Below are 60,948 nucleotides of genomic sequence, written 5' to 3'. Positions count from 1 at the left end.
TGTATCCAGCATCCAACAGCCAAGCCCTGAATCCCCGCACAGAGCACTGCATGATCTTGGGTCCTGAATTCACAAAGTATACACCTGCCAGTGTACCACTTTCTGCAAGTTTGTATTTTTTGGGGGGTCAGAGGCTTTGTTCTACTGGCTCAAGTATACTGTTTTTTTTGGAATTGCAAGACAATACAAAGCACTAACAAAACAAACAACAGTGAATACAAAGATAAATACATGCGTGAGTGTTGTCAGGGGATAAGGGGACATGTCGTCGCATCGTGTGTGTGTGTGTGTGTGTGTGTGTGTGTGTGTGTGTATATACTCTACAGGTTTGAAAGGTCAAAGGATAGGGAAAGAGGAAATTAAAAAAAAGAAAGAAAAAAGGGAAAGAGAGAATACTCGTACTCGTCGTCCTCCGCTTATCCGGGTCCGGGTCGCGGGGGCAGCAGCCTCAGCAAAGAAGCCCAGACAGTCCTCTCCCCAGCCACTTCCGTCAGCTCTTCCGCGGGAACCCCGAGGCGTTCCCAGGCCAGCAGGGCGATGTAATCCCTCCAGCGTGTCCTGGGGCGGCCCCGAGGTCTCCTCCCGGTTGGACATGTCCGAAACACCTCCCAAGGGAGGCGTCCAGAAGGCATCCTTACCAGATGCCCGAACCATCTCAACTGGCTCCTCTCGATGTGGAGGAGCAGCGGCTCTACTCCGAGTTCGGAGAGAATATTAAAACTAATTCCATTTTTGCCATTACCATCAATAATCAAACTAAACAATAATTAGGCCTAATAATAGTACTGTCAGAGGGAGTGTCCCTCGATCTCGTCCGCCGGCAGCGAAGCAGTACCAGAACAGGTCAGCAGGGAGTCTGGCTGGATCAACCAGATTATTGTTGCATGTAATGGTTACTGATATGATGTTTGGGCTAAAATTTTATATTGCTACAACTGCTGTTCGCATATTGTTTTGTCTACGGATGATTTATTTTTGTTAATACTATTATTATTATTCCAGGTTGGTTTCATTACTCATTACTTACATTTCAATTGATCTGTCCGACTTTGGGTGACCCCAGACCCTTTTGGCTCAAGTATATTTGCAGAATAATACTTTCAAACATAATCAGGAATCCAACTTTGCTCATGTTGGACTATCCACAAAATCTTACAAACAAATTAAGTTTTAGTAAAAATAGGTGACTGTGTGAGCACAGTGTCAGTGTCAGAGATTTGGTGTGCTATTTTTGGTTCTGCAACACATTTTAAAATAGTTGCTGTATAACTTTTGGTAGCGGGGGACACGAGGACACAGCGAAAAATTTGGCCAGGCAAAGTGAGAGCACCTGAGCTGCTAAGAGGCTCATGGAGCACAGGTTTGTGTGAGCCTCAGTCTGAATTTGTGATCACCCCTGTGCACATGCTTGCCTGGTAAGCTGAACAAACCTAGTGTTTTAAATAGATTTTATAGTTAAGATAGCATAGGGGTAAATACACTCTGAGGTACTGTTTTTTTTTTTTTTTTCCCAAAAATGACAAATACAAAAGATGGGTCTGCCAACAATTCATTGTTTCTTTTCGTAAAGGGTCCTAACGGTCCAAGGGAAATGGCAGAGAAAAGGTAGAAATGTCTTTTAATATTAAACAAGGCTTGCCTGGTTGGACAAAGATTAACCTGTGTTGTGTTCAATTCACAGGCAAAGTGCTGACTGCCGTTTATTTTCTATCCTATTTTATGGTAGTCATTGTAAATTGTTTTATCTGATTTTAGTAAATTTATTAACGTATGGTTTTATCTTTTACTGCAGCTGGTGTTGGCCTCCAGTAAAGGAGGCAGCTGGAGCAATGGGAGTTCACCTGTTGAGTTGTGGTGATGTAATTTAAGGTTTAGAGTGTCACTGGTAGTATTTCGGGTGTTTTTCTGTTGGGAAAGGGGTTTATTTTGTGTGTAGTTTTGGTTATCCTATTAATTGCTTTTATATTTCTGTTAGGGATCCTGAATTCAAAAAAGCCTGTTATGGCATTTTGACCCACACTGACTGCTGGCTTCATTATTGAAGTTCTGTGTTTATGTAAAAGTGAACTTGGGCTATGTTTTGTCTGTAAATGAACCTGTCCTGGTGGCTGTTTGGCTGAGTGAGCAAAGACTGTACAAGCAGATGAGCAATAAAGGAACACTGGAAAGAAGTTCTTGACATTGTTTTTAATGGTGGAGATTGAGGATTACAAAGCAAGAGCAGATGTCATCATTCAGTCATTCACAGATAAAATCCCTGATGAAACAATGCATTTTATGGCTTATTACAGCATGCTTGGTGAGCACAGATGATGATTACAAAAAGTTGCTCATTTCCATTTGTCTGGGGGCAATTTTCTCATGGAAATCAGTAAAAGTAGGCTGCTTATATTCTTCTCTGCTGCAAACTGGGGATAAAATACAGGAAATTATATTCCGTTGTACCCACAGGGAACAAAACAGGACAAGTTAACAAATAATGTTTCAATTGCCACTATTAATACGTATATAGAGAACCACTGTCACTGTTGGCAATTAATTGTGTTTCCAGTACTGCAGTGGTGAAATTATTTCTGAGAACTTTTAATTTCTCCAGTGAACATGCAGGTCTATGTGCATCAATCCCTGTTATTTCAAGAAACATTCCAAGTGAAAATGCTGTAATACGACAGCTTATCCACAATAAGCTTCACATAAATCAGTGTTTTAGGCTACATGATTCTGTGATGGATGTGTTGAGTTCAAGGGACTCTAGTGATGGGCTGTCAACCAATGGTTGGATCAGTCAGATCTTCTTAGATAGTCTCACTCAGAATGCAAAAAGCACATACAGATAGCCAACAGTGCTACATACTGTAATCCTGCACTGCTGGGGCTATCTGTGCTCTGTTCGGTCACCGATTTGCTAGTATTGGTGGTCATACTGGAAAATTTGTAATAATAATGCACTTAGTGTGAGGGACATTGCAGTTTAAGTCTATGTCCCCAAACCCCAGCAAGAGGTGTGCAGATGTTTATGATCTGGAAAAGCTTGACAATTGCTTGAAATTTAAGATTCTTAAGATTCTCATAAAACTATGTAAAGCCCTGTTTCCACCAAACAGTTTTGGTGTGGTACCTTTGGAACCAAAAGTAACCTTTCAGACATGGCACCTAAACCCTTGCGTTTCCACCACAAACAGTACTCTTTCATGTGGGCGGGGGTTGTTGTCACTCACTGCTCTGTCCAGCACTCGCTGGATGGAAGTCTGCACCTCGTTTATCGTCCGCAGAACGGGGTTGCACAATGACACAAAAATCAGAGCAGTGGGATATTTAAATAGGCTCTGAGCCTCTCTTTCTCTACTGTCTGTAGCCGGACCATATCCTTGAATAGGTGGAGTGTTATTATGTTCATAATCGCGCTCTTCCACTTGATGCAGCACCTCGAGCAAATTTGCTTCAGGCTATGTCTGACCCTTTGGTTTCACTGTTTCACTGGTGCTACTGACATCCTCAAATCTGATGACCATAATTGCTATCAACACGTTTTCTGCTGAAGTGATGATGGACTACGTTGCTAGTGTTACACCACTGGCAACAACAGCTGCCCGGAAAACTAATGTTATGCTGGATTTCTAAAGCAAAAAAACTTCCTTGGAATTTTTGCCGATATGCCGATACGTAACAACTCATTTGGCCAATAACCAATACTGATCGATTGATAAATCCACTTTTTTCCCCATCTAATTTTAGCGATCATCAAATCTCTTCTGTAGTGGAATTAACATCATATTAAGCATGCATGCTCTTATGATGGCCCACCAGCAGATAGAGACATAAAATACAATACTTTTCAAAGTATGTAATATTCATTCATTGTGCAAAATAAGAAAAAGCATGTCGGCCAATTCTGATTCTGTTCATTTTAAAGCCAATATACGCAAAACCGATGATGTGACAATATTATCGTGCATCCCTAATCTCTAGTCTCTTTTTCTTCATCCTTCACCTCTCTATAAGTTATAAGAAGGGTATGCAGTTGATAGTTCTCCCCTCTCCCATTCAGTGTAGAGTTCTGTTAGTGTGCTCTTCACTGTTCACTGACACACTTCAGCAGCTGTTGCAGCTCTGTAGCAGTATGACGGTGAATGAAAAATTCACATCACCTGGAATACCCAATACCCGTATACTGGATAGACCGGTATGCCGCCCAGCACTATCACATATCATACATATTTACTGGGAAGTCTCCTATAGAATGAAGATTCTTGCTCTCAGTGGACATGTTAAATAGAAAAAAAGAAATAAATGTATGGAAAAGCCTGGTGGTTGACAGCCACATCACCATGCACTGGAGAGTTCAGTGTTTCTTCTGGAGGTGAACAAAGAGAGTGTTAACAAATAAATGAGAGAAAAGCTTGCAAATGTATTATGTTTCCATAAGTCATACTAAATGTCTGTACAAAATGTCAACAAATTGAATGTGCAAAGATCTGTATCTCATCCAAACTGTTGTTTCATAAAGTTACATAATGAGCATACATCAGCATTCTGCTACTAGATTTATAAAATGGCAAACACTGCTTCAGGCTTGATTTGTGGGAGTCTGATCAAATAATTTCTCACCCTAGTTTTTGGTTTTGTAAACAGTAACATTCAAATAAGTCCTCACCAACAGCTTGGAGAATGTAAGGATATATAAGCATCAGTAAACTGCAGTGTTTCTTATCTTAACATTTTCATTCAGTCATACAAAAGGCCTGTGTATGAATGGAATCAAATACTGATTCACTCTGTGTATTTGAGGTTGTGTGCTTGCGAATGTTTGTAGAAGGCCCACTACTCCTCTATCTAAAGATATGCCTGTAAACATTTCCTTTTCTTCCTTGTTTTTACATTCCTTGCTTGCTCACTGCAGTAACTCATAATTAAATGAATAAATAAATAAATAAATAAATAAATAAACACAATAGATAGAATACATTCAAGTACATCAGTTCCTCAACACTGGAATGCAAGCAGATTCTGCTTTTGCAGCTTGCACCAATCTACAGTCTGTTGCTGGCTGTTTGGTTTGTGGGCTACAGTACGTGCACAGCAGAGTCAGTAACCACATGCACCTCAACCATCTCAAATCGGCTCTATGATGTTGAGTTTTTGTGATCATTTGAACTATCACGGAGCTCAGTGACTCCAGTGTGTTTCTGAGGTAATCTCACCTCACACTGCCCATCCTATACATGACTGTCCTGGGTCACACTCTGCCCACACCTGCAGCAGCTGTGGGCTCACTAATGACCTCATGTACCTGAGGTACACACACACACACACACACACACACACACACACACACACACACACACAGGTTCCCTGCAGGTCATTTCAAAAGACTTCAGAGGTTGTGGTTCAATCATAGTGCAGTGAGGGTGCGGAACAGCTGAGTGAGGCAGAAGACAGATGCAGTGAGCGCAGTGCACTGTTTTGCTAGCAGCTTGGTGCTCAGGTCCTGGCAGCTACGCTTGCTGCTGGCTCGCTCCGCTGCCAGACAGAAGTCCCTGAATGAACGGGCAACATCTGCCAGACCTGCAACTGCCTCTGCGTTTCTGCGGTCACACCTTTCACAACCAGAGAACCACAGGCATATACCTGCCAACTCCACCAGGGTCCGGAAACTGTCTGCCAGGGAGTAAAGCATCTCCTCGGGGCTCTGTCCAATCCCCACAACCTTCTGGCAACCTGACATCAGCCGCCGTGCCTCTATCTGGAGCACCCTCTTGTTCTCTGTAAAGTGGGCTGGGCAGGTGTCCCTTGGGTGGCGACCTCCATGGCCTGCCACATATCGGTCAGCACCACTACTTTCCAGAATGGAGAGGAGCTGGTCCACATCTACGCGCAGTACTTGGAAACCTGTTGGAGGTTCTGGGTAGCGCTGTTGCCCTAACCGACTGATGGTGTTCTTGTGTGTTTGAGACAGGAGATGGTCAGAGGACTCAGACAGTGGTGAGAGGAGAGGACTGAGCTCAGAGGTAGAGGAGGAGAAAATGATGGAGCGTGGGAAGGAGGGAGAGTGAGTGGAGGATGTGGAAAGAAAGGTGGGAATGGTTGGAGAGGTAATGAGAGGAAGACCTGCTCCAGAAGTCTGAGTCACACCGCTGCTCTGTGTGCGACAGGAGAACTCGTAGACTGTCAGCTCCTCGTCAAAGCTGTCCCCGCTGCTGAAGCAGTTGGTATAGACTGTTGGGCAACCACAAGCATCCAGCGGCACCTGCACCTTTTCCACAGCTGACTCACATCCAGACGCTAGCACAGAAGTGCAGCCAAAGTCAGACTTCAAGGGTTGGGTAGTCCCCACCTCGACCGGGCTCTTTGTCTGGGATGGATCCTCACAGATGGTAAACACCCTGCAGCCTGAGGAAAGTGTTGTTGATGAGTTTGAATTGTGCCCTGTAGGCCTACAAAGACCCATCAAAGGTCTGTCGCTACTGGTCCGTCTTACTTTCTGTGGCTGACTATGAAAAGGGAGTGCTGGCCCACTTAGATTCTGTGTGGTCACCACGACCGGAGGGGGAACAGAACGCGACTGATAGTTCAGTTTATAACCTGGAAAGTCTTCACCTGGACTTGCGACCTTCATGTTTGATTCTGGAGCATATTTTATAGGGCCAGGAGTGTCCATCTTTAGGCCTGAAGTGTCTCTTCGGAGGCTGTTCACTGTGGAGGCTGGAGGCTTGGTTATTGGTCCAGGTGTGTTCTTGACAGTTCCAGTGTACAGGAGCTGATTTTGGTGTTCGGATTTGGGCTCAGTCTGTACAGGCAATGGAGAGCTTACTTCCTTCACCTCTGACACTGAATGAAAACTCTTTGCTGAGTTTGTTTCAACAAAAAACTCCTCATCCACCTCAGATCCTGTTACCGTTGCATCTGAATCATCCGACTCCACTGATTCTACTGTTGTGCCCATCTCTATTGTTTGTGTGACATCATCAACATCCGTAACTTTGATGGTGATCTCGACGTCGTCCCTCCTGCTGTCCTCAGCGGAACTCTGAGTTACATTCCCCAGCCCTGCTTGGTTGATGGTTTCCTGGGAGCGTGATAAATAAAGGGGCAACTTTTGAATCTTCCCCCTTAGTGTGGAGGCAGATAAGCGATTGATAATGCTCGGAGAACAGGTCTGAAAGAGGAAGTTAGTTGGAGAAGGAGGCGCTTTGGAGATATCATGGAATGTGGCTGTGTTAACTAAGCTAGGACAAGCTAAACTACCTTTAGCTTCAGGACTTAGCAAAGTGCAGTCACTTCTGGGTTCGTCTGGATTTTGATCCGAATCGGAAGAACTTTGCAATTTAGCACCTGCATTAAATGTAGGAGAGGTGGCACTTGTTGCAGCTCCCAGCTTTGCAGTGATAGAGTTTATAGCTCGAGTATAATCAGAATTTACTTGAAAAATTCTTGTATGTGCTTCAGTGTTGGTAAGAGACTTGACAATACTTTTAGACTCACCTTTACTAGCTGTAGCTGAAGTTCCACTGACGCCATGCTTTGTAACTATCGTCAAGTCATCTTTCTTGTCACTTAAACTAGAATTTAAAGAATTAATCACCTCTTCATCATCAAAAACATTGTCTGAATTGGTGCTGTCAGTAACTTCATCACTGGTAGTCGCAGTAGAGCTAACAACACCAATGGTTTCAACCTCATTAACACTAGTGGTGATGTCTTCACGTAAATGTGCCTTGTTAGTGTGACTCAGTTTGCAGAGTTGCATCTCCTCAGAATTAGAAAAAGACATTGTGGTTGAGGTTCCCATGTTTTTGCTGCCTCCTTCTTCCCCTACAAAACAGTCACTTTGGGATTTGTGAAGACCTGCTATGGGAGGTAGAGGGGTTGAGGGTGGAGGGGGTGGTGGTGAGTGTGATGGTGGATATGACGTCTCACAAACACCTTCAAGCATATGTTCTTCTACATATGTGTTTTGCTCTAAGCCAATCAGATGCACTCCCAAAAGGCCATTACTACTCTTTTTATTCACCTCTATCAAACATGTAGACAGTGTGTTGCCCTCTGGCTGCCTCTCAGCACCTAGGGGTGGTCTCTTTGAACTGGATGAGTACCCTATTACCCCCTCTTTCTTCTCTTCTTCTTGCTCCTCAGTGCTTTCTGGCAAAAACATATGTTTAGTGAAAGGTCCATTCCCTGACAAACCCGCTGTCTCTACCTTCTCTCCCTCCTCTTTTCCCTCACCCATCTCCTTCTGTTCCTCCCCTTCCTCCTTTCCGTCACCCCTTCGATCAGCACTCTCCTTCCCGTCTGGATCAACCCGGCAGCGGACAACGGTGATGGTAGGAGCTGCTACCTTCACAAGATCTGTGACCGATTTGGATTCCATTGCGTCAGGTTCCATCTCCATTTCTTGTTTCCTGGTCCTGGAGGGGGCTGGTGGAGCCCTAGTCTGCTCATGGGACTCCAAACCATGTGGAGAGCCAGGTCCACATGAGCAGGGTATGGACAGGATGGGTTTTGACTCGAGCTGAGCCGGTTCCCCTTCAGAGTGAGTCAACGAGGAGACAGTAGGACTGGGATTCTGGGTTTGCGCTGAAGGTTCAGGATCTGAACTCAGCATCTGTGCATCATTGGCTTCTGCCAACAAGTTCTTATGAAGCCTATTAGAGACAAGGCCCTGCATTTCTGGATCTGGCTCTGGATATGACACTCTAGAGGTGTAATCAGTTTCCATGAAGGAACGGCGCTTACGGCATCTTTTTCTGAGCTGGAACAATGTTTCTCTGCCTCCTCCCTCCTCGTCTTCTCCTTTTCTTTCTTCTTCCACTTTTCCATCACTGTCTGCATCTGTCACTGAGACTCTGATGTCACTGAGGCTGAGTGTGCTGAGGAAGTCCAGTTTCATCTCTGTGCGAACATCTGCAAGATAGCAAGAAAAAACCTCAGCTAAACTTGTTTTCAAAAAGGTTTATATGAAAATTTGCTTTTAATGTTTCACAAAACAAATTCTTGTGTTCTGTGTGTAGTACACTGAGATAAGAAATAGACAGTAAAGATGCAAATACATTTGTCTTATACCATGGTCTGGGTGACTATTCGACTCTGATTGGTTGCAGGATGTCTGCTAAAAACTGGTAATGGACACCTACTAAGTAGCTTCGGTAAAACTGTCTGTTCACTGTTCTAAATTAATGTTGCGGCTACATTAAAGTGTCAGTATTGGTAATCCATTTACAATTAATTACAACAAAGAGTACTGTTAGTACTTCAGAGCCTCATCCTCTCAACACCACAGGAGGGAGACTCCAACACACCCTGCAGGTACTACACTGTCCCTCTGAACTTAAGCAAGTATTTCACATCCCGTTTGCAAACTCGCTACATCAGGCTGCGGCCAACAGTAATGTTACACATGGCATATTGTTTGTTTGTGAAAATCTTAGTGACATGGGGACAATGACATGGCTGACTGCTAGCCAGTCTTGTTGTTATACATACTGTTAAATTATATTTACTGTTTGTCAACTGTACACAATGTTATTGACTTTAAAAATTGCTCACGTAATATTAGTTTTCTGGCTAATAGCTGGGCCAAAGGGTTCCATGAGCTTGGCGGACTAGAATATCTCCTGTTGCTCGGTCGTATCTAAGGTCCTATTTACTGGAGTAATGAATAACATTTCCATTGCATAAGAACCTTATGGGGCGGCAATGATTTTTACAGGTATTAGGTAAACCCTCATGTGTTACCAAGGAAACTGAACTATGGCTTGTGAAAAAGTTTAGATGTTGACTGCAAAAAGCATAAAAATATAAATGAATATTCTTACTTTTTATTTCTTTGGTAATTGACCATGGTATTAGCGGGATAATTCCCTTCAAGGTCTCCATTATCATTTCGCCCCTCCACTGCTGCGTGTTGGTTGTATTATACGTAAAAGTCTTCATTCTGCAGAGTGCAGTGACTGCTATTATGAATGACAGTCGAAAGTTAATGGTGTTGCATCAATGCATAAATAGCAATTTACTGTTGTAGCTGGTTAAACCCAGTGGTTCCGGACACAAGATAAATGGAAGGGTTTGTAAGATGGTTGATGGGACATGAAAGAAGGAAAAAATGGAGCTCTGTTGCACAAATTAGTATTCGGTTTTATACTTTTTGTACTCTAGTATCTTTTTGTGTGAACTTCTGGATAGGTGGACATCTTTGGGCCTTAAACATGGTTTCAGTGAAACCACTTGGTAAATCTTAAGGGGAAATCTCCCTGCAGTAGAGCTGCTAACAGCTAATGGATACAGTAAAGCCTCGTTTTCACCAAGCAGTCTGGTTTCCTTCACTTTAGTTCATTATCAGACCGGTTATTTCTGCATTTCCATTGTGAAAAGTTGTGCATGGTATCATAGAACCATTACATACCATCCCCATTTTTCATCACCCCTCTTTTGAGGTACCTAGCACACTGACCTGATACTAAGAGGTGGAGCTAGAAACCCAGTCTGATGGTTGGTCAATAGAGAACCATCACTCTTGCTCAGGGCTGAGTAGAGGCTGGTTTTGAAGCTTATTTAACCATTGTTCATAGAGTGGCAAGTTTTTTTAGACCTAACTACAACTATACCTGTAAAATGAAAGGATGTTTTACTGCCTCTGCCAGCAACTTTAAAGGTGGAAAGCTCTCTTCTCTTTATCAGTACGAGTTGATGATGTGAATCATTCAACACACCTTAATGTCAGTATAACTGACCATTCCACTTATTTTATTGTCCTTCTTAAGCCCAGTTCAGACCAAGAATTTGCGACGAAATACAGGCAACTACTTGCAATGCACCATTCTGCAGCGTCCTAAAAACCTGCCGGTTCACACCAATGCAACTAGATAAGATGTATCATCTCTATACAACAACTCCTTTCTTCTGTTTTGATTTCCTGCTTTTCAGGCTTATTTTGTGGCTGAATATAATCTGTAGCTTCTTAAAATATGAATGAGAATAGTGACAGTGAGATACTGGTGACAGTTGTATTTGTAGTAGTGATGAAACGGTGAAAAACAGAAACAAAACAAGCATCAGATGGACTATAATCATGATCAATATGCCACAATAATATAAATAAGCAGCGCTTATTAGTTAGTCAATGAGAATGTGTGTGTATGAGGGGGCATAAACACATACAGCAAGCAGCAGCGACCCACCATCTGACGGGATGGACAGAGAGGGCTCGGCAGGGACAGAGCACCTGCTGAGCAACCTAACACGCCACCTGCGGTCATTTTGACATGACCAGTGGACTTCACTACAAGCCCACTGGCTGTAGATACACGTGACAAGTTTTACGTCATTTATTTCTAAAACTAGCTACCGAAGATTTGACCAGCAGAGTTACAGGTGACACCATCAGCAGGCCTAAGTCAAGCTCAGATGACCAGTTCACACTGCTGCAACTTTTCTCTGCAACGTTCTAAATGTTTTCATCTTGTCGTGAATCTGGTCTGCACTGGGCTGTGGATGACATACACTTTAGTGATGACCGGACCTTAAATTGTTTAAAAATGTTTATGAATTTCAACTGGATTTTGTGAACTGAAAATATTCTGTTTCCAAAAAAAAAAAACATGTCAAAGCACTCTTGCAGCACTAAACCCCTGCTCTTGTCTGACAAGGACTCAATGCACAAGCCCTCTATTTTTTAAATATCCTATTGAGAAAGACTCACTCCAGCCTGTTTTTTTTTTTTTCGTGAAAATGTTAGTGTGCAACCCCATTCTGTGGTTGATAAACAAGATGCAGACGCTCCTCTGTGTCACCAGTGAAAAGGAAATACAACCCCACCCACATGTAAGAGTATTGTCTGTCTCGGGTCTTGGTACATGTTCATACTGGTTACTTTTGGTTCTACAGGCACTATACCTAAAGTTTTACACGGAAACGGGGCTTAAGTGTCATGGAGGAAATGCTGTCTCTTTTCTGGCAAGAGAGCATGATGCACTGGGCTCTAAAGGCTCTATAGTCTGAATCTATGTAGTCAGTGGACCACATCCAAGTCACTGTTCCAGTAAGTGTAGCCAGAAGTGTGGTCTGCTATTTTCCTGGCAATTATGTGACATTGCTCTATGTGGATTTAAAACAACCACTAGATGGCAGCAGAAAGCTGAAGTAACAGTCTGTGTTTTCATCACTTTACAGGGTTGGAAAATGACAGAAGATTCATGTGATCAGACTAACAACAAAAACTCACCTCTTGGTATGGCCCCTGAGGTCGAGTCTTCCGGCGAGGTGAAGCCATCTCTGGCATCAAAGAACTCCTCATCAGAGCTGCTGTCTCCAAAGCCAGGTGGTGGCTGAAGGATGGGGACAGGCTCCAGGTCAACCGCCTTAGCTGGATCTCCCTCCTGGTCCCAGTCTTCTCCCTCATTCTGATGCAGGGGGTGGGGAAGACTGCGGGCGCTGTCGGGGGTGATGTTGGAGCAGAGTTTGTAGTAGCAGCGAGCATCGCTTTGGTCAAAGTTAAACACATAGTCCATGTGGGAAGAGGGGGAGGATGGAGAAGGGGATAGTGGATGTTCTTTAACACTGCCCTCCTTGCTTTCGCTTCCTCTTTCACCTGCTCCTCTTTCTGACTCCCCTGTTTCTTTCAACATATTCCTCCTCCTCCTCCTCCTCCTCAACTCCTCTTCTTCATCTTCTTCCTCACTGACTTCTGGAGGACTCGGCAGGAAGTCCACAAGGCGGGAGAGGTCAGCGAAACACAGGGAAGTGTCATCAGAGCAGAGGTTACCTGGGTATTTTTGGTTGTGGTGAAGACTCGAAGAGGGGGAGATGGGAGTGAGGAGTTGGGGATCGGCTCCGTCGCCTGACCTCCTGCAGCCTCCTCCTTTGTCTTGAGTTGTGAGGTGGATGAGGGGATGGGCATGAGCTGGTGGCGGGGCAAGGAGGTGGGGCTGAATGTGTTTATAAGTGTATGGGTGAAGGTGGAGGGGAGCGTGGCTATGGGCAAGAGTTTGAGAAGAAGCACTGGGGTGGACAGAGGAAGAAGAACATGAAACGAAGTCATCTTCCTCCAAAGCATCGAGGGAGTCACTGGAGGGGCTGGTGAGGACACGAGAGTCAGTATTACAAGAATCTGATGCTTCTGACACAGATGGCTGCTCTTCTGCTGCTCGCACTGCTTCTCCACCTCCCGTTTCACCTTGTTGTCCCACTTTTCCCCCATGGTCCCCTGAATCATTGTCTGTTATCTGGATCGGCATTTGGCGACCATCATGCATTCTCTCCTCCGACTCCTCCTTCTGCTCCGTATCTTCATTCTCACTTTCTCTATTCTTATCTAGGGGAGAATTTTCCTTTTTGGGGTCAGCATCCTTTTCTTCCTTTTGCTTTTTATCCTCCCAAGGTGTATCCCCCTTTTCTTTGCCATCTTTGTTTCTTCTTGTGTTTTTGTCTTTCCTTTTTCTTCCCTCTGGGTCTGATGAGGACCTGACACGAGGGCAGGGCTTTTCGTCATGAGACACCTGTGTGACCAGTGGTTCCATGTCCAGGTCTGAGGAGTCTGAGTCGCTGCCACACCGTGACACATAACCTGTGACCGGACACCAACACAAAAACAAGACAATAGTTATTTATTGATTACAATATCCTGCTTTGAGACTTTATGGATGGATGCATCATTGTTATGGCTGTACATTACTGTCAATGTGTACCTTCCTCAGCAGACACTTTGTGCTTCCTGGAGTCATGTATCCAGGGGAAGATGTTGAGGTTAGGGTCAACAAACACTCGACAGTACCCTGCTATTAGGCAGGACATATCTTTGGCGGCTGCTGACTCCAATAGCAATGTGATGGGCTTTTTATGAGAAAAAAGACAAGATGATATGAGATAATGAGATGAGGAAAGAGAGGGCATGGAAAGACAGTTTCACCAGGGGAAAACACTTGGCACACAGTAATCCTGTCTTATCCGAAAGGCTCATTATACTGATTTAAAAATCTATTTTTCTTCTTTTCATACTAATGTCTGCACATTGTTTACAGGAAAGTGCACAAAATAAGGTAACTGGTTATTTAAAAAAAAAAAACAATTTTGAATTAATTGATCTCAATAAAAAAACATCTACATGTTAAATGATTGTATGCTCAAAGTATTGTTAAGCAGTTTGATTGGTGAGCTTCAGACCTAAATCTCCTGTGACCGAACTGCAGGTGCATCTAACTGCACCAACAAAGGGTGAACAAATAATGCTAATTGGTATGCAACCTATAATAACCCAATTTTGTAGCAGTGCTTGTTGGAGTTGAGTCAATTTATGGTTTTGCTGGTCTGGTCTGGTGTAGGAGCTTAAACTGGTTTGATTTTATGCAAACCAGCTGAACCAGTTTTTGTCATTATGACATGTTTTGACAAATTAAAAAAGTAGCCTACATCAACCTGCGCTGATGGCATCACAGCGCTAAATCCAACTCATATTGCATTGGTAATAAACTATATGATAGCGTGACTAATATAATGTTTATAAATGGACTAACAGAACCACTAGTGTCTGACAGGCTGGGTGCTGTTTACTGCTGAGCTGAGGTCAGTGTCGTCAACATGAAGGAGATTAAATTTCAGTACAGGTGGGAGGGGGGAGAGCGGCGCACACTGTTTACATAAAAGTTCATGTGTTTTTTGGGGCGATGAGATGAGACATGGCAGATGGGCTGATATGACAACATTTTGGATTTGCAACCAATGAAAGAGGTGTCCTAACTGGATGACTTGAGCAGAAATTTCATCAGACGCCATATTTGTATTCATTCCTGTCTCTTGCTTTGAAAGCAACTCAATGGAGGAGGAACAGCTGATTCAGGAAGTTGAAATGAGGAATAATTTATATGAGACCTTCTTAGGCCCCAATCACACAGAAAGCATTTTAGCAGCTGGAGACGGCTTTTTGTAATTGTTTTTAATGAAAATGAAGCTTTTTGCTTGTTACTGCGTTGCTATGTGCCTTGTTGAAAAACTTCAGCTCAGAGTGGAAAAGCACCCCACATCGTCTCTCTCTCTTTATCCATGAAGCAGGCTTTCTGTGGTGGTCACAACAAGAAGTTTACAGTTGGTAAACAATTGAGGAGAAACTGGTGGTAGCAGCTGCTGGATACCCAGAGCTATGTGACTTTACAAATCACAGTTACCACCATCTCAATAAAAAACATAAGGTGTGGAAGCATATAAGTGAAGTACTTGAAACGACCATCATGGAGGCAAAGCTCCTGGACCAGCTGGTGGTACTTCCTCAGGATCCACCCTCTTTTTTGGGGTCTCATGTACCCACACAGATCTCTGTTCCCTGTGCCCAGCAAACTATTTGCTGACAGCCTCTGACCCTCAACCAGAGCTACAGTAAGTACCCCCTGCCTGTCCATTTGAGGAACTAGACACTAATTACTGTGAATAAAAGAAAAAAAAAAAGATAAATAGATTTCATGGGAAGGATAGGGTAAGAAGGTGATGTGGTGGTTGCCTGGCAACAATAAAAAGGCGCAGCAGGCGTTTTTTTAACTACTGGCATTCAATTAAATAAAAAAAAGGCTGTGCGTCTTGAGATTTGCAACCTGCAAAATGCTTTCTGTGTGATCGTGGCCTTATTCCACTACAAAAACCTAATAACAGTGGCAACTGGATGGAGGGAAGATGAAAGTTTATAAACTAGGCTACCTGCTGTTGGCTATATTGTTTGTCATTTCATGTAGATATTACAATGTAAAACTGTCTCCTTTCATTTTATGTGTTTTCTGTTTAAAAAAGTAACGTTACAAACGTAGGAAGATAGCAGGTAGGCTACTCACTCATCTTTTAAGTGCTTTCATACCCAGTCTGATCTCGAGTACACAGTTGATAGATTCAGGATTAGATTACGTGATGTAACAGCAGTGCATATTTAATGGATTGAATGTGGACAGACAGCTCAGATGTTACGTGATGCTATGCCATAGTCAAACACTAGTTGACAGTGTTGGGATACAGTGTCATTATGTTCCACACAGGAGCGTCTGCTGAGTCAAGAGGGACAACTGGTAAAATTTGGTATACCGGTCCAGTCTGGTGTTTGGCTTAATATTGAACTGGTTTGAAAATGTTCACATCAGGCTAATCCCAGTGCTTGTAATGCTGATTCAGTTTCTTCAAATTAAATGTGCTTTTGGACAATGTTTAAAGTATTTTGTCTTGTATATAAGGTAGGTGTGTGTGTGTGTGTGTGTGTTTGTGTGTGTGTGTGTGTGTGTGTGTGTGTATTTCTGCTCTTACCTTAATATCCTGCAAGTATATTTTGACCAGGCTGACCTTGTCAGATTCAGGCAGCAGCTCAATGCGTGTGATGCTGGTGAACTCTGTGAGGGTGGACAGGATGCTCAGTTTGTGATTGACCACCTGACTCACCCCGTAGCGTGCCCCCACCAACAAGGTCACCATTGACTCCCTGTCCTGAAGCTGAAGGGTGGGGAGGTCATTGAACAGAGAGACGGATGAGGAAGAATTGCAGACAATGGGAAGATTCAAACTTCAAACAACCACATCTCAACAATAAATAAATAAACATATACAGTGAACAGTTAAAAAACCCTACCATCATGGTGGCACTGAAGGATTTCCCTCCAAATGACTTGAGATCACTCAGCTCCTCTAGGTAGTTTATCCGTGTCTGATCTACTGACAGACCCTTCTGCTTGGGATCGTTCTGTGATTGGCTCTTCTTCATATGGTAGCTGATGGCCTTCCTCAGATCTTTTTCTCGCATATTCCTCAACAAGGTGGATGACACAAAGTTCTCTATGCCCCATGTCTTCCTGGAGCAACACAGAAACACAGACTGACAGTTGTGTGAACAAGACTTGAGAGCTGAAACTGCATTTAGGATGTGTGAATTTAAAGTAAATATGAATGGCATAGCTTTCCCTTCATCCCAGACCTTTTTGTGAATCCTTTATGCACCTCACCTGAGGGACTGAGTGCTACAAGGCCGCAGCTGCACTACACAACTTGTGTAACTGTGTGACTGTTAGGCGGCTGCTCAAAAAAACATGTTCAGTGAATATTTATTATTGTCCCTCCAAAAAGGTAGTGCCAGCATGGAACCCCACTTTGCTTTGTGGTCTAAGAGAAAGATCAATTTTAAATATAGTTTCATTCAGTTTATCTAAATTTAATTTAAAATGTGTGTCTCACGTGATCATCTTCAAGTTGGTCTTTGGTGACTGTCCACAGCTTGCCAGTCTCTCCTGGATGTGCAGCGCAGCGAGACGCAGTGCGGTGTTACACCTCATCTCTACTGCAAAACGCTCTTGCAGCACATCATTCACCCCCTAACACACACACAGACAGACAAAAGTAAAAAAACAGTCAAAAAACAACATTACTAATCTGTAAAAAATATATAGCGATATCTAAAACACCAGCTACGCCAGAAAAACAAACAAACAAACAAAAAAACAAAAACAAAACTGCTACAACAAGATGCAGTGAGCAGCAGCAGCAACCTACCGCCCAACACCGTCCCACCATGAGGACGGAAACAGAGGACTCTATTGGGACGGCGCACCTGCGGTAATGAGCGAACACACTGTCTGTGGTCTAATTTGACCAGCAGACTTAACTATAAGCCGACTGGCTGTTGAAATAGGCGACCAGCCTTACGCTCTCAGACCAGCCACCAGCGATTTGTCCCGCTGAGGTGCAGGTGATGCCATCAGCGGCTTGAGTCAAGCTCAGACTGGCCAGTTCACACTGCTGCAACTTTTCTCTGCGACACTCTAAAACAGTTTTGTTTTGTCATGAATCACTGGTTTGTTTCACGTTACAACAGGTCTAATTGTATATTGTTACAAAAACAAAAGTTTTTATTTTTTTCTTTTTTTACAAGAAAAGTTTCTTGTAAAAGTTTCTTGTAATGAGAAAAGCTGGTGTGACGTAATAACATGAAAATAACTTTTACAATTATGTTTGGTACACATTTCAAGACTATCCATGGTTTGTAAACTACTGGTATTTGCAGAATTTAATAAATATCCACAACAATAGCAGAAACTTTGTTTGTTTAAAAAATATCAAGAATTTACTGTAATCTGTGTACTATTTTTAAAGGCTCCATACAGTTATTAATATTTTTCTATTTATACATCATGCTATTTTACTGACATGCCATTTTAAGTGCCCCTTTATTTAATTTACGTGCCTGAGTGTTTTGTGGTCTGTATTGTGTTTTTATTTTGTTTTATTGTATACTCCGGGAATACCTCCTAATCTCATTGTTTTGCACTGCAGCACAATGACAATAAAGTCTATTCTATTGTGGAACGGGGCAGGAATAAAACTGTCAAAGCAAGATAAGCTTCAGTCTGCTCATTTACATCATAGTAAAATGTGTCAACTGCACCCATAACTTGACTTTTTGGGGAACTTAATGATAAAATGTTAAAGTCATTAATTCTAACATGTTTCAGAATGGATCTATGATGTGCAGAATTACAGTAACTGCTGCAGTCTGAAGTTTATATGTGGGTCAGCAGTTTACTGATGTACCTGCAGGTAGAGGTACTCAAAGGCAGTTGGATCCTCCTGCAGCAGCGTCTGGAGGGTTTTGGGCATAAAACAAACACGGAACAGACATCTGTAGTCATGGGCTTCTTTCTTCTGAACCACCTAAACAAACACACACATGCACACATTGCTTCAAATGTATTTCTCTGAATGCAGGTAAAAACTTCAGTACTGTCACAGATTGCACCCACTTCCAAATATGTACAATTGAGGAGACATGTCAAACACTTATCGCAGATTTAGTATGTGTGTATGTGTGTGTGTGTGTGTGTGTGTGTGTGTGTGTGTGTGTGTATACCTGCTGTATCCTCTCCTCATCATGTAGCAGCAGTAGTTTGGTAATGCTGTGCTGCTGCTCCAGCACCAGGGAGAAGTGTTCAATATGGCTAAGAGAAAGCTTTTCCTTCAGTGTCATCACAATGTCCTAATACACAGGGAAAATTACATCTTGAGAGACAATAGTTTATGACATCAGGGAACAATTGCTGAGGTGAGCAGAGCTGAGGTTTTGAGGTCTCAATGAAGCAAGCAAAACTCTGAGCAGGTGAGGAAACTGGTGTACAGTGCATCTGATAATGGAAAAAACACTTGACACTGCATCCCATGGATTCATATTTATTGAGTTGGCTTCCTTGACTCCTACAGTCAAAATATTTTTGTTATATTAAGTGAGAATTAAAATTGTCTTCAGTTTTTGACCCAATTAAGAAACACAGAGAATACTTCCATTACCTGAACACATCATGGACCTCAGCTTCTTCACTGAACCACCAAAACTCTAATGCAGCTGTTAAGTATCCAGTAAAAATTATAAATCATAATAAATGGATATCAAAATGGTGGCCTGCATCATAGTACCTTGACTGTGGTGTTGGGGTCAAATTTGAAGGCCTTGGTCTGCCCATTCTCCAGATACACCTTCAGAACATTGGGCAGGAAGAGCAGTGAGTTGCCCTACGGAGCAGACATGGGGTCAGAGGTCAGGGGAAGTGTCAAATCAAACTGTGAGGGGCATGAAGCTTTCTGCTTCAGGAGGATTGTAAGTAACAGCCTGACAGGGACATTTTTGACAGAGTCAAGCAGAGACAGCAGATTGTCTCTCTGTTTGAGACGTAGATTTCATTAGATGTTTTTTTGCCTGTTGGAATGTTTGTCTTCGACAATAATATCATTACTTAATCAAAACCAAAGATTACAAAGTGAATTACAAGGAATAAAAGACAGAATAAGAGAAATATGCACTTATACATGTTACTTATTGTATGTATTGTAATAATACATATATAAAGTAACCTGCATGCACACATACAGAGAAACTGACCTAAATTGAATAAGGTAACAAAAGCCTGTTGATATGAATACATTGTCAGAGACTTAAAAGAAGCTAATTTTGCAAGTCTGAGTTTGTCAGGAAGACTGTTTGACAGCGTCAGCAGCAACGGTTTGCCCCTGTTTAGTCTTTAAACTTGACATGTTAACAGCCAAGTGGTTTCTGCCTGACAACATCAGACAGTTATTCAGAGACACAGTCAGGGCCAGACCAACAACTTCTCTGAGAGAGTTAAATCCTAAATTCGATTCTGAAATAAAGTGGTAGTCAATTTCAAGATATTAATCAAAATTAAAAGGATACCGATTTTCCACCAGCTATCATAACAACGAGGGTAGTCTTTTTCTTCTATTTTTTCTATTTGATAGCGACGATGCAATTTCATATAGTTCCAGTACAGACTATGAGACTGATGTGTTGCTCAGAGAGTTTATAGCTATTGCTAATTTACAACTCTTGTCCCCAGCTGGGCTTTTACATGTAGGTCTACAATGTTATTAAAATCTACAGTTTTAAACATCACAAAACCACAATACAATATAACATGGAAGGCACAAATAAATTACATCTACCACAATACATACAGTATACCACAGTGTACATACTACAGTACACATGCCACTACACTACAATACAGACATCACAACACATACCACAATACATTATGCTGAAATACACAATACACTGATACACTTACACTAATACCCCTTAGAAATCTGTGCGCAATTAGCTAACAGTGGGTACAGCTCTGATTTGCCTTTAGCCAGCACTTAACCTTTGTTGTGAAGGATTTTAAATCTGTTATCAGTTTGATTTCAGTTGGTAATGTGTTTCAGAGTTGACGGCCCTTTATGGAAAAAGCTGACTGTCCATGTTTAGCATTTAGGATCTCAGTATCTTTGCTGGCCCTACAGCTGCTCTTCAAACTACAGATTATATTTCTGCATTTGTTTGTCTCTCTTCCTCAAACTCAGACCAACCTTCGATCAAACAGTAAAACTAAGCAGTGTTGATCAAACATAAACCAAGATTCTGTTACTATGTTGGTTATTTCTCACCTAAATGTATTCAGAAACATATTTTAGTGCACTCTTTGGCTGTAATACACGACTATGTGAAAAGGAAATAGACGGCAATACTGTTTCCTACATTGTAAAAATAGGTCTGAAAAACCTCCAATCAAACAGTAAAACTAAGCAGTACTGATAATATATGAACCAAGATTCTGTTTATGCATGGCCTATTTCTTTCCAGCAGTGTTTTTAGAATATATTTTTGCTTACTGTTTACCTGCAATACAAGATTGTTTGTTTCCTGCCAGCCACCATATTGTTTCTTGCGTCAAACGGACGAGCTCACTTTATGTCACCCACCAGCAGGTGCATTTATTTGTCCAGTGCAGCTCAGTACATTCTGGTAGTTGTAGGTTTTCTACCTCTTAAGCAAAAGCAAATGCCAAAGTTCTATTTTTCTGTTTTCTCTGGTCGTGCAGCACCAGTTTCAAAAATATGTGCATCGATGTCTGTCTGCAGAGACAGCCCAGTTTTATGAAAAGACCATCTTTCCAGCAGCGAGATACTTCTTTAACGTTAGAATCAAATAACACACCTTGTTTGATCAAACACCTAGGGGTGTGTAGATTTTCAAATTTTAATCAAATTTCCAGAATATTGGGAAAAAAAATCTTTTTAATTTGCTAACATTATACAAATGTCAGGAGTTGTGTAATGGAGATAAACAGCTGGTGATGTTAATTTCTCAGTTGTGTCATTGTAAAAGAAGAAGGTACAATGAGATGATACCATTATAGAGTGTCAGTCAAAGCTCAAATGGTTGGAAACTATGTCAAAAACAGGATGGAAATATGACATTTCTGTTTGTTTCATGTAATAATTTGAGGAAGGTCACATTTTCTTTTCTGCTACACATAGATCTGCTGCTATTTTTAGTCTCGTCTGTGAAGATTCAGAGGGCGTATAAGTCACATGCTTTGCATGGATGTTTCCATTGTCACATTTTGCTATTGTATCACTATTTGCTTTGATCCATGCACCACATAAGCCAAGCATGAAAACATTTTTGTGTTTTTTGTTATTGAATTTACTGCAATTCCTCTTTCTGCGATTAAAGTTCACATGAAAACAAATAGATGGAAACGCACCAAATGGCATGTGTATCAGTTCTATTGATATGTAATTGGATACAGTTTACAGGCAGTTCTGCTTTTACACCTAAAAAATATTGTAATTTTAAATTAGCCAAATTAACAAAGTAAAATAGCTGCACACATTATAAAATATATACACGGAAGAGAAATTAACCGTGTCTCACTTTCATCTCTAGTCACAGAGCATTTCCTTCCATCATAACCTCTGGCTTGTTTCTATCTGCCCAGCGTGTTCACTGGGGTGAGTCATCTTTCCCCACCTCATCCATGTTCTCTTATTATTTTAGAAAGTGCTGTTCTGTATTGACACTGTGATGTAATGCAACATTAATGTTTGTACATTTTGAAGTTCAAATGGAGAGCTTTCAAATTTTAGATAACCCCTCCCTTGTCATCCTCCCATTTTCCTATTTGTCTTGTTTCCACTCCATTTTAATGATAAAACACACGCACACGCACACACACACACACACACACACACTGTATGTCTCTCCCTAATCTGATGCTTATTGTCCTGTAATCACAGACATGAGAACTGGAGGATGAAGCAGATATTGATCGGTGTTTTCTCTGTGATTAGTAATGGGCACTCAAGCCTCTGTGGTCCTCCTCATCCAGCTAATTTCACATCCGCTGGCAGGATGGGAACTCTTACCAACCACAACAAGGCTTATGAGAGAAAAACTGCATACAGTATGGAAAAATACTGACCAATTATAAAACATCACTATTCGTCATTATACAAAGGTACAAATGGTAATAATAAATCCCACTTTAAAGCACTGACTATTGTATCAAACACGCTGACAAATTATAATTAAGGTTCCCTGAAGTATGGTGGCCCTCAACCTACATACAAGAGTACAAATACAATGACTGCAAATTGCACATTACTTGCCACTCTGAATATCCCAGAGCATAATACTGTCAGACCCTCTCTTTGCTTCCATGCTCAGACAAGTGGCTACTCGTGTGTGGTTCCACCAGCACTTTCGCCACATACTCTCACTGCGCCATTGGACCTTTCAAGCCTATCAATCTTGCATCCATCCAGATCTCATAGATCTTAGATTCTCTCAATCTGTAGCACCTGCCCAGGTGCTACAGCGGATTCCCTACCAAAGCTTCCCCACATCACAGACATCCAGCAGAAGAACTACAAGCAATTTTAAGGCCTCACACAACAACCACTTTTCAATAGCAAATTCTTTAATGACACATAGTTGATGGTGTGGTACTTGCTAGAGAAAAAAAACACTTCAAAGTAATGTCAGTCTGTTTCTGCTGCTGAAGTTAAACTAGTTAATGACTGATGAGGTCTATCTGAGCAAAATGTTGCATTTAAGATAACGGGATCCAATTAACAGTGTGTGGATTATTTTTCTTCTGCTCTTCTACTACTTGGCATGGCAGTCATTAACCACACACAGTTTCACTCTGCCGCCCTGCTGGCAAAACCAATTATAACTACTTAAACAAAAGATCTAGAAATAAGTGCCTACTACTGAATGAAATGTCAGCTAAAAATAACAGGGAATCCACTATATGTGTATATATATATATATATATATATATATATACTGTATATAATTATCATTTTCAGGTGCTACATTTACATTCCTTCCTTAAAATGCATTGTGTGTATCCTGGGTAAAAATTTCCACAGTACCCGAAGATACAAGGTTTCAGGTTCAAGTTATCAGGGTTGAGGGTGCAGAATAACTACATCCCATGTTCTCACCTGAGAGTGTCCATTGACCTCCACCTCCTCAGCAAAGTGAACTTTCACAGGGTTGGACCTGAGCTTGGCCCTCTTCTCTGGTGTGATGAATGATGACTTTGGGCCCTGGGAGGAACACAAATCAATAAATCAGGTATTCACAGATTTTTTTTTTTTTTTTTTTTTAAATAATTAAATGAGGGCTGAATGTGGTACAGGTATATTTTCAGCTAAGCACAGGGAAGTGGTACATATGAAGAAATTATAAGATACACAGCCTGTTGATTTTGCATGTATGCATACAAATTTTTCACCAAACACATTTTAATTTTAATAGGTTCATAATACTATATAATACTATATACCCTGACATGTTGAATTCGAAAGCATTTCATTTGATAGGGACAATACAATTTAATATAGTTCCATTACAGAGCATGAAACTCATGTGCTGCACAGAGAGTTTATGGCATATTCTTGAATCAGCATATTTATAAAAACAAGTTGAAACTGTAACAAGTCCTATAGAATCCTAAGCAATGTGTGGGAAGGATGTGCACACTGGAGGCTGGATAGCACTGAATGTTGCAGAAAGGTGGACATGATTCTGATACACAGATAGGTACATCCATTTTTTTTAATGCATTAATGTAGTGACAGTAATACTGTTTCACTTTACAAGTCTATCAAGGGATATATATTTAGAAGAGATCCATTATGCATTCATATTAATCATAGGTACGGGTGCTCAGTAACAGAGATAAGCACATTGTTGCCCTTAGTACTGCAAAACCAGTTATTGCTGGATTGAAAGCGCCACAGGAAACTGTCAAACAATCCTCCTGCTCTCATACCACTCTCTGATGATAATAAAAATCTTAACTGCCTTGGTTCAGAATTCTTTTGATGTTTTGTTTCCATCAACGAGCCTGACAGATGAATATTTTCTGGGAAATGATAATAATTCCTCAAAGCTCAATAATGATTTCTTGAAGGAACTTTGAGCTATGAATCAGAGGGTAAAGATGCTTCCATCAGCAGAGCGGATGATGAGCAGCCATTTATTTACCCATCTACTTTACCTTAGTGCAAACACACGTCAGCGTCACAGATTGAGATCCATAACCTAAACAACACACACACATACTGTAGACTGAGCGATCACGATAGAGTGTGTATCTAACTGAGCCTGTGGGGGCACTTTCTGAGGGTGTAACATGTTGTCATTGTTAACACTGATGTAGTGGTGGGAATTTGATGATGGCAGGCCTGTTAGCAATGAGGCTTGATCACAAGACCCCGTATGTTGATTAATGGGTTTGTTGACAAAAGCATTTTGAAATCCTATGTGCATAGAGACACAACACATCTATGGCAAGCATGTGTACACATACATGCCTGTGTGTTCATTTTTAGACAAGGAAATGGTTGAAGTTTATTTACAATGCAGCTGGAACATCCATTAAACATCTTAAGGTGTAAATGTACATTTCTGCAGTTTGTGTGTGTGTGTGTGTGTGTGTGTGGTTAGTTAGATACAGTAGACTCACCAGCATCGTTCTGAGGACAGTCATTGTCAGCGTATCTTGACACTCCCTGAAAAACAAAGGGTGGCTGGGAAGGTTAGACCAGATGTGCATAGCTTAATTTTAAACACCACTTTGTGATGTGTATACTGATAATCATGCATGTGCATGTGTGTCTGTGAGCTGCTGGTGTAGACCTGATTATCTCAGCAGCTTGCTCCGGGGTCAGGTCTTCGACAGCGATGTTATTGATCTTCACAAGCTGGTCGCCAGGGACGAGACGACCATCTGCAGGACCACCTGGACACACAAAACGTCCTTGTGTTGTCATGCCTGAGGGTGTTCAGTTGGCCTGCATTCATACTGCAACTGGGCTTGATGACAGGCAGTAGTTTGTATTCTGGTGATCTCCTTTCATCTCTCACTGATGCATAATTTTTCACCCGCCTCTCCAAACCTCACCATCCCATTGCAGGGATACCAGCAATCTGGGAAATATCTAACAACTGTGTATCTCTTTGCCTCATTTAGCATTCTTACACCTTCCTCAACTCTATCAGTGTTTAACACCAATGTCACCTTCATCTATTGTCCCTATAGGTCAGTATGCAACATTAAATGGATGCTGTAGGAATTGCTTCAGGTCACTGTATAAGGAGAAGAATGGAAGAAAAGCCTTGGCAAAGCCTGCACTGTTACATTAAGTCTTAAAGTGATAGTTTGGATTTGAAGTGGGGTTGTATGGGGTTTTTATTCAAAGTCAGTGTATCACATACAGAAGAAGTCAGTCGGTGTGCGCCCAGTTTGGAAAAGCAGGCTCAGAAATCTACTGCTAATACCACGTGTTTTTAGCCCCATAATTAATACCAGTTTAAGTGTACACTATATCGGGGTGTTGGTGACTTAATGGTAGAGCAGGCACCCCATGTACAAGGCTGTTGCCGTGGCGGCCCGGGTTCGACTCCAGCCTGTGGCCCTTTGCTGCATGTCACTGCCTCTTTCTCCCCCCTTCACACTTGTCTGTCCTATACATTAAAGGCTAAAAAGCCCCAAAAAATATCTTATTTTCACTGCTTTACCTTTCCATCAGACAGCCTATTCCAACAAAAAGCCATTAACAACTTCAGTTCCCCATCTATGCGCTGGTCAAAGCCACCAGACTCCATTGACAAAAACAGTAATTTTAGCATGCTGGTAACAGTAGCTGCTGGTCTACCACTGCTTCGGTCAGTTAGTTTGTGTCATCGTGTGGCTTTGGTGAATCTGAACTAACCCAAAGTCACACTAAAACACAAACAAACTTACTGATTGAGGCAAGGGTAGACCAGCAGCTCCTGTGTACAGTGATGTTAAATCCCAGTTTTTCTCAATGGAGTCTGGCATTGACGAGAGCACTATAATAGCTTCATGTTCCAGCTGGAATCATTGTCTGACATGAATGTAAAGCAGTGAAAATATTCTAAATACTGGGAATTCTACATACTAAATATTGGGAAGACTTCACTTTAAAGAGCTACTGATAGTTCTAATCCCGGGTTTGCTTTTTATTTACGCCTAACTTAACAAGATGCTTTCTTTTCTTATCTAAAACGTGATTTTATTAAACACGTTTCCTTTCTTTCTTTCTTTCTTTCTTTCATTACATTTAATATCCTGGGAGACAGCTTGTAATTCCATTTGTGTCCACCATAACAAAGGCGTGAACAGTGTTGACCTGAGTTTCCACCATACAAATGCTGAGGAAAGTTGGAATTTAAAACAATCTGAAATATGTAGCATAGCAAAAACTGTGGCTCTCACTACAGACAGAATACATAAATTCCTGTAGGCAAGTACAAATGGTGCACCTTAAACTGTGTGCAATCTATGGATACTGCGTAAAGGAAGATAATAGTTTCTCATAAACAAAGAAATTCATCACCCCTATCACTGTGTCCACCGACCACTCCCTGCCAATACTTTCCCATCATCAACAGCATCTTTAGCATGTCTTTGTCTTAACAGCATCAGATAACCCTCGAATACTGAGTGATTCAAATGTGATACAAGTTATTACTTGTTACATCCAAAATGAACTTAGACAATTGCAGGTGACAGCAGTAGCTCTTAAATTCTAAAATAAAGGATTCATATTTCACTGTCAAGATGCTGCAACGTGTGCCAGAGTCACAGAGAGAGAGGTAAAACTGAGCCAAGTCATAACAGGACAACTGGAGACATTAGCAACAGTGTGTGTGTGTGTGTGTGTGTGTGTGTGTGTCTGGGGGGGCGGGGGAGCAGATGGTGACAGAGCGGACTTGAGCCAGACAGGAGAAAGCGAGGTAATCTGCCCCTGAACCTCAGGGGTTTCAGATCCTGGCGGCTCTGCATCTCAGTAGTAAACTGTACTTCCATGTACAAATATAAGACAAACATAATATGCAAATGCGTTTAATGATTTTTAAGTAATTGCTTCATTGTTTGTCAGATAAGAATAATAAAATAGGTTCTTATATAGCCATATTTTTCACAGTACAGTATTTTTTTACAGTAAGTATTTGTTTTAGCATGTACTGGATCTTTGTAAGTTACACAGACAATTCTGAATTCAGATTTCCTACCTGCTTTTTTTTTTTTTAAGCTGTTGCAGTATTGTTTGTATTGTTATTTGTAAGTTTTTAGAAAAAGGGTTTGGTTGTGCAGTTTGCCTTTATTGATAGCCTACATTTGGCAAAAAAAAATAAAAAAATAAAAATTTCTGAATCCAAAAACTGAAAACATGGTAGCTACCCAACAAACGGATATTCAAATAGTCATGTGCCCCCCACTTTTCAGGGTGTCATTTTGGTTTTGGAACTGGGAAAAAAATGTATATCTCTTTCCAAATTATCCAGGTAATGAGTATCAATAAACACTGTGTGCCCCAGGCACAATTTTTAGCTCCAAACCCAGAAAACCAGCCTGAAAAGACAAGAAGAAAAGAAGAAACAATTGAATGAAAGTCTATGGAGAACAGCTGACTCTTGTCAGAGCTGGCTGATGCTATGCTATGATTGGCCAGTTTGCATTCAAGAGGCGGGACTTAGCAGAGGGTCAATTGACTCTTGAGATTCAGTGGCTACGGTTACATGATGGCTTCTCATTCGGAATGAAATGAATCTGAATGAAATCATTCGGAATTAAAGTGTTTCCAGGTAGTTTACATGGGAAATATTAATTCCGAATGAGGGTTTACATGGGAGATCAGTTCAATTGCCTTTATTCAGGTCTGCGCAAGGTTTGGGGCAGGGAAGGTTTCTGATTGGGTAGGGGGCGGGGCGAATGTTAAGTGTTTACGTTTACAGGAAGAAAACACTGTAGTCCTCGCTCCGGATAACAAGATTCTTGACGACTCCGTTATTAGTGCCTTTTTTGGGCGTGTTTTGCTTATATTCTTAAAGCAGCAGTACGACAACAACCTTGTTCTGCTAATGCTTCGTCTGTTGAGCAGGAGAAGGGAGGCAGAAGACCGTGCTGTGGCGAATGGAAACCGGTGAGTGCAACGAGTCCGACTGCTCTAGCTGAGCCCGTTGCTATGCAGCCCGTTGCTATGCGCGCTATATATGTCATCGCACCAGAAGGGCAGGGAAACGAGCATGCGCAGAAAGACTGAAATGAGGAATGAGTGTATACATGCACACAAAATTCTTTCATTCGGAATGACAAACGGAATAAACCACCCCCTTTAATCGGATTTAATTTTCAATCGGAATGACCGTTTACATGACCACTTTTAATGGAATGGCCGTTCATTCCAATTAAAAGTGGAATTAAACTGTCCATGTAAACGTACTGACTGATGACTTGATGCTTGACCCTCAAAAGGGTAAAGTATGTTTTAACCCTTGCCCAGCAAAACCATGAGACTAAACCAAACCATGAGACAAACCAGTGTTATTTAACAGAATTTCAGTAACCTTTGAATGATTAATCATGTGTAGCACAATAACTGCCAGGTTAGGAAACATTTAAGCATGCTCGTACAACCACCATAAAACCTCAAAAGGATCCTCCTTGGGTGTCTTGAACTCAATGTATGCTGTTACCTCATCCTCAAACTTCAAACTTTCACTGCTGGAGTACTCCACATCGGTGATGAATGTGACGTCAGGGTCAAAGGTTTCACTTGTGTCAAAACAAAAATGAACTGCATTAATAATAAACAATAATAATTTAAAAAAAATAGATATTTGTTATCATCTGCTGCTTTCGGGGTGTAGTTCATTTTTACTCATGCCTGTACTCGTGAATTAATATATTATATGATCAAGCCATGTTATATATATATATATTTTTTTTTCTTTCCTTTTTTTCCTTTTTTCTCTTTTTTTTTTAACTTGTTACACAGCTTTTTGCAGGTTAGCCATCTGGTACCTAACCCGGTGCAGGACTCTGTTCCCTGGCACACCTCCAGCTGTAGGCTTTGCATATCACACCTTTACTGTGACCCAGATAACACCACTAACCCCTATCTTACTCACCTATTACATTACAGAAAGTGTGTGAGGCATTTGATTGGAAGAGGTTCTTGGGGACAGCACACAGCCTGGAGAGGAAGTGCTACCTGAGAGCTTTTATCATGTCAAAAAAGACACACATCGGTGCCACCGATTTTTTTGCGATTTTGTGTGCCGCAGTATGAGCATACAGTCCCTTGGAGTTCCCACTTTTTACAGCTGGTCCTGTACACTGGCCAGAGGCCTGCAGTGATCTGGCACAGTTCCACTGTTCCATTTGCTGGGGAGACATGCTTTATGCAAAATAAGAGACAATAAGGAGAAAGGGATGGAAAAAAGCCCTGTTCCTGTAGGGACAGAATATATTAGGTAGTGTACCAACAACATCCTCAGGTATGTCCTGCATATCTGTCAGTATAGCCCTAACCCACCCATGGGTGGGACAGGTCATTCCCTGGCCAAGCTATGCAGACTTGACACTTTCAAAGTGAACAGTAGCCGCTGTGCCTGTTGGGCAGTGGATACTGACAAAGCAGACCAAAACACTGCAGAGCTTGGCAATGGACTCTGGCACGTAGAATGTGATCTCCAGGGGAAACAGAGCCTGAGCTGGTGTTGGGGAGAATGAGAGGTTCCAACCACACATAGCTGGGCTCACCTAAACATGCAGTGTCAGCTATGAAACCAAACTCCCTTTTACTGAGAAATATTGTATTTCTTCTACTCATTATTTGTCCAGGGTGAGAAGCGCTGCATTGCTTTTAGGGACAAGGGTTACATATCTGTGTATAGAAGAAAAATGTATGAACACAGCAACATTTGTAGTATCAGTTCCATTCAAAGTTCACAGACCAGCTTCATAACTGCTCCCTCAGAAGAGGCAGACTTAGCTGCCATAACTAATTCATATTTTGTCTGCACTAGTTTAAGACCTTTTTGTTAATGCTGCTTTGCTTTTTCTCTCCTCCATGTTTCCATTTCATAAGTCATGCCATACCTGGGGTGACCTCCTGCACCAGGATGGGGTTCTGGGAAGACAGAGTGAGGCCATGAGAGTTGAGGTTTGGGTCCCGTTGGATCTGAACAATGAAGCGGAAAGGGTAATTCCTTTGATCAGAGCCACTGCACTCTGCTGGCTTCCCATCCACTGCAACCCGGTCTCTGGAGAGGAGCAAGTGGACATAAATTAAAGGAAAAAAATAAAATAAAATAGAATTACTGCCTCATGGTGATATGCCTCTGCTTACTAGCCAGGTTGCATTCACAGTTTACATCCACGTCAGTCCAAACACATATGTAGCCATGACAGTATACAACGTTTCAAATATGAATGTTGCTACAAAGAAGCTACAAATTCTAAAATGTGGATGCTTCACAGTCATCTTCCCTCAACAATAAAGACGATCTACACAATCAGCACAGTTTCGAGATGGACACCCAAGATTAGTGTCACCAATTCAGTATCTGACCAAATGTCTCCCCCTCTGTTCCTGAGATATGACACTGAATAATGGTCAGAAGTGTTTTTGCAGAACATTATGATGTCACAGTGAAGGTGACCTTTGAACTTTTGGATAGAAAATGTCATCACCTCATCATTTTATCCCATAACACATTTGTGTGAATTTTTGTCAGAAAAGGCAAAATTCCCCCCCACAAAAAAAAGAACTAGCGTATGTTTTTTTTTTTCAGCCAAAAACACGTTTTGTGAGGTCACAGTGACCATGACCTTCGACTAATCAGATCATTGACAAATCCAAGTGAATGTCTGAGGGAAGAAAAAGAAATTCTGTCATGGTTTTCTTGAGTTATCCATTTCACAAGATTAAGACAGGTGAAGTTAAAGTGACTTTGACCTTGAACCTTGGACCACCAAAATCTAATCAGCTCATCTTTGAATCCAAGTGGCAGTTTATGCCGAATTTGAAGAAATTCCCTAACGGAGTTCTTGAGATATTGTGTTTATGAGAACAGGCAGGACAGATGGACAGAGTGACGGATGGACGTGTGGACACCTGAAAAGATAATGCCTCCGGCCACAATTATTGCCAAAGTGGAGGCATAAAACTTTAGAATCTCACCTTGTGTAATTTTTGCATTTCTGCTCTGTCAGTGTGGTCAATTTTGTAGTGACAAATTCTTAATCGTATATAATATAAGAATAAGGGGAGAAAGCATAAATACAACAGAAGGTATCAAAATACAACAGAAATTATTTGTTATTTGATGGACAAAACTGCAGTAATGCAGCTAAAGGATTTCCAATGATCTCCATATTTTCATACAGGCCCCTTCCTCAGTCAAAGACCTAAAGGTCAGAAGACATGGAGAATTAATATTTAAAATAAGACAAAAACAGAGGTTTACCTGCTCAGAGAGTGGGACCTGCTGCCCAGGTCCCGGGATCGTCTCAGCCATCGTCCCACCACCTGCTCCACCCGACTAGTTCTACGGGAAGGCGAGCGGCTCCTGTCCTGCACCTCCATTTACCTAGGGTCAAAAGGAGTCACACATACAGTATAACTGGTTCAATGGCTTGACATTATTGACAAAATGTAGGTGGAATGTGATGAAACATTAAGTGCAGAATTCCAACCAGGAAATATCAACTTCCAGGGCTGGAAAATGAAGCCAACCCAAAATGCCGGCACAGTCCCTCTAATGGCCACTTAAGGCTGGCTCCAGAAGCTAGTCATCATCGCCACAGTGTTTAAGTCAGATCCACCCCTCTCTCCTTCACAGCTCCACCCTCTTATCCAAATAACGTCACTTCTGGCTCCAAATATCTAAGATGGTGATGGCCAAAATGCCGAACTTGAGGTTCCAAAATGGAGTCCACAAACCAATGGGTGATGTTGCTGCAGCTACGTCCCTTATTACACACAGTTTATGTGAAATATAAACATGTCAATCAGGAGGCAGAGAGTCCTGGTGCTAAACTCTCATCAATATCAGATATCCAATGCATTCTACTCCCAGTTTCAAATATTGCAGCTTTTTCACATCTACATTTGACCTGGTAGGTATCCTACTGCATCTGTTGTTTAGAAAAAACCCCATCATGATTTGGCTCAATGTTCACACGGAAAGCAAAAAGCGGGCTCCTGGGTAAAAGTCCGGGGTTTGCTGGACCCATCCCTGTACAGACTTTACAGCTCATTATATTACGTTTTTGCCGGCTGCACTCAAAGTGGTGGCATATCATACCACTGTGAAAGGTACCTTTTTGCATCAGTGTCTGAATGCGAAATCAGTGACAAAGCAGCAGTATTTGATGAGTTGGGAATGAAAATGGTTGAGATTTCCAGACTGATGAACAGCTAGTGTTTTCTGTACATTTAAAAAAAAACGTATAAATATAATGAGAGAAAGTGAAGACTGTTTTAATCAGTGTTTTCACAAGTCTGTAAAATCCAACTCCATCAAATTTTTACAGTCAGAATGCTAGATGCAAGTTAATCTCAGGAGTGCAAAAGCCTGCAGCGCTTCAGAGACACAGCACACACACACACACACACACACACACACACACACACACACACACAGTGTGGCTTGGCAGTGGGACTTCTGTGTATTCGACATGGGATGAAGCCAAGAATGATGTCACTTGTGACTTCAGGCAGCCTAATAGGCTCTTAGCCTGAGTTATGAGCCAATTCCCTGCATGTTGCATTCAAGCCTCAGTAACATCAATATCAATAATTCCTAATGATCAATAACAGTGGTGTCTCTTTTAAATGGGTCCCTGTTGTGTTTGCTGTGAAGCAGGTGGTTGTCAGAAATGGCTGCTGACAGGCTGTGGTGGTTGGTGAGCTGGATGTAATGGACATGGTCATGTCTGCTGTCTGTGGGGTGTAGTCAGGCTAATACATGGACCTGTAGCTGTGAGTTAATGGGTCTTTGAAACCTTGCAATATTCTAGGTAATGCTGGATCAGTTTACAGGCACACACACACAAAGACCTAAAGACATTTATGGTGGCCTTACGGGCAAGATATACTTGAAAATGGACTGAGATGGTTTTATTTGGCGATGTTACTATTATTATTGATTAATCTGACTTTTATCTTCTCCATTAATCATTCTGTCTAGAAAATGTTGGTGAAAAGTATGCAAATGTGCATTATAATTATTCAGAGCCCAAGGTGACGTATTCATATTGCTTGGTTTGTACATCCAGTCATCCAAAACCCAAAGATACCCAATTCAAGATCATAAGTGACAAGGAAAAACATCAAATTGTCACAACAGATTTGGTCTTTAAAAATGACTGAAATAATGAATTAATGATTAAATTTTTTTGTCAATCAACTGATTGATTAATAAATTAATCATTAGAGCCCATATATAAATCTACGCAGTTAAAAAATTGGGCTACATGGCAGTTTAAACCCTTCCAAAAATCGACATGACAATACTTACATCATGTGGCTTTTTGGACCTACACAATTCCGTGAGTGTCATTAGATTAGTCTCACTAAATTACAAATGGCTTGAACAAACGTTGCTTTAAACACACCAAATATGCTTGCACATGTAAATGTTTCTTTTATAGTAAGGATCACTCACACAGAACAATGCTGTTTGATCTTAAATTAGTTTAGTGAGCTTTATTGTTTTGCTACGTAAACTAGCACAGGCTCGTCGGAGGGTCCAAACATTAGCAAGCAGGGCTGCATGATATGAAAAAAAAAAAAAAAGCGCATTAAGATTATTTTTTAAATATATTGCAACTGGAATATGAGTTGTGATTTTGATTTGGATGCTGGGGTCTGTACCAAACAAGCATGTTACCTCGTGTCTTGAATAGGACTTTTAGGCCTGGGCATCTGTGTAGCACTACATAGCTTAATTTATAATGTTATGTTGTGACATATTTCGCCGTTGGATATTGCACTTGACCATATTGTGATTTCAATAATATTTCGATTAACTGTGCATTGTCAGTAAACATAACTCTTCCCAGTCTGATGACTGAGCCAGTCAGACAAAGACTCAGTCATTAGCTGTTACCCAATACCCCCCTTCACATGATCAAAGGTTGAATCTACTAGACTGTGACTGGGAAACCGATATTCATATACTCATGAGCGTTAATGTAGAATCACCTTACTCTGAATGACAGATGGAAAAGCATGTAAGCAGTGAATGAATAAGTGAACAGATGAATGAATTATCTACAACAATCAAGTAGGACTAACAGTTTGTGTATTCATACCAAACCATCCTGAGGCCTGTACTATGAAGCCAGTTCAACTTACCCAGAATATCTCCTTGATATCTGATTTGACTAACCCTAACAGTGGCCGTCTGGATTATTGGTACTACAAAGCTGGTTATCAAACAGGGCCCTGTTTCCAAGAGCCTTCATAGTGCTACGTGCATCGTAAGTTGTATCTTAAGGTCTCCCTTAAGCTTACGGGCTGTTTCCCAGAGTCTCCTTAGTGAAGATATATCTTCTGAAAGGTATATCTTAAGAAGGGCGGTCTGAACCACTCGTAAGCTGTCCCTTAGTGATGCGCTCGGTTCATCCTGTCACAGTTTTAGCTTTATTAGGCCAAAATTATGCTTTTTAGATGGACGGTTGCAGTATAATTCACATCTAAACTCCTTGAACAAATTACATCATTAGTTTCAAATTAACTTAATGAAAAATAATAATGAATATTGAAAATTAGAAATATATAGCTTTATTTATTTATTTATTCATTCATTCATTTAATGGCGCTAACTAACTGAGGATATGTTTTTTCTGACAAGGCTACAGGCTGTACCCCAGGGCTCGACAGTGCGAGCGTTTCACTCGCATTTGCGACTAAAAATAGGTGTGTGCAAACTGTAAAAAATATTTAGGGGCACATGTGCGCATAAAAAATCAGCCGAAGCAGCCTATATTTTTGTCAATAAAAAAATATGATAATCTAACCGCAAATGTTGGAGGAACTCCAGCAGCCTTGCCTCTTCTCTCTTCTCCGTGTGACACGGTTATGGGCGGTTTTCCAAGCCACTGTCGGCAGCGTGGAAATAAGTCAAAGTGTGGAGGAGATGGACCGGGTTAAGCGGCGGATCTCCGGGGAAGCCTGCTCCGTTCTCCCCGTAGTTCAAATAATTTCAACTCTGAGCGCAGCGCTCAGGCGGAAAATCAGAGCGGTGTGCGATGCCAAGGGTAGCGGTGCCGCTTTGTCAGGCGTTGCTGCCCTCTCCATAGACAAACAATGGGACAGCCAGCGCAAAGCGGTTTTACAGCTGATCATGTGTAGAGACCTTAGGGACTGTTTGCCACGGTACCGCTGCTGGGCAGGGTGGAAACAAAGCCCTTTTCACACAGAGCTCGCAAAGCGCAGACCTCCGCCGACGAACCCATTCATTGTGTATGTACTACCGTGGCGCAAGAGCGCACCGCTCTACCGCCAAGCTGAGCGGCGAGTGAGTGTCTGCACACCGCCAGCCTGCGCTCGAATTGAAATTTTTTTAATTTCACCGCAACGAGCTGTGACGACACCTCGGCGCGGCGCGTCCAATAGCAGAGAAGAGCCTGAAGTAGACCTGGAAGCGGTCACCATGGAGCTGTAGCTCCTGAACTAGCCTGCACTCCAAATCCTGTCCTCTGCGCCCTACCCGGTGGGCGCCGCGAAAGCTCTGTGTGAAAGAGGCTTAAGTCCTGCAGAGTTTCAGAGGACCTGGAGAATGTTTTAGGATAGTAATAACATTATATAAGATCATCACATTGCAAAGATAATATATATAAGATAATAACATTAAAGACAAATTAAATTGCAATACTTTTTCAAAACTTGATGATTTTACCTTTCTGTACATTTCGTATACAAATTCATTAAATAATTTTGCTTGTAAATGTCTATTTGCATCACGTTTATTACGGAAAACACATTATTTGATCAATTTATATTGTGGCCCTAAAGTTCTTTGTGCGCTCCTTACTTTTTCAACTTAGGAGCACATGTGCTCCTTGGGAAAAAAGTTAGTGTCAAGCCCTGTACCCTACCACTATATACCCAATATCTGACAGATACTTGACAAATTGATCAAATTGAAGTCTAATGAGGCCATTTGGAAACTAATCAAGCGGGCGGCACCAGATCTATAGGTGATCAAGCGCATCGCCTCTGCTTGCTTCATTGTAGATGAGATTATGGCTGCATTACAGCGTATCGTTGCGCTCAATCAACTGAACCAAAGGCGTCGCGTCCGCATAGCCATTTGGTTCATGTTAATCATTTTATAAGGACAAACTTCAGTCCACTTGATGTGATTAATTATGGCACACACACACACACACACACACACAGAACAATGAAACATGGATATGCTGCTGCTACAGGTGCCTGTTGTGTGACAACAACAGATCTGCAGTCTGTACATTGACAGAACCGATGCTGGAAAACTTATATGTAACTTATATGTAAGACACAAACTGGCATTGAACTGCAATGATGGAAAAAGATAAACAAACACGCATGCTGTTATAAATGTTTCAATAACAAATGCATTATCGGTGAGCAGCAATCACGTTTCCCTGTGTCATCATTAGTCTCCTTGTTTATAACGGGACGCACATGTAAGTCATGCTTCAGGCATATTAGGACAGGGATTTTTCATGAAATAGTGCCAAACACTTGTCTGGACAGAAATTTAGTTTTAAAGCGCTGCTTTTAAAAATACCCGTGTATGTGTGGACTAGGCTTCAACTAGATCAGCAGATGTTCTGTTAAAGGCATAGCCTCATTTCTGATATAATATTTGATGGAGGTAAAATTATTATGGCAATACTTTTCATATTACAACATCATTTATTTACCTTATATATATACCTTATATGAGATCAAGCATCGATTAATACACTGCAGCATCAATTAATACGCTATCAGCATCGTGGTGAACGACAGCTCCAACTTACGATGTACCTTAGCAGCTCTCCTTACAGCACCCGCTAGGGGACAGTTTGGGAAACACTCGTAGGAAAAGAAGTTCCTTAGCTAAGGTATTTCTTAGAGACCTTCATAGAGTGCTAAGGTACATCGAAACTGGTAAACGGGACCCAGTTCAGTCAACTCTGGGTGTTCTTATCCAGCCACAAGCGTGTTCATGTGAAAGAGGCAGGGTTGTTAATTGCGAGCGACATTATCAGAACCTTGAATGAAGTAGGCTGCTTCATATGATATGTGATGACATGGTACAGCAAGTGTGTGGGACTGCGAGACAGTAAATGACAGTGGCATTGGATGTAAATGACAATCTGTATTCTTAAAAGGGAAAATCTAGAAACACTGAAAACACTATCCAAAAATTCACTGTCATCTGAGACTTAAATTACATGTCGGTATCACTGAGCTATGGGCCTATGTGACGTTAGTATAGAGTATTTTTTTGCTGTTTAGTTGGATGATGATGAAACTATCCCATCTTCCCTTGTCTATTTAGTCAGTGTGCTTCCCTTTGTTCTCTGCCAGTTCGTCTTTTCAGTTGTCTGTAAGCGTCCCAGCATTTCTCCTAATGTCAGTTTATAGTGGTTTTTGATCTAGTTCTGTTTTTTGACCCTGATTTCTGCCTCAACGATTTGGATACCTCTGCCAGACCTGACTGCCCACTTGTGTACCGAACCCATTTTCTGCATTAAAAGGATTATTGCTTGGAACTTCTGCTGTGTTGAGTCCTGCTTTTGAGTCCAAACTACTGTCAGTCTAAACACTAATGAGGTCTATCTGACCAAAATCTTAATTTATAATAACGAGAGCCATTTAACAGTGTGTGGATTATTTTACTCATCACGTATTATCTATTTTATCCTAGTTCTCATCACGTAGGTGTCTCGTTATTTTTAGCTGCAGTGATGGAATTAGAGTGTAAAAGTAGCAGCACTATCACTGCAGACTAAAATGAACTGCATAATTTCAAAAAGTGCTAAAATAATGTGTTGTATACTATCTCTCCAATTGTTAGAAGTTCTGTTTAAAACCAGTGGAAACAGAGCCCTGGAACAATGAAATGATTCTTCTGACCTACAACAACATACAGGCTCCTCTTTTTTACCTGTCACTCCCGACTTTTGTTCATGGATACTTTTTTCTTCAGTGATCTGATTGGTCAAAGGTCAGAATGTTCACAGGCTGTGATCCAATACCCTGAAGTTAACCTGTTCCAGAGCAGAGCACCTGTAGGGAAACTCTGACCTATGCGTACGAACGTTTGGAGACAGGAGGAATTGGTGACACTGACGGTGAGGTGGTGAATTGAAGCTAAATTATATAAACGTGAGAGACATCACATTTAATGTCTTCTCATATCACACTTTACTTACAGATCCACTTCATTTCATTTCATCCAGCAGTGTTATTCGTGCTTATGCTAGCGAACCATAACTTTTTCATAAGAAGTTGTAAAGTTCAGTTGTAAAAATGATAAGCATACTCAAATCTTACCTCCAATGCTGCTCATTATTTCACCACTCCTATCCCGTCATCAGCAAGGGGAGAGGGATTCAGCACACTCGTGGTCAATGGTGCATCAACAGTTTCCAATAATATCTTCCAATATTGTAAATACATATAACTAAGCACGATTTAAATTTTCAGATAATTTTTGCTCGTAAAATTGCTGCAGTAAACACACACACTGTACAGAGCACAATGGAGCACTGCGGTGGCTACCACACACTTTTCCTTCTCCAGTCACCTTATGCACATCTTCATCAACATCTTCCTCTTTCTTCCCAACCTCAAAAGGGAGAAAAAGGCAGTTACAGTATCTGGGTGTTTTTTTATATTACTTGATTAATTACTGATTGATAAATTTACTTATTCTTCTCTTTTCTCATATAACTGCATGGTTTTATTTTTTCACTGTTTGTCTCTGCTGTCTGGATTGTAAAGCACTTTGTGCTGCATTTTGTGCATGAGAGGTGCTATATAAAGTTCATTCATTCATTCATCTGATATAAACATCCTTTAGGCATGATAGAGAAAAGCGTTTTAGCTGAAAAAAATACTGTTCTCCTGTTCGGTGCTGTTTCCATACCTGGCAGTGATGTTCCTCAGTATTTGAGGGGGTACCTGGAATTTTCTCAATCATCTTACATGACACAGTCTCTGTCTTGGTGTTCTCACCACTGAATCAGTATGCAGCACCCAGGTCAGGCCCTCAGTGATGTGGATGGAAAAAAATAAAAACAAAGGTAACCTTATGCATTTGTCTTTTTTGCACTGTACCAAACTCTGTACCAAATGTATAGTGTGTATGTGACTTCTGTTTACTGTTGCACCCCTAAAATCAGGAATCAATAGTATAAAAGGTGGATGCATAATCCAAAGACAATGAATGAATGGATGGATCACAGATGGAGGCAGATAATTGAATTAATTCATAGATGGATGGAATGAATGAGTGAATGATCTCAGCAAGCCTGCTGTGTCCCTCATTGAGGAGATGCAGAGAGGAATATCCCCCTGACGGATGCTGCTGATGATGGGCATTAGCACCAAACATTAGAGACAACAAGAGGGCTGATAGGGAGAGAGGGAGAGGAGGAGTAAGGCATTTGAAGAAAGAACAGAAAAGCAAAGTGCCCGGTGCATCATCAGGTACAGTCTGACGTGACAGGAGCAGAAACCTGAATGAACAGAACACTGAAAACATAGAAGTGTGATAGAAGGTAAGGGAGGATGGCTTAATGATCAAAGTGGTGAGTGACACGCCCAGGCAGCGATGTCTCCTGGGGGATCTTGAGTCATAAGCACATTATCCATCCATCTGTCTGTGAATACCAATCTCCTGCTTCTCTCTCTCTCTCTCTCTCTCTTTCTTTTCATCTTATCTGCCCCCCTTGTATCTCTTCCATAGCACACTCTTCCTGTTTGCTTCACTTACAGTATCTCACTTCTCAGGTTACAGAGGCACAATGCAGAAGTATACTTAGGTTTGTCAGAATAATCCAACCAGCTCACCAGCACGGCAATCTCACAAGTGAAATGGATACATACACAAATATAAAGAAAGACTTGGATTTCCAGGGTTCATTTTACAGTGAATAATCAGGGATGGATTTCAGCCAAATGTCTGTGCATTTCAAATGTCAAACACTGGAACAAAGCCTTTAAACACATCTAAACCTCTCTAATCCCATAAACATGTTTGCCTTCTCAAGTGGCTTTGATGGACTATACTGATGAAGTACAAGCCCAGTGGTCCAGTGATGCAATCCACTCTGGTAAATTTGTGTTGAGATGGCACAGCGATTCCCATTTTGCAACCACAGCGTTCAAGATAAGAGATCAAGACAGGAAATGTCGGCAGATTTTTTTTTTTTTTAAAGGTGTAACATTAGAAGCTGCTGGGAATATTGTGCTGTACTTCCCTCTCACATCAATCACAAGACACATTCCATTTCTCAGCCTTACACTTTTCACGAATATTTTTGGTACACCAATTGCTGAATGTTACGATGTGGTGCTGCAGAGTAAATCTGGTTGAGTCTAGTAATTGTTATTAGACCGTATTCTGACTGGCATCTGAGTATTTGCAGCCACACATTAATCACATAAAAATGTACAGCCGCCACATGAACATGTGATCTCTGTCACAGCTGGCAGTTGCCTGGCTCTGTGGGACTGGCTCCAGGCTGACTAAAGGATGAACTCCACTCATGCTTGGCTCTATCCGAAAAAAAAATTCCACACTAACAAGCAAAAGCATGTTTATATTATGTATCATAAGTATTCTTATTAATTGATTGAAATGCTGAGTGAGAAGGGGGGAGAGAGAGGGAGTGACATGCAGCAAAGGGCCACAGGCTGGAGTCGAACCTGGGCCGCTGCGGCAACAGCCTTATATATGGGCAACTGCTCTATCCACTAAGCCACCGATGCCCCATATCTTAAGTATTATTTAAAACAAATTCATAACTGTGTAATATTCTAAATACTAGTAGCCTATTGGTTATTAAATTTTTACTATTGTCCGGCTAAGGTGGTGCATCTGTGTCTCCTTCGCCACCTCTTATTCCCAAAATGGAAGCAGCCGATACACATGACCACACCCTCCTCGTTCTGGGTCAGTTATAAACCTTTATATAAATATTACTAATATATAAGCTAATATTGTGAATACATGTAGGCTGTATGTTAGTACATATCATGGATGTATAAATGAAATATTCCAACCTCAGCTGGAGTTTCAGTGTCCACTGCAACACTGTTTACTGCATCAGTGTTTTCTTTTCCATACTATGTTTTTCTAGCGTCCTCTGATGCCACTTTTCAGGCTGCCAAATAGAACCCTTTAGCTAACCTGGACCTGGGACGTCAGCGTTTCCATTTCTAGCCCAGAGAAGTTTCTCCTCTTGGCCGTATTACGCCTCTCCATGTCATAAACTCTAGGGGTAAGACCTCGAAACGCAAAATGTATTGGGTTGGGATATGACAATACCCAATCATTCCTACACTGTGACTGGCAAGGTAATAAAGTTTCATGAATGAAAGGTGAACACAGTGGTTTCCAACTTTTTGCTCGAATCAATGTGGCTACCCATCATATATCAACCAGTTCAACAAAAGAGTAATTTTCATTTTCATGTGTCACAAACTGGCTGAGTGAATGTGACAATTAGGGAGTCCACACAAAAGATTTGCTTAAAATAAGCAGAATTTATTCAACTAAAATTAACTTAAATAATCAATTGAGTGTGTAAGTCAGCAAAGTCAGTTATGAAAGCCATGCAAGGGTGAGTGTCAGGTGTGTTGTGGAGGTGTTGAAGGTGCAAACCAAAAGCAATGATGCCAGTGGATGTCAGCTGAAGGAAGGGAGAGACCAAGTGAACAGAGGAGGCAGCTTTTATAGCCTGGAAGCTAGCCTAATCATGGTGACGACCCTCCCATGTCAGCCAACTGCCTGATGAGGCTGGCTGGAACACTGTCCAAGACAGTGGGAGGGGCGTCACACATGCTTGGTTTGAATAGTTTTTTTAAAAGCCTAATCATTCAGAAATACCTAGAGATATCCAGTAATGTAAAGACAAAAATAAGCAAAAGAAGTCTGAGAAAATAAACCTAATTGTGCCCCAACATTTTTATAAAACCTACATACTGAGCTCCAGCACATGCTACCAGGCACTTTCACTATAGACACCTGCATGTTGTTGCTGGCAGTTACAATCAAGTGCCAATCTGGCAACCCCACTGTGGGAACAGGTGTAAGACATAACTCCAGGTTTACTGAATCAGCTCTAAAAGTTTAATCTACATCAATTTCAGTTCTTTTCCTTTTTTTTTTTTTAAATTCGTAAATAAACCAAATGATACGATGTAAACACATGAAGACAGCCGATTCTCTGTGCTTTCAATACTGGCTTGTTACACATTAAACTGATATTTTCTTCATCTTGTAGAGAAAGCAACTGTATTTCCCTAAATATTTGACTATTCATGTAACTAGGTAATGTGATGTCTCCTACAGATCTGATCCCTGGTGAAATAAAAGTGGTCACTGGTCCTTCCAGTCTCTTCCATCGCTCACTTGTGTGTCCCCCTCCCTCTCTCTCTATTAGATTATTGTTTAACTGTGGGAGGAATCAGATTCTCACAACTGTTAATCTGTTTTTCTGTGCCTTTAACACAACTGCAAAAATGGAGCTTAAAGAAAACCTCCACCCTCATAGAATTATTTGTCACATGCTATATCATTTCATACTATGTATATGTTTTTGTACATCATCTTTGACTTCCCATGTAATCCATAATTATTTTGTAATGAAAGATGGAAATCTGTACAGATTCTCTAAAAACTATTTTAGATGTAAGTGATGCAGACAGCCCAAACAGTTGGGACAGCTCCACCACAGTACTGCCAAGGGAACATCAAGTCACTTTGAAGCTGAATCACCATTTTTTACATTCTTCACAAAGTTACAGTGATTCATTCGATAACTACATCTACGAAATAATCAAGAGTAAAAAACGGACAATAAATTGTGGTTTATGTGGTTACGCCGGCAATAGCCATGGCCGGAGGCATTATGTCTTCAGGTTGTCCATCCGTACATACATCTGTCCGTCCACCCCATTCTAGACATATTGGCGGAACCTTTTTGGTTTAAAAAGAATGAGGTGCCCTTCCGTCACAGGAGGGGCTGTTGATGACGCCGCACGTGCGACCCACTGGTGGTGGACTAACAGGAAACAGCTGATAGCAGGAATGAGCAGCTAGTAGCAAGAGGGAAACGCAAACCTGAATGACACTGTAAAGATGAGCAACTGGGGAGACAAGGAATTGCGCGCCCTCCTTGTCCTCGCAAACGAAGAGGCCATTAACCGTCAGATGACGGGGACGGTGAAGAACGGGCCGACTTATGAGAGAATCGCCAAAGGACTGACTAGCCGCGGCTTCCCTCAGAGTACGTCACTGTTTACGTCACACGCTGAGCTACACGTTTTGTTACTTGCTCACGCCCCCCATTGCCCCGAAAAAAGGCACATTCTGTATGAACAAAAGTAGGCAGGCGGCATTTTGCTGCACTCCCCGATTTTGTTTTTATACTGCCAATGCTGAAAGAAGACTGATTGGACTTTCCTGCAAATTTGCACAATTCCCATTTAAAAAAGGCTAATATCTCAAGAATACCTCAAGGGAATTTCCTTAAATTTGGCGCAAATGTCCACTTGGAGTCAGCAACGAACTGGCTAGTTTTTTGTGGTCATACATCAAAGGTCAAGGTCACTGTTACCTCGCATTCATCTTGTTCTCATGAACGCATTAATTCAAGAACAGGGTAACAGCTTGAATCTGTGCTGATTGTATTGATCTTCTGTGCTGCCAGGGGGAAGATGTGTGTGAAGATTCCATGTTTTCTGGATGTAAACTGTAAGAGAAAGTTGACTGGTGTGTTGAGGCATACAACCATAGGACTGTAATTCTAGTTATTATTTTTTCCGTAGTTATGATTCAATTAAACTTCAAAGTAATATGTCATTATTGCTAAATCCACAGCTCATTACCCAGAATGTTTCATACAGAAGGTTACCAAATAATTACCAAACATGATGTCATGTCTAGGGTTTCCTCAAGAAATGGTTAGCAGAGGGGGCAAACTCTTCAAACCAGCCAAGATAGGTCAAGCTGAGACTTTGCGCTTTTATTTATTATAATTCTTTGATTGGAGTTATTCATTTGATTAACACAAAAGTAGTAAAGAAAAAACACAGGTGTACAATGAGTAAACTAACCTGATTTAGACCAGGTTGGATGAAACATGTGGGATTATAAAATTAACTAACTTTGATCTAATTTAGCTCCTCAGCACATGCAGTGATTTTTTTTCCCCTCATCTGATTGTGACCAACAAAGCTGTTAGCCTTAAATTTTCCAAATCTGTAAAAACTTTTTGGACTTTTCCTTTTAATTGACATCATGACAGTAGGAAATCCAATGTCATCTCCAGGTGATGAGGTGATTTTAGGATGGATTTTTCCTTTGTTGCAGCCGGAGATGGGCAGGGTAAACACTGCTGCAGAGAAAAGCACACACTCACAAGATGAGTAATGGGGCTGCAGCAGCACTTACAGTATAGATTATCTCCTGTTGCCCACACTTAAGCTCTCTCCAGTACATTCATTCATTTACTTTGTCATCTATCATCTCCCCTTCTCCATATTCCTCTCTGTACAGTGTCTTTGCATTTCATGCATACTGAAGGTGCACAAAAGATTTTAATCACCTGCTTCTTTTATGAAACGAAATAAAAAGGTACTCTATACAACTATCGAGTCAGACATAAAACATACACATCTTTGTAAAGGAACTGTGTAATATAATTTATACTTATTTAGTGTGGTATGTTCTAGTCTTACTCTTAACTTGCAGTTAACTCCTGTTCAGTGTTTTCATATAAATATTATGTTTTAGATAGTATATAGATAGTTAGATGTAGTTAGATGTAGTATCTATAACATAGTAGATGTTATAGATAGTTCTTGTATTAATCACACTGGTACAGATCACAGTGTATGTGAGTATGTGTGCAAAAATATTTATAAAACTGGAGCTACTGCCTCACGGTTGTATGCCTCTATAAATCAGTCAGCTTAAATTTACAGTTTGCAAAGTCACTGATGAGTTTTAAACCACTGACAGACAATTAGCTGATTTCATTTGTGTTTTATATTGACTTTGTATGCTTGTCTTACTTAGTGTTTGTCTGCTTTTTACAATGCTGTCTTTTGTGCCTGGTGAGCCGAAGACAAATTTCCACCCCTGGGGGACAAAAAAGTTCTGTTCTGTTCCGTTCTGTTCTATCCATGTCTGTCCAGAGTTGCATGTACTGTAGCCATGACAATGGACAATGCATCAAATAGGCTGTGGATATTGCCCGCAAAGCTACATATTCTAAAACATGGATGCTTCACACACATCTTCACAGTTTCAAGGTGGACACCCAAGATTAGAGTCATCAGTTCAGTATCTGACCAAATATTTCCCCTTCTGTTACTGAGATATGTTGGGCTGTAGTCTCCTGGTCGACTAGTCGATTATTTGGTCGCTATGCTCTCATCCGACCAAATTCTCATTAGTCGAATAATCGCCGTGTTACTTTCATAAGGAGAAAAGTGCTACATCAACAGCTTTTCAGGATTAATCCATTATTTCCTGCAGCAGGGGGACAGGCTAAGTTACCTGTGAAAATGGGGGTGTTTTCAAAACACCCCCTTTGTTGACAGAAAGTCGGACTCACCCACCCTCACGCTCAGCGTCGTGGTGACGCAGACCTCCTGTCTGTTTCTGTAAGCTGAAATCATTTCCCTCAGTAGAAACGAAGCTTGTATTTACTTGTATTTCACAGATAAGAAACAATAAATTGTGAAGACAGTAAAGCCTTTTAAGTCTTGTGTGTGATTTATCCCTCAGGGATTTATACTTCGGGATTTATCCTGGCTTCATATGAGCAGAGGAAATCTCCGCTCATCGCTAGGCTAATTTGTTGATTAGCTAATTAGCCTATGGCTAAAATGCCACAGGCTAATTGTATTTGCTTGGAAAACGTGTTTAGTATAAGACAGTTGTTTTGTCGGTGAATGTTGTGAGTTGTAATGAAGCCAAACTGTGTACCGTCGCCTTTGTTAGATGCTGCTGTGTCCCTGGCTTCATATGAGAAGAGGAAAAGATCGCTAGATGCTAGGCTAATTTATACAATGTAAAACGCCATAGACTTGTGCTAATAATGTTAGCATGTTGTATTGATGGGGGAAATGTGTCCAGATAAAAACAAGTGTTTGTCTGTTCTGCGATTTATAGTGAAGCCAATTTGTGTACTTGTGTTTGAAATTGTCTCTATTAAGCCATGTTTAATATTTGTTTAATGTGCGTCTTGTACTAAATATATAAATAAAGTTTGATTTGAACTAAACTTTACAGCACTTAACACAGCCAACTAGTGTTTTGGAGGTGTAACTGCAGAGTGACACAGACACCACTGCAGAAGTAAAAATAACGTGCAGATTTTTTTTCCCCAAGACTAATCGATTAGTTGAAGATTATGTGCGACTTTAGTTGACCAAGATTTTCTTTGGTTGACTACAGCCCTAGAGATATGACGTTGGATAATGGCCAGGAAAGTGTTTTCAGTAGAACATTATGATCTCACTGTGAAGTTGACCTTTGACCTTTTGGAAAGAAGATATCATATGAACCATATGAATTCTTGAGGTGTGGCCAAAAACATGATTTGTGAGGTCAGTGACCTTGACCTTTGCGCGTCAACCACCAATCCTTGACTAAACTGGACATTTGTGCCAATTGTAAATACATTCATTTAAGGCCTTCTTCAGTGTTCAAGAGGATGAAACAAATGCTAGGTCACAGTAACCTTTGAACTTTGACCACCAAGATATAATCAGCTCATCATTGAGTCAACGTTGACATTTGTGCCAATTTTGAGGAAATTCCCTTTAGGCCCTCACGGGAATGAGATGGATGAGGTCACAATTACCTTAGCTTTTGACCGGTGACCACTAAAATCTAATCAGTTTATCGTTGAGTTGATGCAGACATTTGTGCCAAATTTGAAGAAAGTCCCTCAAAGCCCTTTGGAGATATCACATTCACAAGAATGAGATGGACAACCCAAAACAGCAAAGGCTATTGCCGGCGCAGAGACATAAAAACAATGAGCTGTGTAGGCTGTTCCTGTACTAGCCATGTCAACTAGTGATATAATCAATCTCCTCACATATTGACAGGACTTTGAGATCTCCACATTTTCAGACAAACCAACCATATTTGTATTTTGACAGAAATCTGAGATCTCAGTCTGTTATCTTTAAATATGGAAATACGCATCCTACACTATCAAAGTTAATTATATATTGTAGCTTTCTCATGGTAGGTCACTTATTTAACCAAGTACAGCTAATAAATGCCATAGATAAAGTAATGCAACACAGATTACATTTTTATCAATTACAAAACGTTTCGATGAGAGGTAGTGTATCTGAAAATGCATTAACTGATTTGCAGTTTAACCTGAACCCTCATTTTCCCGAACCAAAAAAATGCAAAATGCAAAAACACCCTGAAATATCATATTATTTTAGGGCCATATCGTCCACCCAAGTGGGTCAAGGAAGAGCTGAGTGTATGCAGTGGGAGCAACTCTACAATGAAGCAAGATCAAATAAATCAATGTATAGAAAACACTGGATTACTGTATGAAGCATATGCATAAGCCCGTGGTTGTCTAGTGGGTGTATTATGGAATTATGACGTTCTGTTTTTCCATCCATCCATCCTTTTTCATCCACCTACCCGGGGACGGGTCGCGGGGGCAGCAGGCCGAGCAAAGCACCCCAGACATCCCTCTCCCCGGCAACGCTTTCCAGCGCCTCCTGGAGGACCCCAAGGTGTTCCCAGGCCAGACGAGATATGTAATCCCTCCAGCGTGTCTGGGTCTGCCCCGGGGCCTCCTACCAGTGGGACGTGTCCGGGACACCTCCAGCGGGAGGTGCCCAGGAGGCCAGGGCTTGACGCTAACTTTTTTCCCAAGGAGCACATGTGCTCCTAAGTTGAAAAAGTAAGGAGCGCACAAAGAGCTTACGGGGCACAATGTAAATTGATCAAATAATGTGTTTTCCGTAATAAACGTGATGCAAATAGACATTTACAAGCAAAATTATTTAATGAATTTGTATACAAAATGTACAGAAAGGTAAAATCATCAAGTTTTGAAAAAGTATTGCAATTTAATTTTGTCTTTAATATTATTATCTTATATATATTATCTTTGCAATATGATTATCTTATGTAATGTTATTACTATCCTAAAACATTCTCCAGGTCCTCTGAAACTCTGCTAGACTTATTTCCACCCTGCCCAGCAGCGGTACCGTGGCGAACGGTCCCTAACTATGGGGAGAACGGAGCCTCTTTTCCCGGTCCCTCTTCCCCGCCACACTTTGACTTATTCCCACCCAGCCGACAGCCTGGCCGTGGAGAACGGTCCCTAACTGCATCAATAAGTGATTAACATAGGGGCGATCAAAATAAAATAAATAAATAAGATAAAAATCAACCAGCCACCCTCCTCCCCTGACAGTCCCTTCATAAGTAAAGAACAGTCCCTAAAGTGCGGTGAGGTTTGTGGACCGTTACCTGGCTGCCACAGCTTTTTCATTTCTCTGCCACAGAGAAATGTGAACGGCTCGTTTCTCCTCTAACACGCTACATACTTGTGTGCCGCCACGGCTCGGTTGTCCAGGTACTACTGGGCAGTCATGACACCAACAAAAGAGGAAATTACTGGACCTGGAGTCGGACTTCTCTGTCGCGGTAAGCCATTGTCTTGCGCACTATGATCCTCCGCCGTATTCCTGTCACAACCGCCATGATAATAGGGGCGCCCCAGCGCCCACTCCACTAACTTGACGTGGAAATGAGTGGTAGTCTAGAAAACTGGAGAGTTGTTTTTTTTTGTTGTTGTTGTTGTTGTTTGTTTGTTTTGGGTTTTTTCACATAGATTACACCCTGGGCGGTCGCCCACATTGTCCATAGCAAAAACCGTCCCTGCCTCCACCACACTTTGACTTATTTCCACCATGCCGACAGTGGGACTTACGATAACACGCTACGCTACGCTCCCCTATGCGACCCTCCAGCGGATAAAAACTACATGAAATAGTGTGCTAAACGAGCACAATGTGTTTTTAAATGAATAAACCATTAGCAGAGGTGATATGTGATGATTTTTTTTCATGCATTTACTCATGTTTATCCATGACATTGTGTAAATGTCCGTGGCGGACATTTGAAAGCGAGTAGATGAAAAACAGTACAGTAAACTTGTAGATAACTCAAATATATGTAATAACTTAGGTGGAAAATGCTTTAACATTTCATGCAGCCTACATGCAGCCTCTCGGCTCGGCTTCTCTACGTGTTGCTTCCGTACGCAGTCAGTGGAGCCCATATGAATACGCCGCGACGCTACGCTGTGGACCCCGGCCGTTATATTCATTATGCCGACAGTGGCTTGGAAAACCGCCCATAACCGTGTCACACAGGGAAGAGGGAAGAGGGAAGGCGGCTGGAGTTCCTCCAACATTTGCGGTTAGATTATCATATTTTTTTTATTGACAAAAATATAGGCTGCTTCGGCTGATTTTTTTATGCGCACATGTGCCCCTAAATATTTTCTACAGTTCGCACACACCTATTTTTAGTCGCAAATGCGAGTGAAACGCTCGCACTGTCAAGCCCTGCCAGGAGGCATCCTAGTCAGATGCCGGAACCACCTCAACTGACCCCTTTCGACGAGAAGGAGCAGCGACTCTACCCCGAGCCCCCTCCGGATGCCCGAGCTCCTCCCCCTATCTCTAAGGCTGAGCCCAGCCACCCCACAGAGGAAACTCATTTCCGCCACTTGTATCCGCGATCTCATTCTTTCAGTCACTACCCAGAGTTCATGACCATAGGTGAGGGTTGGGACGCAGATGGACCAGTAAATTGAAAGCTTTGCTTTCCGGCTCAGCTCTCTCTTTACCACGACGGACCGAAAAAGTAAGTAGTGAATATAAAAAGAAATACAAAATGTATCTACAAAATAAGCATATATATGAAACAATAAAAAGCTATGATATGTTACTGAAAAATATATACATTCAGTACACAGATCTGATTATAAGCCTATACATATAATAGCTTAAGAATCACTGATTCAACTCAGTAAACACCTCTCATGTTGCCTTGAATGTGTGAAATTTGTTACAGCTCATACAGGCTATGGATGTGTAACGTGACAACACAGCTGATTCCCAAAAGAACAGCCGAATGATGCGTCATCTTAAATGTCGAAAGGAACTGTGGGATGGCAATACTTCCTTTCCTTTTGTAAAGGATGGTCCAGTGTATCTTATGCTAAAGGAAGACAGGAAAGGAAGAACTGAAGTGCCTTTCCTTAGCATTTAGAGAACTTAAACAGCTCTTATCATGGCTGCCACTTTGATAAGTCCAGCTCAGTTAGAAAGCTTCCTAGGGAAAAAGGACTATTTGACCCAAGTTTTGGTGTGTTTCACTGCGTGAATGATTTTTTTTTTTTTAAACTGTATTTGACAAAGCAAATTAGTAGTACACAGACATATTTTTGTAGGAGGCACAGTTGAGTATAGCATATGCTGAAAAATTACTCTCAACTTAATTCACAACTTTTGTGTAATGCTCTGTATGCACACACACAGACACACAGAGCAGGCAAATGGGATTACAGAGTGTGTCTGCAGGCTGTAACTGGGAGTTAGTGCGTCACTCCTGCTGAGCCAGATTAGACTGAGCCTCACCTCAACCTCATAGGTCTGTTTAGGGTACCAGACTGGCTAAAACTGTAACACAGACACCGTTTATCTGCTGTTCATTACTCACTTCCCCCTCACTGTCTGCCTGTCTCACTCTCACGCTCTCTAAATCCTTTAATCTTGTCATCTTTCTTTATGTGTACACATACAAACTATATGTGTGTAATATTTGTAATTATCGGCTATGAAAGATGGACATTCACACACACACACACACACACACACACACCTGCTCTCTGCCCTGTGTATCAGGGCTCCATGAAGGCGCCAGTTACAGTTCCGCTCTGCTTTCTCTCCATCCATCGTTCTGCTGAAGAGGACCAGCGTGACGTGTCTTCATCTCCTGAAGGCACACAGCATCACGATTAAGAGTTAAGGTACACTGTGGGGTACTTCAGATTGTTGTGGTGTGAATCACAGAGTCAGAATCATTTTGCATATTCATAAATTGTCCGATTGATGTATTATACACAAACAGATAGATAAAGAGACAGACAGACAAATGCACAGACAAAAGCAGGAGTATCAGTATTAGTATTATCAATGTACTATCATACCATCGATGACAGCTTCATGCACCACGCATCATTTTCATCTAAAAGGAACGGAAAGCTATAAAGAGAAAGTGAACAATGAAGGGGAGCCTCCCTCTCCATTCACGTGCTAATCAAACAACTCTGTAATTATCACAGGGAGAGAGAGGAGGGAGAGAAAAGAGTGTGAGGAAGCAAAGAGAGGGAAACAAGGAAGGATGATAAGAGGAAGCACAGAGGAGGAGGAGGATGAGACAAGACCAGACACGGTGAAAAAGACGCACTTTGTCATCAGAGCAAATGACAGACAGACACAGACTACGGCAGAGAGAAAGGCCAGAAAAGAGGAAATGTAGGAGTGAGGAGAAGGAGGATGACAGCGAACTGAATCGAGGGAGGAGAAGTATGGAGAGACAGACGAGGCGAAAAAAGACAGCAGGGCTCCATCGCAACGGGATGGGCCTGCCTGGGCTGCTTGTGCTGTTTGTGGAGTCCCACTTGCCCCTGCTCTGCTCCAAACACCATCCATATTTAATGAGGCCCTTACAAAGCCCTGAGAAAAGAGATGCTGGGAACTCTTCCCCAGCCCCCCACCCCACCCCCAGCTCCGCCTTCCCCGCCACTCAAAATCTCACTTCTCGGTACTTCTCTCTTTCATAATTCTTTCTTTTGGTTTCTTTTCTGATTATATCTCTTTGGATAATTCTTTAGTTATTTTAAGAGATTGATTGTTTCCTGCAGCTCCTCTGCATCTTCAACTCCATCCTAAGTACTACAGGGAATTAAGCAAGCTCACAACACTAAACTATAAGCTCAGCTTGTGGTTGGAAATGGAGTGTTAATTTTAGTTCTGTGCATTTCAAACACAAGGACTGCTTCTCCATTTAGAAGGGCTAGGCACAATCTCTCAGTTCTCTCAGTCATAAAGAAACAGCATACATGTGTGCTGCCATTCTCTTTCTCTTTCTTGTAGCCACTCACATTCAAAAACAAATCGAGGCACATGCTTTTTGTGACTGTGTACTGTATGGGTGGGTCTATGTGCAACAAAGTGGTTGATGTTATGAGTGTATGTATGTTTTTATTATGTGAGTGAATGGTCGGAGTTTGTGTGTGTGTGTTTGTGTGTGTGTTAGTCAGAGTGCTGCGTGCATCAATAATGTATCTAGATAATGCAGCCGCTTCACTCTACCAGGAACAACTAACAGGCATACTGACGCACAGAAGAGGACAGAGAATGAAGAGGAAAGACAGAGAGACAGAAAGAGAGAGAGACATAGAGCCAGAGAGAGAGAGAGAGAGAGCAAGAGAGAGAGAGAGAGACATAGAGCCAGAGAGAGAGAGTTCATTTTGGCCAGCCCATCACTCACACACACACAGAGGATATAAAAATATATATTTACGTGTTTTATTTTATTCATATGTATTTTATGAAAAGTATCTATTTTATTTGATTTTGATTAATTTTCATAACACTGTTATTGTGTATTTTGTGTTTGTATTTGATGCTTTTGCAATGTTTTTTTGAAAACCTTCATGGCAATAAAGCTTTTAAATTTGAATTTGAGAGAGAGAGAGAGAGAGAGAGAGAGAGACAGACAGACAGACAGACAGACAGACAGACAGACAGACAGAGAAAACACATGGAGGTAACAGAAAGGAGGGATAAGTAAGGAAAATGTGAGTGATATAAAAATGGAGCAAGAAGGTAAGGGTATGATCAGTGGGGAAACCTAAACACCATGTGTCACACATAAGTGTCAAATACTATTTGGGATCTGTCATCAGTCTTTTAAAGGGCAGAATCTAGAATATGGAGAATCTAACCAAGCTAAAGATGTGTAGCTTCTCCATATTGACAAAAGTTAAAACGTGAACTCAAGTGAGTAGCCAACATCCCGGTTTTATAGATCCAAAGAACTTCTATAAAAATGAACTGCTTGGCAACCAGACCAGGCATCTAATTGAGACAGGCCTGTATTTGTCAAAATGTGACTGGGCGTTTAACAGGGACTAGGCTTTTAATTGAAGTTTTTGTCATGGTGATGTTTGTTTTGTGTTTGGGGTTGTTCTGTGTTCTTTTTCCCCTCACTCTTTCTGTTTTTTCTCCCTGGCAGTGTGTGGGCAGCTGAGGGTGTGGCTGGCTGAGCAGGGCCTTCACTATGAGGCACACCTGGGGCTCATCAGTAATCACTCCTGCAACTCTGAGTCAGTCACCATGGTAACAGACTCTGTGAACATAACCTGCTCGCTGACATGTTTTCTTCAATAAACCCTGAATTTTTCTCGGTCTCCTCCCTCTTACACGCTGTTTCATTTCCTGATTCATTCAGGCCGTGTCAAAGCTCGTGTCAAAGCTCGTATCAAAGCGCATTAATTAGCGGAGATTTACCGTCTGTCACAGTCTAAATCCTGCTGGATATTAGTTTGTTACTCAGGACTGTCTTAAGTTACTGAATTTATGCACATCAATAATTTCTTTGGACATCAGTTTTTGTCTTTACATTCAAATATTACACAGCGAGAATTCACCCTCAGCTCAGAATCAAACCTCTGTCCTTTTTATATTTATTATTTTTTTATAACACTATGCACAAGGACTGTCAGTCTGTTAGAGCAGCTCCGAAATGTTTATTGCACATAATGTGTAGGTCTAATTATTTAAATTTTAAAAATCGGTATGAAGCTTTAGACATGTAGTATCAATGACTAATGATCTCTATCACTGATGTCATTGGTCGCACTGATGGAACATAATTCCTATAGCCTAATATTGGGGATTACATGTTCATATTTCTGAGTGAGCAATCGTGCAGCATTTCAGAGTCTTTAAATTTACTACATTTGTAGCTGAAATAAAGTCACTGAATGCTGTTGAGTCAAGATACAAATAGATGTCCAACATTTTAAAATCTACTGTATTTTAACCTCAACGTCTTTTCAAGTGCAAATCACCAAACATATTATTACTGGGTCAGACTGTGAGTTTACAGCCATGTCTTTATGTCTCTGATCTATAGCCTAGCCTATATGTTTTAAATCTTCCTATTTTTCAGTTGCTGCCTCCTGTGTTTCTCCCCATCAGATTAAATCTGAACAAATATATTATTATATATAATTAATATAATGTAGCCTAATGTATCTACAGCCTGATACACAGTCAGATTCCACCACTTTGTCTTCATTAAGAATTATGTAAGTCTGATAAATGTCAAATAAACGGACAACACCGAACAGAACTTTTTTATTAACTTTATGGTTAACTTATTTACAATTTCCTCGCTCTGACTCAGGCTCTTCTTTTAAAGATAAACGTGCACCGTCTGCTACACATGCATATCTCTACATCCACTGGATTAAAATGGAGGTGCTGTCTTTCATTTACCTGTTGCCATGGTGAATCGTGGAGTCAGAGCTCCATTGATGATGGCTTTTTATTGTCAGCTTAACTCAGAGTGAACATACTCAGAGTTGACTAAACTAACTCAAATCAGCTGTTCTAACCGGTAACTCAGAGTTTCCCATCTCAGGGTAAATCAACTCAGAGTTCAGGGTCAGACTCAGAGTTTGTTGAACCTCCTACCTGGAATACCCCTCAGGGCTTCTTGTGAGCTTCTTTGAGTTTTTGTTATTTAGAGTATGGACTGACCCGAGTTTTTTCCTGTGTATAGTTTTCCAGTGTGCCTTGCCTGCAGTCTCCAGTGCTACTTTATTTCTGGTGCTCAACCTCTGTGGATCTCCTGGACAATTTGCCACCTCACCTGCAATGCCAGTCAGCCCGCAGCCACCACCTCCAGTCTCTTGCCTTTTTTCTTTGAGACAGTATTCTTTCAATAAACACCCCAAGAACTGTCCTTGCCTCTGTTGCTGCATTTTTGGGATCCAAACACCAAAACTTAAAACCTAACAGTTTTACACACACACACGCACACACACACATACACATATATAAACAAGTCAACGCAGGGGACTCCTAGATAATGTCATAATATCAGAGGGTTAGGGTATGGATGGTTGATGTTTTCAGCTAAATACAGTACCCAAAACATGCATCGGCTGTTATCAAGAGTCACAAAGTAAGAATTCCAGTATTGAGCTAAAAACACAGTATAGCATCTGTTTGGATGAAACACACCAATCACACACACGTTCCTCTGTTTGGGTTTCTGAACAAGGTATGCCACATCTGCTCACTTTAAGGATTTAGGCTTGCTTATCAGGATACTTACATGAAAATAAAGCTACAAGCAATACAACACAGGACAGCACAGCAGTCAGTGCTATTTTTTTAAATTAATTAATTAATTTTTACCTGTCTTTGCTGTCATTGGGTCTGCTTGTGTCTGGTTCAACAATAGCCAACAAACAGAAACCATCAGAAATCTCAGATTTCTGTCTGAGTTGCCTTACATATAAATTCCACTTCTTCTGGGAAAGACCTTCGGTTTTCAAATGTTTACATTTGACCGCAAATGTAAAAGTGGTATTACTGGGTAAATCACCCAGCCTCTGTTAGCCTCTTTCACACTGCATGTATGACTTCATGCTCTAGCTTGCCTCATGCAGTAAGCATTATACAAACAATTTTTCTCTTATTCTTGTCTGTATCCAAGATTTTGTTGGCACTCATTAATTTTTGGGATTCACCAATGTTTTCTTTTTTTTCTCTTTTCTTACAGAAAATAATATTATAATATATAGTGGTCGAGAGCACTCTTACCAAGATAAGAAAAAAAACCTCTCATTTTCACAGTCCACTAATTGTTCAAAACGAGGAAATACAAGTTTCAAATTTGAGGAATATAACAAAATGCAGATTATTTTGTTTTAGCAGTGTTTCCCATACATTGATTTATCTGTGGCGGTGCACCACGAATAAATTATCTCCGCCACATATAGATTTTTATGCTTTTGGTGCTACCTGTTCGACCTCGCTCATAAACACATTATAATGGGACTCACTGTCTGTGAATGTAGCTTGTCGTTACAATTCCGGTGCAATAGGTGGCGGTATGCATCGTAAAGACGCACTTAACACACCTGGTCCACCAGAAGAAGAAGAACAAGAAGCAGACGTAGTAGCAGAATGGATCCGAAGACCTCTCGGTACAAATATGTGGGCAAAGAAGTCCAAAAGTGGTTCGAACAACTCTAACTCATCATGTTATATTAGCCTGTGTCTGTATTAACATAGCTGGAAGCTCAACATGTGCAGAGACATTAACTCACGCTGTTAGTAGTGTTAACTGCAGCATGAGTCCCGTAGCAGCTCGCCCCCGTTAATCAATTACAGTGGCTGCACCGGCAACGGGAGCAGCGCGACAACTCTCTATTTTACGCGGCTCTTCTATATCAGGGCCGCTTCATCGACACGTACGTGGGCTGGCCGGGGTCGGTGCACGACTCCAGGGTACTCCGGCACAGCCCACTGTACAGGCGGGCCATCTACCCTCCTCCAGGGTACTTCATCTTGGCAGACGGTGGGTACCCGTGCCTCCAACATCCACTCCCCCTCATCACTCCCTACAAGCAGCTGGTACAAGGTGTGGGAGCCCAGCGCTTCAACAGCCATCATTCCAGGGCATGCTCCATCATAGAGCGTGCCTTTGGGATGATGAAGACGAGGTTTAGGGCCATCTTCCTCCAAGCGCTGGAGGTGCACCACACCTTTGTGTCTCAGGTATGTCATTACATAACAGAATTATTGTTAAATGGTGAATACCAGTAAATTAATTAAAATTAAATTACAATTACATTAAATTAATCTTTTTTTCCCTTCTTTTCTTCAGGTCATAACAGCATGTGCCGTCCTGCACAACATCTGCCTGGGTGCTGGTGACATCATGGCCCCAGAGGATGAAGTGCAGGACGGCATGCCGGAGGATGAGGGGGAGAACACGTTGGAGGCAGTCAGTGATGCTCCATGGCGGAACCAGCTGTCTGCCGAGGTGTCTGCCCTGGAGGAGGGTGTCCTTGACCATGATTACCTTTAGAAGGCAAGTAAAATAATTTTAAAGCTATTCCTATTTAAAGTGTTTTGTAAAGTTTTGTTTGTTGAAGTAGTTTGTGGTGGGATGTTTAAAAAGTTGTGCAGTAGTATTCTGTTTGTTTTATTCTTGCCTCTCTTTTAAACATTTTTAGTGACATGGCAGCCGTCGATTACGTCAGCCCTGCAAACCCCGTTGATGGACGATGTGGTGGACAGTGGAGACATGCATCCCCCACCCCCCACATGATGTCCCACTCACAGCCAAAAGACTCCAGGGTCTTTATTGTGGCATCCCATCCAGTCCAGCAGCACCACCGGGGACTCCTGCTCAGCCAATAATCATACTGTAAATAAATGTAGTTTTTTGTTATTTAATAGGTTAGTAATGTGTTTAATAATTTTCTGCTGATCATTTGTAAATAGTTGTACATGTTAAGAATGCCCACTTGTAAATAACTAAAAATGTTCAGATTGTATCTTTGTAAATAGTTATGAGAAAAAAAATAAATTGTGCTGTCACTGAAAAGTAGTTCAAAAGTTTACTCTAGTTGTAAATAAGAAATGGAAAGGATAACGATTACAAGACTTTAATTTAACTATATACAACATTTGAAAAAGATAATGGAATTATATAATATTTTTAATCAACAACTAACTATAACTATATACAACATTTTAAATTAACATTTGAAAACAAGAAACAGCAACACATAAAACTTAATTGAACAGGATAAAAAAAAAAGCTAAAAAAAAATCACCGCCTCTCAACCATTCTCTCCAGTAAATTAAAAAGTCTCTCCATTCTCTCCCGGCTCTCTCTTTCCCTCCTCTCCTCAGCCTCCCTCTGCAACCTCATGTCCTCTCTCAACAGCTCCAACATCTCATCTTCTCTTTCTCTTCTTCTTTTACGTGTCCCTCCTGCTACTGGCCCTGGCTGCCTCTCCTCATCCTCCTCCTCCTCCTCCTCCTCCTCATGCTGCTCACCCACTGCAGCACTTGGCCCTGGTGTGTCCTCAGGGATGGAGGCAATTAGGACAGGTGGGGCAATGGAAGGCCTCTGTCCTAAAACCTCATCCATGAGGACAAACCAGGGCCAGGTGGCAGCAGTGGGCTTCCCGCTGACCCCCTGCACTGTCCCTGGATCTTTGCATTCCTAAGGTAGAGGAAATCAATCACAACAGCAGCAATTTTCTGCAAAGTATTTATTAAAAAAGTCTTGAAAAAGAGGTTATCATGGACTCAAAAAGAGGTATGTTTGAGATGCTCTTTGGAATGGGATTCATGTAGTGATAAAGAAACGAAGAAAAAAAAACCCAAGGCACTCTCCCAAAGCAGTTAAAATGCCTTTATTCTTAAGCTATGGTCATATAAACCTTAAAAACACAGTCCTTTGACACGTTTCAGCATCAAGCCTTCAACAGGAAGTTAAACAGATTCAAGGAATAAAGAATAAAGGCATTTTAACTACTATGGCAGAGTGCCTTGGAGTTTTTTCTACATTTCTTTATCAAAGTATTAACTTGGTTAAAACAAATGTAGTTTCCATATCATTATCCAAACCTGCACGTACTTTATATATTTTTTTTAAGTTGCCCCACTTTTTTTTGCCTGTTGAGGCTCCACTTTCCCCTCCAGGCCCATTTTTTGAAGGATTGTTCTAAACAAGAGAGAAGCATTACAAAAGGTAAACACACAAGATCACAAAAGGTGACATCAGGACAAACATTAAACTCCCACCACCACCACCTAAAAACAACATTAATTTGTGATCTTAGGATTATATTTGTACTTTGTACAGGATTTGGGTTAATTTAAGTAACCTTTACATACAAATATATGTAGAGTACAGATGGGCTATTTATTATTGCCTTAACAGGTACCTCCATCCGAGTGTGGCCATATTTTTGGCCCCTGTGAAGGGGTGGTCATTTTCACCCCTGAGTTTGATAAACCCCTCCGTTTGCTCCTTGCTCCCTACAACAAAATGAAATGTAAGACATATTTTCTATTATGTCAACAGGCAAAATGATATCCATATATAGGCCTAATAACGACAATAACAATAATGCTCCTGAAGTTAGCTCTAGGCTATATTCCATCCAAAAGTTTAATTTAGTTTAGTACAGTTTTACAGCCTAGAAATACACACACACAACTCACAACCTACCCTCTCATTAACTTTATATTTGTTCACTGCAGTGCGTTTATGCACCTGATGTGAGGTATACACATCCTACAACATCTCCACAGTTACAGTAAGATATAACGAGTCACTCTCCGAGCTTTTAAACAATTGAAAGTGAAGGGGTTTAAGGCTTTAACCGTTACCGTTACTTTTAAAGGCTAACTGAGCTCCTCCTATCAATAGGTTAACGTTAAGCTAACGTTACATCGCGGAGCTGGCTCTACATTCCGGTGGCTACGTGTTAGCATTACTAACGTCACATATTTTAACAGCCATTTAGAGGTTCTAAGGCCCCTTGAACTTCTGGCGTTAAGTAAAAATCCGTTACTTACATTTGAAAGTGTATTTGCTGCCGCTGCCGGTGCTTGTATTTGCCGCCATCGTCAAAAAGATCCGGGTTGAACAAAGGCGCGCAAAGCATCTTGGGATATGGGAGGCCACGAAGGATAGTCGCGGTGCATCCTCCGAATACAGGGAAAAGGAGGGCGCATTTGTCGGCTGCATTTGGAGGAGCCTTCGAATTTGGATGAATTGGGACAGCCTTCGCGCAGCGTTGTGACGTAAGCAGCCTTCAAATTCGCCCTCCGAAGGATGCAGACCCTGAATTGGGACACAGCTATACA

General features: G+C 41.4%; 1 protein-coding gene across 1 annotated transcript; it reads right to left on the bottom strand.

The window, feature by feature from the left end:
* Positions 1-2,199: 2,199 nt before the first annotated feature.
* Positions 2,200-51,962, bottom strand: LOC125886529 (FERM and PDZ domain-containing protein 1). Its single transcript, XM_049572791.1, has 15 exons — positions 51,848-51,962; positions 32,141-32,263; positions 30,771-30,934; positions 25,496-25,598; positions 25,323-25,368; positions 23,794-23,898; positions 19,414-19,509; positions 18,854-18,979; positions 18,538-18,657; positions 17,185-17,321; positions 16,586-16,805; positions 16,267-16,449; positions 13,680-13,824; positions 12,218-13,558; positions 2,200-8,901 (listed from the first exon to the last, which is right to left on the bottom strand). The coding sequence occupies exons 2-15, from the start codon at positions 32,257-32,259 to the stop codon at positions 5,393-5,395; spliced, it is 6,414 nt and encodes a 2,137-aa protein (XP_049428748.1). The 5' UTR covers positions 32,260-32,263; positions 51,848-51,962; the 3' UTR covers positions 2,200-5,392.
* Positions 51,963-60,948: the final 8,986 nt, after the last annotated feature.

This window comes from Epinephelus fuscoguttatus, linkage group LG3 (genome assembly GCF_011397635.1).
Source record: "Epinephelus fuscoguttatus linkage group LG3, E.fuscoguttatus.final_Chr_v1".
In the NCBI taxonomy this organism is placed as follows: Eukaryota; Metazoa; Chordata; class Actinopteri; order Perciformes; family Serranidae; genus Epinephelus; species Epinephelus fuscoguttatus.
Note: the sequence above shows the minus strand (reverse complement) of the source record. Positions and strands in the feature narration are given on the sequence as shown.

What these genes read in the sequence shown, in the direction of transcription:
- LOC125886529 (XM_049572791.1), bottom strand. Translation starts at nt 32,259, where the DNA reads ATGGAGGTGCAGGACAGGAGCCGCTCGCCTTCCCGTAGAACTAGTCGG. An exon ending in AGGTCCCACTCTCTGAGCAG is followed by an intron (nt 30,935 to 32,140) that starts GTAAACCTCTGT and finishes GCTCCTCTCCAG; the next exon opens with AGACCGGGTTGCAGTGGATG. An exon ending in CCTTCAGTGCCACCATGATG is followed by an intron (nt 16,450 to 16,585) that starts GTAGGGTTTTTT and finishes CCCACCCTTCAG; the next exon opens with CTTCAGGACAGGGAGTCAAT.